General features: G+C 37.4%; 1 protein-coding gene across 1 annotated transcript; it reads left to right on the forward strand.

Annotated features, from left to right (window-relative positions):
• The first annotated feature begins 35253 nt into the window (after positions 1-35253).
• Positions 35254-59409, forward strand: LOC134536308 (basic salivary proline-rich protein 1-like). Its single transcript, XM_063376062.1, has 6 exons — positions 35254-35439; positions 52450-53448; positions 54455-54597; positions 55184-55397; positions 56593-56761; positions 58668-59409. Exons 1-6 carry the CDS (start codon positions 35337-35339, stop codon positions 58669-58671), a joined length of 1632 nt encoding a protein of 543 aa, XP_063232132.1. The 5' UTR covers positions 35254-35336; the 3' UTR covers positions 58672-59409.
• Positions 59410-72089: the final 12680 nt, after the last annotated feature.

Consider the following 72089-nt stretch of genomic DNA (forward strand, 5'->3'; position numbering starts at 1 on the left):
ATTCATGGCCGATAATCACTTTATAACATTTGTTATTTGATAACTGCAACACTGCACGAGTAAACAAAAGTAAGATTGAGAAAGAAGTATTTAAACGTTACACATCCGTATTTAAGTTAATAAGGAAGCAAACGCGTCTCTTTAATAACTAATCAAGCGGTATATTTTAACTAAATAATATTCACTGCCAAAATACTGATTATACTAAAAATAAGCCGAGAAATGTATGTGGTTCAATTAGCTGTAGGATACATTTCATAGTTCTATCTACGAGATTTTTCATTTGTGTCATTAAGTTTTTTTTTCTTTTTTACCTGGTTGATGCCTTTACTAAATAAAATAGTCTTTAAGGGTTTTAATATGATTCGATCGTTCATTTGATGTTGATCCGTTTATTAGCTTTGGAGCTTTGGGTTTTTAGGGCGCATCAAAAACTGTGAACAAAGAATTTCACGAACAGCATTTGAATCGCAGTAATTATGTGATGTGGCATAAAAAAAAAAACCGACAAAGTGCGAGTCGAACTCGCGCACGAAGGGTTCCGTAACATTATCTATAAAAACGGCAAAAAAAATCATGTCTGTTGTATGGGATTGGGAGCCCCACTTAAATATTTATTTTATTCTGTTTTCACGTTTGTTGTATGGGAGCCCCCTTAAAAATTTGTTTGATTTTAATTTAATCATTTATTTTAAAGTGAATATATAACTAAATATTCCGTGAATATTTCAAGCGTCTACCTGTTGCCGTTTTCAATATCAAGCAAAAACGAACAAAAAAATCACGTTGGTTGCATGGGAGCCTCCTTAAATATTTATTTTACTATGTTTTTAGTATTTGTGTCTAACTATCACGGTTCATGAGATACAGCCTGGTGGCAGACGGACAGACAGACGGACGGACAGCGTTATATTCACGTATATTATTTTAATAGATTTTTTCATGGATATTTTATGTATTTAGGTTAGCAAATTATTCAAACATGTTTGAGAGATCATTTCTTATAGTCATTAATTAATAATTACTAAAACATATGTTGCTCTGCTTTATTGTTAATATCACTTACGTAAAAATACGAGCTTATCATCCAGAGAAGACTTGTTTCGGTTGACCTCTAGCGCAAAATTCTTAAACCACAGAATTCACGGGCCCCCCCTGGAAATCCTACAGATTTGCGCCCATGCCATGTAGTATAATTATCTGGTCACCACACTTTTGTCCTCAACTGTTGACATTGAACATTGACCTTGGCCTTTGACCTTGACCTTGAAATTTGACCTTGTCCTTAAAATTTGACTTTGACCTTGAAATTTGACCTTGACCTTGAAATTTGACCTTGACCTTGAAATTTGACCTTGACCTTGACCTTGAAATTTGACTTTGACCTTGTCGAACATCATGGATCCGACACTTTATGTTCAGTACATGCTACCAGGAGCTACCACCTCCTAAAGTATGCCATATTGTGTGTGTACTTGTATTATAGAGTACATTTCCATCTGGATAATTTTATTCTAACCCGCTACAGTGCAGTAATCATTTATTATGGAGGTGCCCCCCCCGCCATCTCGAAATTCGGCCGCCATCTTGAAATCATGTAATAATGTAGCTAGAAAAGCGGGAAAAAATCAACAATTCATTAAATAATTCACTCATTTAAGTAATGATTGATTAGATCGACTAAGGTCCTTGGCTCGATCCCTGGCCGATACAAAACAACTTTAATTTAAAAAAAAATATACTAAAAAAAGTGTTAGGTTTGAGAAAATAAAAACACCACAAGTAATTTTTTTTAAAAAAAATATTTATTACATAAATTCAATACACTACTACAAGTACAAAAAAACACTGACAAATTACCAAAACCTTGTGGATTCCTCGATTCAAACAGTCTTCTTATTGTACGGACTAAGCCTTTGACATGACTTTAAATGTCTATCCGATCCGTTCATCACCACAGCCAGAGACGGACTGAAGTTCATAGCACTTATATATAGTCTCATTAGCCGGTACAACACATGAGTCAAATCAATAACCATGTTCATTATACGTCTCGGAGCATTTTTTATAATGACGATGTAAGCTATCGAGACGTGAAATTAGTTTATTGCACTTATTGCACTGAAATTGTATTCTTTGAACATTATTAGAACAACCGCTACTTTCATGTCTGCGAGCATTTGAGGTGATAGTAAATGATGCACCACAGTATTTGCACTGATGCGAAGTACGCTCTTCATTAGTGGAAGTATCCATTGCTGATGATGAAACTTCAGATGATAGTGGTATCACATCTGTTGAAATCTCCTCCAATGTTGACGTCGTCGTCGTTGCCAACGGGATCTGCACCTTCTCCGTCGTAGCTGTCGTAAAGGTTCCCGCAGTCGATGGTACAACCTCCATCGAGTTCGACGTTAAAGTCGGTAAAGATGCCATCGAAGTCTCAAGAACAGGCAATTACACGACTTATACACCAGAAGAAGAAACAAACTGGGTGATGCGTACACCATCGACGACAGTAACAAACAGAGCGTCCTGATGTCTAGGTCTCGCTTATATACATGCACCGTATGGAATAATACGCTAGTCAAATCAAGAACCAGTTACAATAATACTAGAGTCAAATCTACAAATTATAAAAGAGGATCATTTGAACGAAAAAAAATTCGATCTCTCCAATATACGCCAGGCTCCAAGAGCTAAAATTCACGTCATCAGGTCCATCTACATTTTGCTCCTATGCTTCAATTGACCATTAGCTGCAAGTGCTCCAACAGCTCCATCAGCTCCAACATGTAATGTACGCAATGTACGCACAATACATGCAATTTACATGCAATAAATGTAATGATCACACAGTACACACAGGAAACGGGACGTACACACAGTACACACAGGAAACGGAACATACACACAGTACACACAGGAAACGGGACGTACACACAGTACACACAGGAAACGGAACATACACACAGTACACACAGGAAACGGAACATACACACAGTACACACAGGAAACGGGACGTACACACAGTACACACAGGAAACGGAACGTACACACAGTACACACACAGGAAACGGAACGTACACACAGTACACACAGGAAACGGAACGTACTCACAGTACACACACAGGAAACTGAATGTACAAAAAGTACACACAGGAAACGGAACGTACACACAGTACACACAGGAAACTGAATGTACACACAGTACACACAAAAAACGGAACGTACACACAGTACACACACAGGAAACGGAACGTACACACAGTTCACACACGGGAAACGGAACGTACACACAGTACACACAGGAAACTTAATGTACACACAGTACACACAGGAAACGGAACGTACACACAGTACACACAGGAAACGGAACGAACACGTAATATTCACGCAATTTACGCAAAGTACACGCAATGTACGCAATGTACACAATATATATGCAATGTACACACAATGACTACGCTTCGTTCGCGCAGGACAAGCATTTAATGAAAACGAAGCACGTTTGGACGGAAATTCTATAAAACGAAAGCTCATTTAACGAAAAGGAGGCGCATTCTCTCGTTCATTCAACTTGGTAGGATGCGATCGTCAATGATAAGTTAGGATATAATCTCTCCAACAGTCTATGAATCCAACAGTTTATATTTACATTAGCCATCGACTCCAACAGTCATTGGCTCCAACAGTCATTGCCTCCAACATACATTGGCTCAAACGACCTTTTGGTTCATCAGCTCCAATGATATTTGGTTAGAATGCTATGACTCTAAGAGACTATGAGACTACAATTCTACGAGTGTACAAGACTCCTCCAACTATCTTCAAGTGTACAAAGCTCCAACTACTTCAGAAGCATTATGTTATAAGATTACATGACTGCCTGTTTACATAGCTACAATGCAACGAGGCTACTTGGCTACGTAGCTACAAGTATACGAGGCTCCAAGACATCATGACTACGCGACTACGAGCCATGAGGTAACGAGACTACGTGACTACGGGTATTCAAGCTTACGAGACTGCGAGGCTACAGAGCTACGAAGCTTCTAGAACATAAGTTTACGAGACTGCGAGAATACAGGACTACAAGTCTACACGAGTACTTGACTACGAAGCTACAAGTCTACATGGCTCCAATTGCGGCATCTGTCTTCGGCTGAATTTTCTCTTTGGCTCCAACTGCTACAGCAGCATTATTTTATAATAGTACAAGGCTACTTGACTACGAAGCTACACATCTACAAAGCTCCAATTATCGCATCTGTCTTCGTCGGCATTTTCTCTTTTGCTCCCACTGCTCCAACAGCATTATGTTATATGATTCCATGGATACTTTGTTACGTAGCTACAGGTCTACGAGGTTCCAATGCATCATGTTTACGAAGCTTCGTAAACATGATGCATTGGAACCTCGTAGACCTGTAGCTACGTAACAAAGTATCCATGGAAACATATAACATAATGCTGTTGGAGCAGTGGGAGCAAAAGAGAAAATGCCGACGAAGACAGATGCGATAATTGGAGCTTTGTAGATGTGTAGCTTCGTAGTCAAGTAGCCTTGTACTATTATAACATAATGCTGCTGTAGCAGTTGGAGCCAAAGAGAAAATTCAGCCAAAGACAGATGCCGCAATTGGAGCCATGTAGACTTGTAGCTTCGTAGTCAAGTACTCGTGTAGACTTGTAGTCCTGTATTCTCGCAGTCTCGTAAACTTATGTTCTAGAAGCTTCGTAGCTCTGTAGCCTCGCAGTCTCGTAAGCTTGAATACCCGTAGTCACGTAGTCTCGTTACCTCATGGCTCGTAGTCGCGTAGTCATGATGTCTTGGAGCCTCGTATACTTGTAGCTACGTAGCCAAGTAGCCTCGTTGCATTGTAGCTATGTAAACAGGCAGTCATGTAATCTTATAACATAATGCTTCTGAAGTAGTTGGAGCTTTGTACACTTGAAGATAGTTGGAGGAGTCTTGTACACTCGTAGAATTGTAGTCTCATAGTCTCTTAGAGTCATAGCATTCTAACCAAATATCATTGGAGCTGATGAACCAAAAGGTCGTTTGAGCCAATGTATGTTGGAGGCAATGACTGTTGGAGCCAATGACTGTTGGAGTCGATGGCTAATGTAAATATAAACTGTTGGATTCATAGACTGTTGGAGAGATTATATCCTAACTTATCATTGACGATCGCATCCTACCAAGTTGAATGAACGAGAGAATGCGCCTCCTTTTCGTTAAATGAGCTTTCGTTTTATAGAATTTCCGTCCAAACGTGCTTCGTTTTCATTAAATGCTTGTCCTGCGCGAACGAAGCGTAGTCATTGTGTGTACATTGCATATATATTGTGTACATTGCGTACATTGCGTGTACTTTGCGTAAATTGCGTGAATATTACGTGTTCGTTCCGTTTCCTGTGTGTACTGTGTGTACGTTCCGTTTTCTGTGTGTACGTTCCGTTTCCTGTGTGTACTGTGTGTACGTTCCGTTTCCTGTGTGTACTGTGTGTACATTAAGTTTCCTGTGTGTACTGTGTGTACGTTCCGTTTCCCGTGTGTGAACTGTGTGTACGTTCCGTTTCCTGTGTGTGTACTGTGTGTACGTTCCGTTTTTTGTGTGTACTGTGTGTACATTCAGTTTCCTGTGTGTACTGTGTGTACGTTCCGTTTCCTGTGTGTACTTTGTGTACATTCAGTTTCCTGTGTGTGTACTGTGAGTACGTTCCGTTTCCTGTGTGTACTGTGTGTACGTTCCGTTTCCTGTGTGTGTACTGTGTGTACGTTCCGTTTCCTGTGTGTACTGTGTGTACGTCCCGTTTCCTGTGTGTACTGTGTGTATGTTCCGTTTCCTGTGTGTACTGTGTGTATGTTCCGTTTCCTGTGTCTACTGTGTGTACGTCCCGTTTCCTGTGTGTACTGTGTGTATGTTCCGTTTCCTGTGTGTACTGTGTGTACGTCCCGTTTCCTGTGTGTACTGTGTGATCATTACATTTATTGCATGTAAATTGCATGTATTGTGCGTACATTGCGTACATTACATGTTGGAGCTGATGGAGCTGTTGGAGAACTTGCAGCTAATGGTCAATTGAAGCATAGGAGCAAAATGTAGATGGACCTGATGACGTGAATTGTAGCTCTTGGAGCCTGGCGTATATTGGAGAGATCGAATTTTTTTTTCGTTCAAATAATCCTCTTTTATAATTTGTAGATTTGACTCTAGTATTATTGTAACTGGTTCTTGATTTGACTAGCGTATTATTCCATACGGTGCATGTATATAAGCGAGACCTAGACATCAGGACGCTCTGTTTGTTACTGTTGTCGATGGTGTACGGATCACCTAGTTTGTTTCTTCTTCTGGTGCATAAGTCGTGTAATTGCCTGTTCTTGAGACTTCGATGGCATCTTTACCGACTTTAACGTCGAACTCGATGGAGGTTGTACCATCGACTGCGGGAACCTTTACGACAGCTACGACGGAGAAGGTGCAGATCCCGTTGGCAACGACGACGACGTCAACATTGGAGGAGATTTCAACAGATGTGATACCACTATCTTCTGAAGTTTCATCATCAGCAATGGATACTTCCACTAATGAAGAGCGTACTTCGCATCAGTGCAAATACTGTGGTGCATCCAGTGGCGAGGCATGAGGTTTACATGAGGGGAAGCAATAACTCCGTTCACACCAAAACATGATGAGGTTGGGGGAGGGGGGTCTGGGGGCCCTCCGCCGGGAAAATATGGATTTCAAGGTACAAAATGGTGCTATTTAAGTAGTTTTCTTAACTGAACATTGACTATTCCACAGGTAGAATAATTGACATTTTTTTAAATACATTATTTTTGAAAAATAATGATTGACTTACATTATTCTGATAGTAAAATACCTACTCTACATTACTTATATACTAAGTGGGAGTGTAGTATCATCGTACGCCCACAAATCCCCCACGCACTGCCAGCCAACAGCCCGCGGGAGAGATGCGCGCATCCCGAGAGACGACCGCCGACTAAAACGCGACATCGCCACCTGCCGTGCCGAACTGTACCGGACATAGCCGAAGCAGTCGGCGGAAAAATTCCACCGTCTGCTTCGGCCATGTTCGCTCCAGTTCGGCAAGAAAGCGTTACCTTCGTAGCTTCTACCGCGTATTTTTCCAGCCAATCCCCTCTCTGAACCTTTTACCATGCCACCCCCCTTCCGAAAGGAAACTACTGCGGCAGCCTTCCTGCTGAAAGCGATCCTACCAGCGCTTCTAAACCTAGCAACGCTTCTAAAACAGCATGTTTTTGTGTCAACGAGTTCTTTTTTTATAGCGCACAGCGCACAGTATTGGGTCCCAAGAAGATAGTGTAAAAAATACATACACCTAACTACACGAGCCAAAGTAAAATACTATTCTGAATAAAATATTTATTTAAAAAATACAATGTCTGGAAACTGCCTGGGCAAGCACTGCTTGCCTTGCTTGCCCTGACGAGACGCCACTGGGTGCATCATTTACTATCACCTCAAATGCTCGCAGACATGAAAGAAGCGGTTGTTCTAATAATGTTCAAAGAATACAATTTCAGTGCAATAAGTGCAATAAACTAATTTCACGTTTCGATAGCTTACATCGTCATTATAAAAAATGCTCCGAGACGTATAATGAACATGGTTATTGATTTGACTCATGTGTTGTACCGGCTAATGATACTATATATAAGTGCTATGAACTTCAGTCCGTCTCTGGCTGTGGTGATGAACGGATCGGATAGACATTTAAAGTCATGTAAAAGGCTTAGTCCGTACAATAAGAAGACTGTTTGAATCGAGGAATCCACAAGGTTTTGGTAATTTGTCAGTGTTTTTTTTTGTACTTGTAGTAGTGTATTGAATTTATGTTTTTTTTTTAAAAAAAAAAAGAACTTGTGGTGTTTTTATTTTCTCAAACCTAACACTTTTTTTTAGTATTTTTTTTAAATTAAAGTTGTTTTGTATCGGCCAGGGATCGAGCCAAGGACCTTAGTCGATCTAATCAATCATTACTTTAATGAGTGAATTATTTAATGAATTTTTGATTTTTTCCCGCTTTTCTAGCTACATTATTACATGATTTCAAGATGGCGGCCGAATTTCAAGATGGCGGGGGGCACCTCCATAATAAATGATTACTGCACTGTAGCGGGTTAGAATAAAATTATACAGATGGAAATGTACTATGAACATAAAGTGTCGGATCCATGATGTTCGACAAGGACAAAGTCAAATTTCAAGGTCAAGGTCAAATTTCAAGGTCAAGGTCAAATTTCAAGGTAAAGGTCAAATTTCAAGGTCAAGGTCAAATTTCAAGGCCAAGGTCAAATTTCAAGGTCAAGGTCAAAGGCTAAGGTCAATGTTCAATGTCAACAGTTGAGGACAAAAGTGTGGTGACCAGATAATTATACTACATGGTATCGGCAAACTCTAGCAGACGAAAACAATATGGTGGTCTCCAGCGGATGAAGACAAGATGGCGGCCATGATGTCATACCAGTTGACGATATATACCTTGGTACTGGTGGTGGTAGATCAGTCTAGGTAGCTTTCATGGAGGAAGGACCGACCGTTTACTCTCGCCGGGAATCGAACCAAGGATGTACATCGATATAATCAAACAGAATTCAAATACATTAATTTTTTGATGAATTTTGGAATTTTTTCATTAAAATCGGATAATAAATAAAGATTTTCAAGATGGCGTCCAAATTTCAAGATGGCGTACATGACGTCATACTAGGTGACGATATATATGCTTTGAAAAAAATTGGTGGGAGTCAGTATGCCAGCATCCACTGTGAGGGAAGGATCGGTCGCCATTTTTATTTTTTTTGCACTCGTCGGGTTCGAACCGAGGACTCCGAACTCCGTGTCGTTAATGTATGATTTTAATAAATAATTTATTAAAATTTTATTATTTAATTTTTTTTATAATTTTAAAAAAAATTCATTAAAATCGGATAATAAATAAAAAAGTTAAAGATGGCGGCCGTAACGGAAATTGCAACGGTGACATCATCATCCAACATGGCGGAAAACACAACGCCTGAATGTTCGAGAAAACACAATGATGTCATTCAATATGGCGGAAAACACATCGCCGGAAAGTTAGAGAACACACAATTACGTCATCCAAAATGGCAGATCCAAGATGGCGGATACAAAATGGCCGTCGGGGTCAAGGTCAAGGTCAAAGGTCAAGGTCATAACCTACCATGATGTCCGCCGTGACGTCACAATCCAAGATGGCGGACCGACAATCACAATCCACATCCTGCATCCTGCGCTCGGCGCCCCCAAACTATACTACTTACGCCATTGCAGTTTTATGTTTTTTTGTCAAAGGATAAAATTCCATGAATGCAAAATAAGAATTTAAAAAAAATTCAAACATAAAAACACAGTAAACAAGCCAAAAAATTTGCTGATGTCAAACAGATAAACACAACGACGAACCTAAACGGGTATTATGGACAACACAACGACGACATCACAAACGAACACATCCAAACTTAAGTTCAGACAGCACAAGAATTTCGTGGAAGGAATTCAGTCACCGGAAAAAAAAATCAGCACAAATGAACTTAGTGGGCTAACAACGACTTGACAGTTTCAACAATAACAGAGGGTTTATGTTTTCATTTTCAAAATTCTTATTTTGCATTCATGGATTTTTTCCTATGACAAACAGTGCAAAAAATTGTATTAAATACAAAAAGTTAGTTTCGCGATAAGTTTAGGTTCGTTACACGAGGGATTTCCTGTATACCTATCGCGGTAGCTCTCAACTGCAACTTACGTTTCGTCTCGAATTTTTTCAACCTACATTTAAATAATATTTTCTAACAGCAATAAAAATGTGCGCTCATAATTACGAGTTTTATTAGTTTGCGTTACCTTTATGGATCGGAAATACGTTTAATAAAAATATCCGTTGAAAATTTTTGGTGATTTAACATTAAATGCGCAACAGGAATGTTCAATAATTAATGTTTAAATCAAGAAAATGAGTTAACCAACTTGACATGTGAGATCTAACCTTAGCATAAAATGTAGTGCATAGGGGAAAGAATTCAATTTTCATCGTTTTGTATTAAAAATTTTATTTTATATATATATATATCTTTTAAAACAATTAACATTACCGATTTTATTTCAAAATATTGACATTCGAACACTTATTTCATATGTTTGAAAAAATACAAATAAATCCAAAGAAACATCTCCTTCTCACGCTTTGCTAACATCCTATTGGCTGATGGCAGGCCTACACCACCAACTGTGAAATACTATTTCGCAATTTCCTCACGCCTACGCGCCGAGAAGTATTACAACACGGCGAACATTATCAGTGCCGCCAAAACACAAACTTACATTTTATTCTTCGCACGCGACACGACTTGTTCCTTCCAAGAGGCATAGAAGCCGCATGACGTCACCTCATCCTCCCTGGCTTGCGCCCAGCTCGCAGCGTGGTGTCGCTGTCGTGGAGGGGGTGAGAAGAGACTGTCCGTGGTTCTCTGTGGTCTCGTGATCCGACTCTGGTTAATTGGCGTGTGCAAAAGAAAGGGTGGGTCGTTCTCTGCTCGTGGCTTGCCACATCACGCAACATTGTATCTCCTCTCGTAATTCACAGAATGGTTCTTGTTTGGAAGATAGTTATAAAACGTGGTTAGTTAGCATCTATAAGTATTCAAGTTATTGCGTTTTCATTTAATTAGTTTGTATTCTCTAGCAAATTTGGTCACCACATAGATGTCAAGATACTTCTGATTGCTTTTATGCTAATTAATATTTAATATTTCTTTTGCTTGACTAATTGCTTCGTAGTTACTAAATATAGGTTTATTTTAATTAGGGGATATTCAATAGCTTGGTGAAACATACACAATTGGTTCTGGAAACTCTCTGTAGAAAAGTATCTTTACAAAAATCTGCAACAAGCGAAAAAGATAAAGAATTATCAAAATTGTGGGTAGTGAAGAGCGTTATCATGTAAAACTCCATCACAACTTGGCAGGCCCCTTAAATTTGTTGTATCCTTAATTATTAGGCTTCTTTGATGCCATGCTTTTGCTTATGATTTGAAATAAATTAGTTATATTGCCATTGTTGATTGTTTGTAAAAGGTTTGTGGATCCAATAGGTGTTTAATCGTTGGTTTTGAGAATCTTTAGGCCAATTCAAATTTAAATCTTATCATGAACTAAAAACATAAAATCATGTGGTGTACCGTTTGGAAAAATAAGGTTCGAAAGTAGCTTATGTCTTCAGTTCTTTATTTTTAGAAAAAAACAATATTGAATTAATTAAAAATTGAATGTTTGCAAAACTTATGTTTCTAGAAATTTTGGGAAACTAAATGTGTATTGATTCACATGTGGTACCAAAAAAAAATGAAGGCTTTAGTCGAACGTTTAATTTAAAACATACCACAAAACTACATTTTATTAGTTCATGCTATGGTTGATTTATAAATTGACAATAAAAACATTAAATAAAACTTATTTAAATGATAGAAATGTTATTAACCATTAGCGATAGTTATAATATTGATTTGAAATACGAAATTATAAAATTTAGGATGCCATTCCTTACAAGAACATTCTGCAAAAACCTCTCAGGAGACAAGCCCCTAGCGAGAAACATAGTACGTCATGCTTGAATTACGATAGCCCGATGAACGTGACGAAAAGGTTGCTATGTGATAGCAAAATATCACCATTTTGGGAACACAGATATATTATCTATAAAAAATTTCCTGCCCTTGCAATCGTAACAAAAATGTTTACATGCCTTTTAAATCTAAATTTTGCATATTTGAGAGTGTGGTTTAATTCAAATAAAAATTCTTTCTGATAAAATCTCTGTGCGTGGAAAAATTTCCAAAATTCACAGATAATTTAAAAAAAAACTCGAATAATAATAGTTTTACAAATGCACCAGTCAAACCATGTTTTGAAAACAAAAATATTGATGCTCATCTCAGTACCATCGCACATGCGATGTGTAAAACATATTTATAATTGGAAAGTCAGTCAAGTCCGCCATTTTCGTCTCGCAGACGTCATGAATACAGTGATTCACAGAAAAAAAAAATTTCTTTACTGTTACAAAAAAATTCCTTCGAAAACCTGTTACCAAGAAATATTTTGTATTACTCAAGAAAAATTATTGTAACTTTGTGCAACACATGACTCTGGTTAATTTTGCATACATTAAATACTTTTTTCTAGATATTACCGAGTATTTCTTACGACATTTGGCTCATAATTTTTTTACTTGAATTGATGTTTCATTCAAGCATTTTTTAATCATGGAAAAGGTAATCAAATATTGAATGATTGGACTTCGTTTTATAATCCTTATTAAATGTGCGCAGTTAATACTCAAATGCTATTCAGGTAACGGTTTTCAATTAACTTTAACTAATGGCTGCACTGGAAGAACACAAAGCATCAATGCCCGGACAAGAATACAAATTCAGTATTACTGCAAAAACTATTTTGTAGTGATACAGTTGTTTTCATATAACGTAGAAATGTACTAAATATCTGGAATTTTAAATAAACATTTCTGTTCCATTAAAAAAAAAGGGGGGGGGTGTTGGTTTGGGAAAAAATTTGTACGTAGTTAGCGTCGCATCCATCGCACCACGCTATTGTGATTTCAACATAGGAGCCTCAATTGCGTAATTCCTCCGCCGAAAAAAAAGAAAAAGAAAAAAAGACATCAACTTGCAAATGGATTTTCCTCGTCGCCAGTTCACGAGCAGATAGAGGGACCCGCCGGGCTCATACTGCCTCGGTTCCTTTGATTCCTCCAGCGAACGGAGGAGCGATGAAAGCCGTAAAGTGTTTCGCGTGTAAGCACTCCGCCGCACGTGTAGCCGTCCAGTTCGTGGGCTCGGGGTTATCTCGGCTTCATAATCCGCGCTCATTAACCTCCTGCATTGGTACAGACGTTTCTCGTTAGTTTCCTGACAACTGTAATGGGAGAGCAGCGCGTAAAATTATAGGTACAGACTGCCAAAGATGTGACTGTCACTTCCATTATTAAGTGTGGACTTAACAATTACGAGGTTCAAAAATTTTTATAAACACGCGTCTGAACAACTAAGTACTTCAATTGCTCATTGAAATTGTAAAAGCAATATAATACAGACTTCATATTCACCGTTTTCACATTACATCTACGCAATTATCTTTATTTGGTTTTCATTATGTTTTAAAAATTAACATAATTAAATTACATTTAGTTTATATAGTAATCTATGAATGTTATTATAACAATCATTATTTTACGTTAAATGTTTAAAAATTACTGTTTTATAAATAATGAGAAATCCATTCTATAAAATGTGAAACTTTTAGTATGTTACTATAGCAAATTGTTTTATTCATAAAATGTTGAAATGTTATTCATGTTTATTAACTGTGTGATATAATTAACAACTTAAAAACAATAATGAATAGTAAACCAAGAACTATTTCTTGAAAATTTGCCTCGGCCAAGATTCAAAACAAGGACTGAGATCGACTGAGTCATTCAATATATAAACAAATAATTTTGTTGAGTTTTGTAATTTTTCCAAATTTTTATATAAATAATTACAGATTTTTAAAGAAAGCAGACAATGAAACATCGGTGGTTTTTGGAAGCTGGAGATGGGGAATTTAAGCCACTTAAGGGATATTTTGCCATATTTAATTAAATAATTATTTTAAGCTATGTAAAATTACTTTTGAGCCTTGGCCAAGAATCAAACCACGTACTTAAATAGACCGAATTAATCAATTTATTATTAGATTTTAAAAGAAATTTTTGTAATTTTTCTGAATTTTTAAGTTAATAATTACATGATTTCAATATGGCGGCCAAAATCGACGAAAAGATGGTTATCCTATGACATCTGACGATCTGGTGATTGACACTGCTGCACTGTAGAGTGTAACACACTCTAGCAATCAATGTTTGAAATATGCGACACTAGTGCCCTTAGTATTAAGCATTGAAAACAAATATGTTGGCAGTGCACTCTAGCAGTGACGTGTACAATACACGGCATTGCACTTCTAGTAACAAGTATTTAAAATAAAGACAGCGTCTGGGCCTCCAAAAGGTGCTGCTATTATTCGTTAATATACAACAAATTACAAGTCTTAATGTGTTTTTTATACCACCTTATTTAATTCGTAGTATAGTATATGTCTAGATGACCGTATGATCAAAGGCGTAAGTTTTCCTTAATATAGGTCGATTTGTCATGGTTCAAATCACTTTGCTTACAATGTATTTTGTAAAAAAACATTTAAATTTAATATGTCTATAATGGTCATAAAAACAATAGAAAGTAATGGAACATCATCTTATTATGCAGGAGACAGAGCGATCCTGGTGAACTACTCCACGATCAAAAAGCAGAAACAAAGAGTGCAAAAATATATGTCGACTTCCAGGTGATGAAAACAATATGGCGGACATTACATATGTAATCTAATATGGCGACCTCCAACAGATGATACAAATATGACAGACTCCATAAAATGATTAAAAAAATAGCAAAATCAGAGACGACTGAATCAAAAATGGCGGAAGGTTCTGGAATCCAAGATGGCAAAATCCAAAATGGCTGAATTCTATAGACGGCTATGATGGCAAATTAAAAAATGGTGTAATCCAAGATTGCGGCCGGGGTAAGTTTATCCAAGATAACCCCGGGGTCAAGGTCATCCAAGATGGTGGCCGTGTCCTCAAAATCCAAGAAATTGCGGATACCGTCACCAACACCTCTCACAAGCACAATAAGAGGGACCGGCCAATACATACAACTATTAAAAAATGTATAACTTCTAATGTGTGTACATAAATACACGCACAATTTTTATTATTTAGAGAATGTATTAAAGCCGTTTCCTTAGGTCGTAGCTCAGTATGGCACGGGCCTCAAATTACCCAGTCCCATTGTGATTCTAATCTAAAAACTGCACATGAATTTCAATACAAAGGCACACCTAAACACGAAATGTCTCTTCTTTTTTTTTTTTTACTTTTCCTGCCTGCATTTCACCTTCATATATAACTTTTGATCATAACACTGCACTTAAACCATTTGCATTGTGTTCACGTATAAGTGTTAAATTCCATGCTGTGGCATCTGAACAAGAGATTAAATTTTTTCGTGTTAGTAAGTACGGTATATACTTTTGAGAATAAATGGTAATTAATGCGCAGTTCTCATTTGTAAAGTCGTTATTTAATAGCAAAAATTAGTATCATTCACTAACATTCATTATTTTGTATTTTATTCTGAATAAAAAAATATATTCCAGTAATTAAAGTTTGAAGACAGTTAAAAGTATTTTTAAGTAAAGATGAACATTATTTGCACTTTTACAGTGTCATCTTAAGTATCAATTTAATACAACTAGAGGGCTAAGTAATGCGTTGAAATTGAAGTGTTCTAAAGGAGGGTATATTGTCGCGGGTTGAAATTTTGCAGGGTTGTTGAAATCAAATTTAGGGACTTTACTGACGGGACTCTGGGCTGGCTGCTCTGTTCACTCGTCAGCGCAAGTGGCGTGACCATGTAATTGGGGCACGGGGCCGGCGCGGCGCGCTGCGGGCTTGCAGAATTTTGTTTGTTTGTTTGGCCGCGCGCTGGCGCAGCCACGGGCCGCAGTTACTGGGGCGCGCTGTCGTAACAAGCCGCGCGGTGTGGCCTGCACATTGGGGTAGAGGGGGGGTAGTCTTCCCAGATGTTCTAGTTAGTTGTTTAGTAAATTTGACTTCAATAACGAGCTTTTGTTATGGTAGGCGCGGCAGGGCGCGCGAATTTAAGCGCAAGTGAGTGGTGACTCGGGGCTCACTCAGGCGGAGGCTATGCGTCTCACCTGTGGTCACGAGTTGTTAGTTCGTTCGTGATGTAGGAATTCAAGCTTTCGGGCGGAAGCTATGGTCGACGCCAGAGGCCACGAGTCGTTTAATTTAAGTTAGGTCATAATGTAGTCATCTTCAAGCTTTCGGGCGGAGGCAATGGCCCTCGTCACTAGTCGTTTAGTTATAATTTTTAAAATGTAATGTTCGTTCGGATTTTAAGGGCAGGAGAGGCCCCTACGTTAGTTTTAAGTAATCGATCAAGAAAGGCTTTTCGGAAAATGTGAGTATGGACTTATCTTTGTTTTAATTTTAAGTATTAATTATGATTTGAGGTATTCGGAAGGACTAGGGAAGTGTTTAGTGAAGTTCTCTCATTCTCTCTCTTGTAAGGTCGTTCAATCGTTAAGGAAGTAAAGAGATTATTGTTTTAAATTGTAATCCCGCTATTTAAATGTTCTTTAAAATGATGTTGAGTATTTGACTTTAAGAATAAAATAATTTTAATTAAGTATTATGTTATTTTGCAAAATCTCCTTAGTTCAGCTCTCACCAGACATCCTGTACGGGATGACGAACCTATGATCCTAGGTACAGTAAAGTATTTTATGAAGTTAAGACTAGTTGATGCCAAGCGAGTTGTTTCTATGTAAAGAGCTACGATTCTCTCCCCCCTCTGAAGGTGGATCGTGACAGAAATGGCGGTGGCACCGGCTAGGTGCACGTGACAGAAATGGTAGAGTTCGCCGGATAGGTTCTATTTCTGGAGAGAGAGAGAGGTAGATTTTTATGTTTATTATTAAGTTAGTTTCAGCTTCTGATAGCAGGTTATTAAGAGTTTACTTGAGGAGAGGATTACGGAATTTTAGTCTATAGTGGAGGAAGTCTTTGAGATTTTTTTTTGACGTAACAGATGTTTATTTGAGGATACTTGTAAGGATAAAGTTTATAGTGATAAGTTGTTTTAAGTCGTTGAATTTATTGTAGATTTATATCGGGGATTATTACGTGAGGAGAATACGTTATAAGTTAAATGCTTATTAGAGATAATGCAAGTGGTTTAATTTAATTGAAGTTCATTTTAAGATTGTAGGTTAAGAGAATTATAATTTAAAATAAAAATTTTTTGTCGTAAATAGGAATTATTTTCAAGTGAAGTTTGTTTTGTTGTCGTGCGCGTAGGAGACGAGACGTACGAATTAAATCAGTCGAGGGAAGGATAAACGTTAGAAAGGAATTAAAGAGAAAACGAGAGTTTATGTAAAAGAGAGTTATAGAATTTATAGTGATGTTTTGTTTTAATTAGAAAAATGTTGAGAGTTGTTTCAGAACGACACGTCAGTGGACGTGGCAGAATGAACACGTGACGGGGAGGTGCTGAAACCTAGCGGAGAACGGAGGAACCGCAAGCGAGGGTTGGCGCACCTGATGGAATTCGGTGACGTCACGGGCTCATACGGAGACGTGGACAGGCCGTGACCTTGTTTTGATCAGCTGTACGGTAACTTAGCGATAAGAAAATAGACTATTGGTTAAATAAATTTAAATTTAAGTGTGTTTTAGGAGAAGAGGAACTTTCAGTATGTAAGTAATTTAATTTAAGAAGTGTATGATGTATAGGCTAGAAGTGTTTCGTTGTAAGTTGTTTATGTTTTTGTTAGTTAAATCCTACCTCGGTTTTAAAAATATTTTTTTGGGATTTGTAAACATTATTAAGGAGGTACACTATAAAATCGATAAGCATTGAGAAAAGTGGGAAGGCTAGATTTTGTGTGTAGAGGGAATTTACTCCAAAAGAACAGAGAGACAAAATTAATGTTTTCATTAGGGCGAGGGACCCTAAGGTGAGGCGTTGTGTCCCTGGGAAGAAAGGGAATTGTAGCGCAGACCATAGGAGATGGGCTGACTACGGAATTAAGGGTCAGGAGAATCCTGAGAGTTGTGAGTAGTTTGGGGCAGGAGTTCCCCATGGTAGTACCGAAGTGGCTATCCTGTATGGGATAGGGTACCATTTCAATGAAGTTTGTTGGTGGGGTTAGAGCCCCCTGTGTAGTGGGCCTATAGCAGATAGGCACTACAGTGAAATTTTTGGTTATTTTGTGAGGTAAATTCCCTGGAGGTTAAGTAAGATTGGATTCAGTTAGGAAGGAGGGAAATGAGAAACATTGCTGTAGAGAGTTAGTGTACTTGCCTAATGTGAAATTGAATTTTACTAAATTAATTTAGGAGAAAGTTTTGTTCGGTAAATAAATAATAATGGAAGATAGCTAGATAATTAATTAATTTTTTTTTGAGTAAGGTGTTTTAAGTAATGAAATAAAATAAGGTGAAGTAATTTGAATAATTGGGGAGGAGTTTCTTTAAGAGTTTAGATAATTGTTTTTGAATTTATTGAGATATTCAGCCAGTGAAGTTTGAGTGTGAGAGATACAGTGAGATTTTAAGGAAATCGGTTGTTTATTAATTAGGACAAATGAGATTTTTTGATTAAGAGTCAGTAAGCATAGTTAAAATTTACGACATGATATTTGTTGACAGTTTACAGTTATTAAGGAGAAAACAGAGTAATCTATTTATTTTTATTTTAAGGGTTTGAAGATAAGATTATGAATTTTTTTTTGAAAGTTTCTTGGGCATGTTTGAATAATTTTTATTTGGATTTTTAGAATTTACAGAGAAAATTTAATTGATTTACATTAGTTTGGAAGTATGGAGGTTTAGTGTTCGATTAGCCCTAACTTGATGGTCGGATCCCAAAAGAATGCCGTAAAACCGATAGCCAATTGAGAGGAATGCGGTAGGCACTTGTGTAGAGAGGGGTTGTGGGAAAACTCCTTGGGACTGATGGCAGATCAGGGGCCCTAAATAGTGTGTGATGCTGTAAAACCAGTGCAGGGAAAGCCTGGTATGCTTAAATTTTTGGGCACAGGTTAGGTAAACCTGGGGTTCCATGGGATTTAGTCATGTTAGCTGCTGTGAGACATTAAGATTTCCAGGCTCCATAGTAAATTCAATGTAAATTTTTGTTTTCTTAAAATAATAAATTTGTTTTTAATTTTTTTGAGATATTTGATTTGTAACAGTGAATACAGACCCCGAGGAATAAGAGTTGTCATGCTGTGAGAGGAGAAGGTGGTAGGCCTAAAAGGGTACAGGCACCACAGAGGTTATTTGTATTGCATAATTTAAATATAAGGAAACTTGAGAATTTGAAATTTTGTTGTTGGGTTTGTACACCCATAAGAAGAGTATAGGCAGAATTTTTATTGTTATGAGATGTCTAATTTAATTGAAAAGAAGAAAGTTTAAAGATGCAAGGTAACATTATTATTGTAATAATTGAAAGAGATTAAGAGGTAGAGAGAAATAGGCAGTTTTTGTTTGTAAGTACTAAAGTTTACATATAGAAATTTAGTAACTAAGAATGAATAATAAGTTAAGTCTAGTGTAAAAGTTTTTTTTTAAGTTTGTTAAGTTAAGAGTCACAAGTAAATTTTTTTTTAGAGAGAATGTCTTTGATAGGAAGTATTAGAAACTTATGGGAATTTTAGGGTAACATAAATAATGTAGGTAATGAATAATAAATAGATGGTAGGTCTTAAGTTAGGATTAACATTTGAAGCAGAATTTAATTAAGAAGAAGGAAAATAAATAGGCCTAATGAAAAGAACAAAAAAGGATTTTATGGTAAAGCATTTTTTTTAAGTAATAAACAATGAATAATAATGTTGTTTCAGGGTAATGTGTACTAATAATACAATTTTTTTTTAGGACCAAAGAACAGGAATTATGTAATTTAAATTAACATGTATTTTTGAAACTGTTACAGATTCCTTAAGATGAGCTGAGCAGCAGTCCAGTTTACAAGATGACAAGAGTTCGAGAGACAAGATACAAGATCACTGAAACAAGAGCCAAGACTGAAGATTCAAGAGAAGAGAAAGCTGGCAGCCATGGACTTACAAGTGGAGATTAATAAGGTCATGTAAAGTTTTATTTTTTTTTATGGAAGACAGTAACTGGAGTTTTTTTTTGTTATAAACATTATTTACAGAACTTTTTAGGTTATAGTAATGTAATGGAACTAGTGAGTTGTGGTAGCTGTCAAAAAGAACTAATACCTTAAGTTTAATTTTTAAAGTTAATTTTCTTAATTTACAGAGGGATTAGTAGTTTTTTTTTAAACCTTATTTAGGTTGGAATTTAAATACAATAGCTTATTATAAATGTGTACGAACAGTTCAAGTTCACAGTACTGATAGGTAGGTCAGATGATCTTATTGATTTTGATGATTTGTTGTTTTGAGTTGATTTTTAAGTGTTGTGAATTAGACAATGAAATAGTTCTGAAAACTTAAATTATTTCAAGCTAAGAAATAGTAAAGTTAATTGTAACTCAAAGGACACCAGAATTTAATTTTTTTTTGAATTAGTAATGTTTGAAAATTTTATACTTTACAAGAAAGGTTATAAACAAACAGATCGGATGGAACAAGGATGCAGTAAATCACAATTTCATTTAGAATTATTGATTAGCTTTTGAGGTTATGAAGTAAAAGTAATTATAGTTTAAAAGTTTGAATAAAAAAAAATGTTTTTTTTTTATTTGTTTGAAATAGAAAGTTTAAAAGTTAATTAGTCATGATCTAGGTGGGTGATGGGGTGGGAATTGGCCACTCTTTTTCCCTATAACCTCCCTAACATGGCCTTCTATTACAACTAACAGAAATAAAGAAGAAGAAAAATGAAGAATTATTAGTTAGAATGTTTCTTTCATGAAGATACCTGATGAACTTTTACTGTTTGGAAGAATAGTAGCAAGGTTAGTCAGATATTTTTACTCAGAAGAAGAAGAAGATAAAGCAGTTTTATGACTCGACAAGCCAGAGATTGGTGTTTCCCCTCTGCGCTTCTATTGACTACGTTGTTTACTCTCATGGGATAGCTGGTTCGGCACCATGGAGAGAGATTGGTGGGCATTGTGGTTGCCCCCAGAAGAAAAGAAGAGTAGAAGAGGTTATGGGTGGGTCATGTGAACTGACCTTCAACCCAGTTACTTCGTGGGGACTATTTGCTGTATAGAGAAGATCAAGACTCAAGAGTTAGGGAAAATCATTGGAGGTCATGTTTCCCTTCCTTAAGTTTTTCCTATCAAATTATTTGCCTGATTAGATTATGCTAAGGGTGGGATACTTTATGTTAGCAGTTGAATTAATTAATTTTATTTTTTTGTGTGTTTGCATCCTTGCCCATCGATTGCAGTTTAGTAGTTAGTTTTGTATTTGTCAGGCGTGATGGTAATGCCTGTTGATGATGTTTCAGAATTGTAATCTGTTCGTGATGAGGATGGCACAACTCCGAAGCAGATGTGGGGAGAAGTTGTGAGCTGCCCTGGAAGCCAGTCCAGTAGCTGTTGGAGTTGAGTGGTGTTTGCTGATGGCCAGCCCAGGGAGCTACTCTTCTCGACAACACTGACTTCGAGGAGTTGCACCAACCTTCACGAGATAAGAGTTTAATTAATTGAAACACTGTAAGGACACTTAATTTTTTTTGAAGAACGAAAGAAGTATGGTAATAAACGGAAACCGAAAAAAAAAAATAATAATAATTATCAAGAATTTGCACATTGTTTAACGAATACTGAGAAACTAAGAACAGTAATTTAATTTGTAAAGAGAGCTTCACTAACAGAACAATTTTTTTTAGAATTGAGAACTCGAGCCTCTGAAGGTTCCTGTGAGAACAAACCAGATAAAAGTTTTACATTTAATTTTATGAATACTTGTTGTTTTAAAATAAATCTTATGCAGAATCTAGATGTATGTTCAGACAGCAAGGAACTAAGAAAATTATTATTTTTGTGAAATGAGGAATTTATAGTTATGGTTTAATGGAAAAAGACAATTTGTAATTTTGAGGTAGCTCGATGGGGCTCGAGCTCTGTGAGGGGAGGGTTATGTCGCGGGTTGAAATTTTGCAGGGTTGTTGAAATCAAATTTAGGGACTTTACTGACGGGACTCTGGGCTGGCTGCTCTGTTCACTCGTCAGCGCAAGTGGCGTGACCATGTAATTGGGGCACGGGGCCGGCGCGGCGCGCTGCGGGCTTGCAGAATTTTGTTTGTTTGTTTGGCCGCGCGCTGGCGCAGCCACGGGCCGCAGTTACTGGGGCGCGCTGTCGTAACAAGCCGCGCGGTGTGGCCTGCACATTGGGGTAGAGGGGGGGTAGTCTTCCCAGATGTTCTAGTTAGTTGTTTAGTAAATTTGACTTCAATAACGAGCTTTTGTTATGGTAGGCGCGGCAGGGCGCGCGAATTTAAGCGCAAGTGAGTGGTGACTCGGGGCTCACTCAGGCGGAGGCTATGCGTCTCACCTGTGGTCACGAGTTGTTAGTTCGTTCGTGATGTAGGAATTCAAGCTTTCGGGCGGAAGCTATGGTCGACGCCAGAGGCCACGAGTCGTTTAATTTAAGTTAGGTCATAATGTAGTCATCTTCAAGCTTTCGGGCGGAGGCAATGGCCCTCGTCACTAGTCGTTTAGTTATAATTTTTAAAATGTAATGTTCGTTCGGATTTTAAGGGCAGGAGAGGCCCCTACGTTAGTTTTAAGTAATCGATCAAGAAAGGCTTTTCGGAAAATGTGAGTATGGACTTATCTTTGTTTTAATTTTAAGTATTAATTATGATTTGAGGTATTCGGAAGGACTAGGGAAGTGTTTAGTGAAGTTCTCTCATTCTCTCTCTTGTAAGGTCGTTCAATCGTTAAGGAAGTAAAGAGATTATTGTTTTAAATTGTTATCCCGCTATTTAAATGTTCTTTAAAATGATGTTGAGTATTTGACTTTAAGAATAAAATAATTTTAATTAAGTATTATGTTATTTTGCAAAATCTCCTTAGTTCAGCTCTCACCAGACATCCTGTACGGGATGACGAACCTATGATCCTAGGTACAGTAAAGTATTTTATGAAGTTAAGACTAGTTGATGCCAAGCGAGTTGTTTCTATGTAAAGAGCTACGATTCTCTCCCCCCTCTGAAGGTGGATCGTGACAGAAATGGCGGTGGCACCGGCTAGGTGCACGTGACAATATTGTCATTTCAGGCACTAGCTAATACCGAAAAACCCAATTTATTAGCTGTAGACAATATAAATAAATATATTATTTTTTGCAGATGTGAGATTCACGTTCCCAAGTAGGTACTGTATTTTTTTTTCATTCTGAATAGCGGGTACGAATATGTGTGAAACATTTACAATATGGTTCCTGTGGATTCAGACTTTCAGTAAAACTGTTTGGGACACGACTATTGAAAAAGATTAAACACATTTTCCATTAATCCAAATCGAATTAATTCGTATTTAAATATTCAAATATGCATACAGCACACGTACAAGGCAACAGTTGCATTAACATATTACAGGTGTTTCTACTGCTCAACCTCTTCACGTCTCAAAAAAAATTAATAAATGGGCTCGTGGAAAAGTTATATTTACGAAAACTGGAAGTACGATTGCAGATAATTCTTTGAAAAGGATTGAATTAAACCTCTATGACGTCTTACCCTGTTATGTTTTACAATATATATATATATTTTTTAATTCCATATTTTAATTATTAGTTTTGATAAAAGTGTTTTATTATGAACCTAATCAAAGTGGTGGTACTATAAAAAGGAAATTGGTTTAACAATATTAAAAAGCAGTGAAAGCTAGCTCGCATCGATATTGAAATAGTAAAACACTTAAATAATTGGCGAAACTATTTCCTTTTAATATGAAGTTTAAATTTATTTACGTAGTGCATAAAGAATTATTATTGTCGAACTAAACCATATATGATTTAAAAGATTTTCAAATACATACGCCATTACTGGATGAATACATAGTCTGTGCCAGATGACGGGAACAGATGTCAGATCCCGAAACGTTGGAGCTGTTTTTCTTAGGAAGTTTGCTGTGTTCGTCTGTGTTGTCATCCTTGTGTTGTCCAGAATATTTGTTTAGTTTCATCGCTGGGTTCTCCTGTGCTCTCTGTGTTTTCCACATTAGGCTATCTGTTTTTTTACCATCGTTGGGTTCGTCTGTTTGTCACTGAGTGGACCAAGATTGTTGGTTTTTTCCTTGTTACAATTGTCTAATTGTTGTCAACCCACTGTTTGTCTGTGTTGTGATATTTTTTCCTAGCAAATCCTTCCACGAAATTCTCTCTGTGTTGCATATGTGTTAAACATAGGTATGTCATCGACTGATTTCGGTTTGTTTTCTGTGTGTTTGTGCATTCATCTTTCTTGTTCATTTTTTTGTGTTTCCTCTACGACATACAGAAAACCAGCAATTGCGTATGTCCATGAGAATATTTTAACCCAAGCTTCGCTTCCCCATTTCAAGAATCATTAAAAAAACTTAAACCAAATATATCGAAAGAAAAATGATTTACATATATATTTTTTAATATTAAAGTTGATTAGATGAGGGTAAAATTGATATTGTTAGATTATTATCCTCTATAAAGGTAGCAAGTCTTTAGCGTAGAAACGGATGCAATTATATCAACGCTTCTTTTTTTTCACAATTGGTTACCCTCTTGGAAAAAAATTGTATCTTCATATCGGTTTCAAATTACTCAAATGCCATTCAGCTCATGAAATATTCGGCCAGCCAACGTATTATATTTGGCTCATCTGTAGCTTCTTGAACTGTATGATTCTATAAATGTTATTGTGTTATAATATGCAATGACCATGCTTTTCAGAAGCAGAAATGAAACTAAAATAATTACATTTCTCGGTATGTGTTTACAGATTACAAGTAATCATTCGAACACTAATGCTATGTTCGAATACCTCCTTAAAGTTAACTTTAGCCCTAATGGATCCTTCAATGAAAATGGCATTTTATTAAAAGTTCTCGGATTTTCTTTACGTTCCAGGTTCCTGCAGAATAGCCAACGTAGCCTCTCGTGAAAAGACGAGTCAACCGCATTCTTCCATACCTCCTTGTGTCCTTTTAAGTGTTTGTGACGTTGTTGTATAGTAAAAGTAACGATTGTCTGTGTCTTAGCCAGACAAACTATGTCTATGCACCCTTTTAAATTAATCTAATACTGTCAGATTATTTACTTGAACAGTAAAAATTGAAACTTTCCTGAAAACATAGTTTAAAACATTAGTACTTGCAAAAAAAAGTACTGCCAAAAATAAGTAATTTGTTGATACACCTTATCGTGTTAGCATCAAAGGAATTCGGATACTCTTTCACCTCTGATCACTCGTTGAACGCAGACTTGATATTAAACTACTTGTCTATGGCTGTATCGGCAAAGCATACCCTTACAATTCGGAGGGAAAAAAACAATAAGCTTTATACTCAGTTGATTTATTCATCCGTTAAGAAAAGAAAAGTCACATTTGTGATAATGCAGAGATAACTTTAAACTTTATACTCTATGCTCTTTCTTTTTGAACTTATTGTTTCAGGAACAATAAGGTTAGTTACCCAAACAGGTCATGGTCAGGTCGTCTTGTATCATTCCCAACATAAAAGCAAAAGTACTTCGAGAGAGAGAAACAAAATTGACTTCAGCGAATCACATCCACAAATTATTACTTCGTGCGCAATCTGTTCATCTAAGAGGAGATTATAATTACAGGTCGATTCGTGTCGTGTGAATGTAGTGTGTGATTATTGCTGGGGCGTTATCTGTTGTCAGTTAACGCATTTTCTTTGTCTGTAGTTGCTAGCATTCGCTACTGATATTATCGCGTTAGAGATAAGCCCTTATGGCAATCTTCTTAATTGTGATAATTTATTGGTAGTTTAGACGCTTAAAAAAATTCTGGGTGCGAGTTTGAAGGCGCGATTTGTCAGTTAATTCACATCTTATTTTACCCACACTTTTGTTTTTGTATTTTTATAGACACAGGATCAGTTTTCAATATTTTGCAAAAATTTACTTTATTGTATCTATAAAAAACTTAATAAATCATTAATTTCTACTAGCGCAGAAATGAATTAATGTACTGATGTTTCGCTAAGATTATCAGTGGGCGGATGGCATGAAAAACCACCAAACCGTACGTCCGTAAACAATCCTCATCTTATAATGTCTCACAGGGGATTTGAACCCTTCACTTGAATTCAAAAGTTTACGTGAACCAACGTGGTAGCTGAAGTAACAGTCACAAACATAAAATATTTTCCAAATCTTGAAATAACTTTTATATTTTTAGTAAATATATAGTAGTGTTTTATGCCTAAATACATTCTAGCTTATAAATTAACATAGCATTATACTCATTCAAAGGAAACTTGTTTACTCAAAAAAATAATTTTATTTCAAAACGTAGGCTTACTAATATATTTTTTAAAAACTACTGAATATTTGTTTCACAATTTTTTTTTTTTTTGCTTTAAAACGATACATTCCCTCAATATTGATTGTATGTACTAAAGGCTCTTGTATAGTAACTCTATTCAAAAGAATGTTACATTCCGAGTAAGTATTTGAATGACACGACACGATTAAGGGTTAAATATTACAACCACGTTATTTTAGTAAAGATACACTGAAACATAAAAACAGAATTTGTTTAGAGTCAACAGAGTGATTGTTATACACTCTCTTTAACAAAAAACGACTCTTTGAAACCGACATTATTTAAATTTTTCTGCTGTAAACTAATTACTCGTAGCCGTTGTAAATGTAATGCCTTGAAACTCACATCCGTGAAAGTAAATGGTCGTTTTTATCTCCAACTTTGATATAATTACAGCACAAACGAACTTTCCATTTTATAGGTTTGCGAATGTTTGCTATATATATATATAAGAAACGTATTATATATAAGCAACCGGCCTTGGCAGACATATATTAGGAGAAAAAAAACTTTAAGAATTCCAACTTCATGTATAAATTGGACGATATTTTTAAAAATGAATATTCTGGAGCTATTACTTGCATTGACTGCATTGAAAAAATATAATTACTTTTTTGTTAATGACGCGAGAGGCAGGGTTCGGATCTCTCTGTTGCCCAAACATGGATTTCAAGGGTTTATAAATACCTCGCAAACAACTTAAACTTCCTTTCTGGTCGGAGTGGGACTGGAGCAGTTGGAGGGGGGATGAAGTTAATGACAAGGTACACGTGAGGCGGGTGCTTGTTAGCCCAGGCGAACAAAAGCCGCCCTCTGAGCCTGGCGCTGCAGGCAGGCCCTCCAGGACCGCGAAAGGCCAAAGTTGCGTGAGCCCCATAGATGCGGGCTGTCGCTGTGACGCGCCGTCAGAGCCGCTAATGAGGTAATGGCGCCTTGCCGCCTCGTCCTGACCAGTCGGCGCCGTCAACTGTCGGCGTGTGCATGAGACGGTCAGGAGAGAGCGTTCACGCTTGGGAGAGAAAAAAAACCAAAAACAGATTTCGCAAAAAACAACACCGCGAACACATGTTCAGCAGAACATTTATTCAAGAAAAGTTGACAGTACAGAAAATTTATCCAGATTTTTTTTTATGCATTAAATCTTAGCCTACGGAATACGGCATTTGTTAGAAGTGATTTCGTGAATGGAACGAACACGTGTAACCAAAGGGAACTTTATATTTTTATCTTTTTAATGAATTTTAACAAGATGTGCAGTATTTAAATAACATTTCTTGTCGAAAAGCAGGCCAAAGCCAAGGTTTAGTAATTTCCCAAGTCTTTTTTTTTTCTTTTATTGGAACCATTTCATGACATAGTTTTACATTTATGACTGCAACTAGAATGATTGACGTAGCTGCTCCGGCAACGAATTCTAGCGGCGGGTGCGGAAGCTACGCGTGGTTATCGTCCAGAAATTGTGTTTAAAACACAATTTGCGTATATTTTTATCACGCTCGGCATTATTTTGGAGAATTTTGCGTTAAATTTAGTGTCCGAGTTTTGTATTATAAGTATAATTTCAGCATGAAACCACATTAATTTGCTCCTTACCGAAGTTAGATGTTATTAATTTTCGGCGAGTACTAAAGGACTCGCTCAGAAATTTTTATTAGCGCGTCTCTAATTTTAAAAACTTATTTTAAAAAAATCCTATTTTGGATCTTATTTTCATTACACCACCTTTAGAATCCAAAGATTTTTATCATCATAAATACATTTTTTTTTTAGATTCAGATTTATAAATAACTCGTCATTACCAAAACAATTTTTACAACTATGACAGTAATATCAAAACTATTTGTTGCATAAAACAATTACAGACATTCATCATGATCCCAATCACTGATGAAGACAATTTTTTAAGCAACTAAAAAACTTAAACAAGCACATACAAATCATAATTTTTGTTGAGCTTCGAAAATTCTTGCGTTAACTAATATCAAAGTTATTTGACCTTTTAAAGAAAATATAACAATGCTCTTTGTTAGTTCATAGTACACTGTACACCATACCTTGTAATTTAACAAAGGTTTTATCTGTAGGGTTAAATCTTTATCGTAATAGTTTGTTTACTTAATTCCTGCGAAATAAAGGAAAGGCAAACCATATTTTTATTTATCATTATATTGTTTAGTAAATTATCTTTTAGGGCAATATGAAAAATCACCTCAAAAAACTTTATTTTAACTAATTATTGATATTTATTAGTTCAATGGCGTGATGTCGCGTAGCGATAAACCACTAAGCCTCGAATACCAGAGGAACTGGCCAACGTTCCTGACTTTAGTTGTCAATTTTGTCTCGAAATTCCTCCAGGAAAATGCTAGAATTGTTCTTCATCTTCACAATAGGCTTGGGACGATTCCTTCGGCAGTATTTCTGGCGTGTGTCACTGTGTCTCTGGTAACCTGCGTGGCAAGTCATACGAAAGTAAAATAAAAATTATTTAAATTAAATTCGTTACATTCAGTTCACGTTATTCCACTAACAATGTCATTAATTGTTTAAACGACTGGGTGACACCATTAAATTTTCTCGAAACTAGTTTATCCTGCCTGTAATCGTACATGCAGAACCTATAAGAGTTTAGTAAATAACATGGTCATGCATATTCATGAAATCGGTTCAAGGTCTCTTTTTCGATTGATTTATAGATCGTGCGATTAAAATTTTTATGAGTCTTTATTCATTTTATGAATACGAATTGGCAACAGCTAGGTTATGTAAAAGAAACTGAAAATATTTGTAGTAATTACAAAATCTGATTGCACATTTGAGTGCAGTTAATTTTTTATTTATACCTATATATGAATTGATTCTTCAATAACTCAAAATTATATTAAAATATCACATATTTTTTTAAAACTGAATGTTTAATTACCAAACGTAATAAAATCAGTAATTTTTTTCTTTTACGTTGTTTTCCTTTCAAAGAAGTAAAAATCTACGAATTCGGCAAAGAAAGATCAAGATTATTAAAAAGGATATTAAGAATTACAGTTGTTAGTTACTTATACATAATTTTGTCTAAGAACAATAAACCGTTCATATAGCACCAATGCGATCTTCGGATGTTTCTCAAGTGGGAGACATGGTCATCGTCTCTGATGACCCTGATGCAGACGAGATGATGGAAAGGTTGCAACGTGCACGAATGATGAGAATATAAAAGCAATAACAGAATCTTAACTGCTTAACGATACCTGATGGAGTTGTTTTTTCGGCTAGATATTTTCATGACAAAAACCTGAATGTTTTTCATAAAATAATGGCTTGAAACAAACAAAACATTAAAAAAAATGGCTACAAAAATTATTAAAATCACATAAGAAAAAAATCTTTAATGACCAGATCTTAGAAAAAGATATATTTCAAGATTTTCCTTTACAATTGCATAATAGACTGTTAAAATTAACTTACAAATTAAGTATATTTTGTTTGATGGATTTTTGATTATAGAGGATTTATTATGTTTTACAGACAGTTTTTTCATGTTAGTTTATTTTTTGGGTTCAAGCCATTATTTTATGAAAAACTGTTTGCAATTATTTTTTTATACTATACACTGTATTGACTACTTCTGTAAATTCGGATCTCCGCAATGGAAATATCTAGCCAAAAAAGTAAACCCCAAAGAAATTCTGTCAAGTCATTCAGGTACTATTATGTTTTTTATGTTCTCGTCATTCAAGCACTTTCCGGACTTCCCTGTCCTCTTAGGCTCCTGCCTGGACATACATATGGTGTGCCGCGCTTCAGAAATAACCACGCGTTTTATAAGATATCAACCCATTGTCTGTTTACGAAAAGCATTCAAGAATTTTTATTTTAGAGCTGTATTTTTAGAACAGAGAAAAATGGCTAAAACGCGTGTTCTCGGAGTAATTTTTGGGCATAAAATACCCGGTATCATTCTTGAAAGCACTCAAGGACCTTGCATTACTCCTTTATCTTCATTAACGTTAGCGCTCAAATATCATAGCTGCCCTATGCACGACGAGAAGACTGTGCGCTAGTTCAGAGGAGATAACCGCGCTAGAAGCACCAGCAAGCGTCGCACATATTATCCCGCCTCATTAACACAAATACACCCCTGACCAGGCGGGCCCCTTAATTTATTCATCCCCATACACTCTTACTTTGCCCATGTTTCAATTGAGATCCCGACGGGAGTCTAAGAAAGATAAATGTTTTAAGACTACCTACCTAAGTATCCAAATGTGTTTTTCTTACTGTAGGCCTACATCTATTTTGTGTTTCTATATTTTAGTATTAAAACTAAGACAATATTACAAAACCAATATAATATTAATTTTCAAACACTTATTTATTTGCATTCCTTTAGAGTTCTTGTATATAAATCAAAATATTACTTAGAAAACGTCGTTATTAAAGTTTTAATTATTTACTTTAATATGCGAAATGGTATTAAGTTAATTTCACAAAAATTCTTAAGTGGTTAATCTGAAAATTTGTTTTCAATATATGCTCTAAAAATAAATCTGAAATAGCACGTAGTTCTTATTTTATGGACTAAAACCCTTATATGATATTAAAAAAACTGAATTACTTTTAAAGTCTTCAATATACATTCTTTTTTAAAACCTTTTGTAAAACATTATTTCACATTGTTTTAAATAAAATTACAGTAAATATTAGTATAATATAAAAAAAATTCTAGTTATTTGCTAGCTAATTATTTTTACGGTATCTTAAATATTCTTTCAAAACAAAAGGGTATGCTATTAAAAAATCATACGTGCTCTTGAACACTTTAAAAAAAATTTAAGTTGCTAACGAAATCGGAACATTTTTAATGATAATTATTGGATGTATAGAATAACTTATTATTAGGTATTTTTAAAAGAATTATGGCTATAATTCATACATAATTAAGTATTATGCTTATTGTCCCTTCGTGAGTGGTTAGAGAAATATTAGGTAAAACACTAAATTGACAAATTTTCTTTTTTTTCTTTTTTTTTTCGAATTGATGCGATATTGGTATTTAAACTGAGATTCATATATTGTGATAATTTTTCTCGGGTTTTTTTGGAATCATATTAATGGACTCTGTCGTTGCGAGAAATCTCAGTTAAATAACACAGCTGCAAGTCAATATTCAAGGAAGCGTGAAATTCAGTTGAGCTCGAGCACGAGCGAAACCCTTAAAAACGATAGGACCATCACTGCCTCGAGGTCACATGAAGGCCATTCCTTCTTCAGGGCGGGAGACGACGGTGACACAAAGGAGCGCTGACGTAAGAGGGAAAAGGTAGGATACCATCTTGGTTGCAAGGGATTTTAGGCCACCACAATATTATATCGTTTATTTAAAAAATAGGGCTTCGCTAAAATTAGAAGTTTGTGTAATTTAATGGAACGCTTGAAGTAAATCACAACTGGCCAATGTAAGTATTTTCAACGTGAGAAGTCATTGGTGTTTGATATTGAATTCATTTTTGGGAATGACTAGAACTGTAATTTGGTGACTACGCATGTCATGGCTAGAGACATTCAAAATTTGTGGATTCATTTCGCGATAGGCTAGCATCAAAACAACTATACCTTCGTACCGCTTCTGTGACTGGCCCACATTTTATCCGGGGAACTGTGAGCCAATGGGAGACACTAAACCAAGAAAGTGCCGAATTACGGACAGCCTAGTTTAGACGTCTCACGCGTCAGTAGCCAATGAACAGGTGTCATTTCCGCGAGTATTTAAAGGACTGTGGAGTCTATCCTAGAGGTCAATGAATCCGAGAATTTTGCAGGTCTCTAGTCATGGCCTTTGAAGATGTATTAATAGGTCATGTCTGCCTGAACAAAGGGATAATTTTCAATATAAAGTTTTTAAAAAGTGGCGTATTTCGGTGTCTTGTCCACGCTCCCCCTTCACCCGCCGCGGGAGACGGCACGCAGCATCCGGCGTCCTTGCTCGGGGTTGTTAAACCTCGGCGCGGGTCCATGACATCACAACAAACCCACCTCGCGGGACCACGTGGGGCCTGCCCCCCCCCCCTACCCATCCCCTCCTCCTGGCTCGCACTCTCTCCCCTTCCCCCTCGAGTGCTTCAACGTCATTGGTCGACGGTCGGCCAATCGCCGGCCCGTCGGGAAGGTCGCGGCTCCGCTAAAAACACGCCGCAGCATTTGTCAAAATACCCCCCTCCTTAACCTTCTGGCCCGGCCGAGAAGCCGCTCCCTCCCTTAACGCAGCAATGCGTCAGCCATCCAGGGGTTCTTTTGAAATTTTCAAATGTTATCTGTGAAGACAAATGCGTAGACACCTCGGGGCAGGGGTCAGTATCTCCCTCCCCCTCCCCCTGGAATTAAGAATCCCCTCTCTGTGGGGGCCCGCTTGCGCTTTGTAAAATCATAATCGTGGAATGGAAATGATAAACGTACTTCCATGCACCCACTCCCCCTTTCCCTTGGGAAAATCATTTTTGCCCCTGTCTGCGGGATTAGCGTCCTGAAGAAAGGTTGAATACCTGCGTTTTCATTAATCCATAGATAGAGTCACGATTATTTTTGCAGATTAATTTGACTCCAGACTATAATAAGCTTTCCTGTACGTAAATACCTTTTTTTAGAATGTCAAGGTCATATTATTTTGGCGGGTTATCTGTCATCGAGTAGTTGTTCATAATTAGCTCAGGGCGTGTCATGAGCACTGTAGCCCAATCATCATCGCTTAGAAGGTGAATATATGCTTTGAGTTCACTTTGCTACCTAATAAATACGATACATAATAATGTTCATTAGATAGTTTCGGAACACCAAGAATGACAAGCAACTAAAAAAAAAAAAAAAGTTATAACCTCCTCTCTCACATGCAATACGACCGTGAATGGTAAAATGGGACAGCAGAAGATGGACAACAATCACCGACTCATTTGTGTACAAAGGGTGTGGAGTTCAATATAGAAAATTAATATAATTTTACAGGTTTTTACTACATTACCTACTTAGAAACGTGCCTAGGAGTTACATTAACTCATTTTGCGTAAAAATTTTACTTACATGAATTCGGAGCAAATATTTAACAATCACACTTTATTTTACTGCAAAACTCTAATTAGCAAAACTATTAACGCAGCAGATAATTTTATCTTTAGAAAAAGTTGTAGTTTGTTGTTTACTTCTTAGGTCGTTGTTTGAATCTGCTACTGTTACGCCGGTGTTAATTATTTCCTTATCGGAAAAAACCAGCATTATGTATTTAATCATTCATAAAATGAACATCTTAAAATTGTATACTAGATTTAGATATCAGTTAATTAAATTTTAGATTAATAAATAACTGCAAGACAAAAACAAAAATAAAACAAAAAGCGAACATTTACTTGTGTTATGAAATATGAGTACGTTGGACTTCCTTTAATTCAAAGACAGCATAAATATGTTTATTACTACAGATATTTTAGATGGATAAGAAAAGATTTTTAGAGCCTTCTTTTAAACTTTAAAGCTATGTAGTCAGAAATTAAAACTTCAATTGATCATCGGACACAGTTTAGATAACCTGGTCAGATCTTTGCGGGAAATTTAACCAACATTTTGCTAATGTGTGCACTTCGAACTTCACAGTTCATAACTATCAATGTCGTAGCATTACAGTAAACCACAATATTTTTTTCTTGCAAAAAGATCTTAAAACATATTTTTATAACCCAAATAAAATTTGTTATTGTAATTATAGTGACAAATTATTTGAGGTTAATAACCTAAGTTAGCTAATGTGGATTTGATTATGGTATATGGTTTACATGATTCAAAGAATGTACTTAGTTTTACGTCAGGTATAGATTAATCTTGGCGTACTTCAAATCCAATATAAAAATTTTAATTAACTGGTTTGTCACTGTGCTAAGTTAGCAATCAAACAATTCGGAAAGGCCTGCCCTTCACGAACAAGACAGAGTAGCCTAATGACAGTTAATATTTATCCTGTTTTTTCTTCGGTCATTTACAAGTAGCTGCAAAAAAAAATCTTCCTTGAGTGGTCACTTCAAGGACTCCGTACAAATACACTTAGGATATATTTTTGTTACTTTTATTTTCAGAAATCTTATCCTGCACAAAACTTTCACAACAGGTTTTTACTTTTATGTATATAGGATTTTAGTAAGTTATATGTTGAACAAACCACCAATAAAAGAATACTTTGAACAATCATACAATTGTTTGTTATTAGATGTTTCTTTGGTTTTGGTTTCCAGCAGCTCTGAAGCCGTAGAGTTCATTGATGTTTTGGTCAACATCCCAGCCGCCATCTTCAAAGTAACCTGAAGACCTTAAAAGTTACGACATTGCATTGTCGACCGAAACGTCGGTTATTTATAAAGCCAAGGTACCTCAGACAATGCCTGCAAAGGCCTACAGTCATTGTTGGTTGTTCTTTGATCACCAGAATAATGGTAACCATCGATGAACCGAATAACCCCTCGCTGGCAGGCAATGAAATGCCACGGGAGGCTGGCTGTCTAGTGTGTGTGATAGGCTAGTGTATACGAATGGCCCGTGGCGGTCGCTGGACGTAAATAAATTTACGAACAATTATCCCGGGAAGGTAGAGAAGAAGGTCATGGGTTACACGCCCTGTCAGGGGCAGAGTTCGCGGCTGGAAGATCTCGCTGGCGGGAGAGGGGGAGACGTGGGGTTGGGGGGGGGGAGGGAAACCAGACCAGATCCTGGAGAGGCCGCGTCCACCGGCTAACCGAAGGAGGAGGACCGCATCTTCTCCTCTTCTGCGAAAAAAAAAAAAAAGGTAAGGGAAGGAAAAAAGGGGAGAGAAGGAAATAAAAAATAAAAAAAATGACGACATCGGCGAGTCTCGCGCGGGTTGGCAAACGCGCTTCCCCTACCCCCTCCACGAACAACCTTTGGGCCGGTGCACTTATAAATACCGCGGGCGGGCGCGACCCTGACACTGCACCCATTTGACGAGCGGCCTGGTGTTGCGGGTGATTCCGAGTTGCTGTTCTCTGCCCTGCGAAGAGTCGAGCCATCATGAGCGGCGCGTGCTTGTGGCTGGCGCTGCTGCTGTCCGCGGCGACCCTGGCGGCGGCGGCGCAGAGGTCGGCGGTGCCGCGAGGCGGCGTGCGCAACCTGGGTGAGTGGCGCTACTGCGCAACCTGGGGGAGTGCCGCTCCTTCCCGGCGCCCGCCACACTTGCCACGCCGGCGGCAACCCGGCACCGCGGCGGACGAGAGAACAATTAAAGCTATATACTATACTAGCTGCAGTACCCGGCGTTACAAAATGGATAGCGCTATATGACTGCGTGGTGGACACAGATAAATGACACACAATTGCTGTTTGTACGTCTATGACCTATGATTTTACCCTTTGGCGATCGGTTTAACGGTTTGGAAAATGGTGCGCTGCAGCGCCATCTAGCGGAGAGTTACAACAAAAATAGATGCAGCGAAAATATTCTTCGTGTTCATTACATCTATGAATACAAATTATCATGGCGATATATATTGAACGGTTTAGAAGTTGATGCGCTGTAGTGCCATCTAGCAGCGAGTTTAAAAAAAATGTAAATCATAAAAACCTTCTCCATGAAAAATTACTTCAATGTGTCAACTTTCGTGGCGATCGGTCAAACGGTTTCGGAATTCATCGATGTCATACATACCAACACCCAATTTTATAAATGTATAGATTCGTTCGCATTTAACAGCTGCTAGGTTCTGGGCCAATGGCTTGACAACAACTGACCAAAACCATGTATAGTAGGGAATAGGGAAAGCATATGTCTAGGAGTTGCTCTAGCATCGGCCTGGTGCGGAGGGTGAGAGCTGATCTTCGACGGCAGACTGCGTAAATTGATAGTTCTCAGTAATCGTAACTATAGTCAGTGGAGAACTCGAAAACCAACCTCCGTAGCGCATTTGCTGCGCCGGCTATCGGTGAGAAGGCTTCTAGTTTACAGTCTCGGCTAAGACATGGGCGTGAGTTTGCAGGTTTATTGAATATTCAGAAAAAAACGTCACATGGTCAACATTTGCCGATTGGGAAATTTTATGTCAACACATCAGTAGTTAAACATTATAAAATTATATAAATTTATAACTAGTAAAAAATAACTTAAATAATGTTTTCATGAACGCTAAGTTGCTCGAGTGGCGGAAGACTTGGCTTCGATCCCCGGCCTCACCGTGTCTCGATTACTTTAGCCCTGTGTGTTTTTACACCTGTGTATTTCAGGTCCCGCTGTAATCTCAGGGTTTTAATCTCGGCTTAGCTATTTGTGGATAACAGCGTGATTTGAACAATCTAATCATTTATCCTATATATAGACTATAAGAAAGCCCTCAGCCCTAATCTAAAAATAAATAGCCTTTGATTCTGAATGAAATCGTGCTACTAAATTTTAAACGTTCTATCAATATTATAATTTAAAAAAAACAGCTTTAAATTGTTTACAACTGTTGATGATTACAGTAAGAAAATATACTTACCGAATATAAAAAAAACAGTCTCAATTCCATAGTCTTACATGTTTTAACCACCTACAAGCTATGTTCAGTGTTGCAACGATAGTTTTGACGAGTTGAACGATCCAAATTTACCTGTTTTCGTAAACATGTTCCATTTTTTAGGAATATAATAATTATTATGTATGTTTTCATTGGAATTGCTGCCAAGTATTCAGAACAATTTTATTTTTGTGAACATATCTATAAATATTTCATTAATTAACATCCCAATATATTCAAGAGAAAAAATGGTTTCTGGGCCACTAACCTCAGTAAAAAACTTCAAACAGTACTTATTGAATGTAAGTAGGAGATGGCCGTGCCACCATACTCTGGAAATGTTAGAGCTCATTTGCTAGGTCTATTTAAATCCCGAGGCTATTAAATTTGAATATTTAAATGTTAATAGAACATCGTAGCTCGATTTTCCTATGTAAAAAGTAATTTAACGATTCTGACAGTAAAAATATGTAGAGCTGATACGTTTGCGCTAGTAAATTCTCTATCCAAGCAACGAGCAGTTACCAGTGTGGTACGTCTGGTTATTTATATACTTCAGTATTTACTTTCCAATTATTAGGATCGTTCAGGCCGTGATCAGAGGGTTCTTCAGTGTTTTTAGTTTCAACATATCTTAGCACAAAAATAAAGGTTTCAACTTGGTGTTCCATAGTGTTTAGTGATTTTTTAGTACCAGTGAAAAAAATATAAATAAATTAAAATACAGTACTCATTTCGTTTGAAGTTTATTTTTTTCCAGTTTTATGTTAGTTAACAATACACTAGTAGTTAATAAAACCCTTACATCTGCAACATATTCAACCACATGTATCTTTTGCAAAGTTATTTTTATATATTATGATTAATTTCACGTATTTAACTGCAAGTCAAAAAAATATAATAATAGTAAGTCTTCCTATTCCTTGAATAGTTTAGTTTGTATGAGTTATTTTTAAGAGCAACGAAGAAAATAGCAGAGAATTTAATTCAATGAAGAGCTTCAGCCTATAAACCAACAAACTGTTGGACAAATAAAAAGTTTATTAAAAAAAGCTAAAAACTTTATACAAAAGCTGAAGTAACTATTAAAAAAAAAGGAAACTGGTTATTAACACTTAATTAAGCACTCTTGATAGGTTGTTGATCGTGAGAATATTTCACATTCCAATAAACTAACATGGAGTCACGAGACCAAATTGTAATGCCTTTACTTTAGTTAACATAATTTTTTAAAAAACAATAAAACGTACTGTTTAAGAAATAAATCCCCTAAAATTAACTAATGGATCTTCGTTGACGCAGACTTTAAAGTGCTGAGTTCTTTTGTAAACAGAGTGACAGTACACGTAGGGAGATGATAAGTGATTTTTTTCTTAAAACTTTAACATTTTATGAAAGGTTTTGTTGGTCTGCAAACCCGATATTTTTTTGAGTTAGTGTTGAAGTAAGTAAACTTATAAAACGTAAATGGTTGAATATAACTTTAAAAAAAAAAATACGAAAAGCCCTAGGAAATTTATAACTAGTATTAATCTTAAATTTGAGAAGGAAATTTTTAACAGTGTACCATACAAGTTTAGTGAGATTTTATGCAATTTCACGCTATTAGGCATGTAAATTTTTTTAATAGCTCATTTACTACGTTGCAATCAAGTGCCAGAGCTGAAGCAGCTATACATAGCCAAAGATAATGTGGTGTTACTTAGACATCGAGTCACGCGCGGATGTTGAAACCTCCTCCTGCGATCTCCGGCAGCAACGTCCTAAAAATTACACGTCTTTGATCACCGGTTATGGACGAGATTCTTCCGGAAATGTTTCAGTCCTTTTTTTAATCCCTCTCTCTCTTTCTTACGCTACCTCTTCCTTTACTTTGGGCATGTGCCTGGCCGAGTTTTCAGCGTGCGAAGGTTATCTACGCCCTGAGGTGCGTACCAGGATAATTGACTGCTGTTGAACCTGAGGTTCACTTGCCAGCACGGCAGACCGGGCGTCTGTAGTTTATTTGGACCGATCTCAGTAAACTATACAGGAAACAATAAACTTTATTTCAAACATGTTTTAATTCACTACAATTAATAATTGCATACATTTTACAAAAACTTTATATTCGAATAAATGTGGTTTTTACACCCTTATATTTTTAATCAAGATTTTTTTGCTTGTAATGTTACAAAAAAGTAATCTGGTGAAAGGATTCCAAATATTAATGTGCACTACAGAAAATGTTTACTATATGTACGTTCAAATATATTTCTCGCCATGATAGGTAATCCCTTTATATTTACTTCAAAAATAATCGTAAACTAGGTTATATCTTGCTGTGATTTTGGTACGTGAAGTATAACATAAAAATTATTTTTAAGTTTATCAAAGAAATTTAATTAAACTGGATTCTGCCCTGACAGATAGTTATTACCAGTTCTTTGCGCAGTGATGAACACAGTAATAGGATGTCCATAAAATAATGTTCCAGTTTCAATGGTATATTATAACAGATTTATTAGTACTGTTTACAACAAATCATACATTAAATTTAAAGTAAATTGATAGTTCTTACAAATGTTCCATATGTGCACCTTTAGTTAAACGGCAATTATCCAACATAAAGTCCTATTCTTTACCACACTTTGGTAAACAAGTCCGGGGTGATTGAAGAAATTTCCTCTTCAATTCTGTGTCTCCACTCAGGCAAATCATTTAGAAGCGGCGGAACGTGGACACGATTTTTTATAAAGCCGCAAATGGGGAAAAAAAAATTCGAAACGAAAAAGACCTCATCCATCACGACCATCGAGATTTTTCTTTTCTTTTACAAATAGGGGATCACAATTAAACTTGAAACTAAACGCACGTTGAACTTAAATTACAGATTCACCTTTAGCAAACTGCAGAACTCAAAATCGCAAGCGAGAAAACAACAAAGCAGTACTTGCGCATGTGCTTATATAAAACTGTTTGAGTTACTCTTTAAACTCTGCAACTCTTACAGTTGATACTATTAAAGTGTTATGATTGGGGCATTCTTTTGTGGACACACCGTACTATAATCACAGGCTCGTTTGATTTTGCTCGCGCGCGTGATGTCGTCACGGGAGTGGTTCGGAACCGCGACCTGCGTCGGGGCACGCCGCCAGAACTGTCGGGCCGTCTGTTAGCCGGGCACTTGGCATTCCGGGGGCGCCTCCTCCGGGCGGGAACTGACGCTACACGCACGCTCGGCGATGCAGGGGACTCCGCTCGGGTTGCGTAGGTGGCTCCGAGCACCGTCTCTCCTGAATCCCGCATTCCCATTCCGCTCGCGGAACCGCCACGCCGCGGCGGGTTCAACATACCGGCCTCGACTCCTGGCCCGGCCACCTGTCAGCGCGACACAGGAGCTCCGCCGGTTGCGTCGGCGACAGCCGCAGGCGTGGCTGTCATGTCTTGTCAAACCCCGCGAACTAGTTTAGTTACGAAACTATCTAGTTCGAGAAAGAGGGAGAAAAGCTGGTAGTTCCAGTTTATTGAATTTAATTTTAAAAAATAACCAAGGCGAAAGAAACTATTTCTGTGTCCAAAATAAACTCAAAGTACAAACCATTATTATTCTTATGTATTTTTAGGGCATTAAAATACATTGATTACAATTATGTCTGAAAGTTTAATTGGTTGTAACCGTCTTTGTTATTTATCAACTTTTCCCAGTAAATTCATTATTTTACATGATTATAAGAGGTTGAAAGTGATCCCACACAAATTAATAACTTTTACTTATAAACATTGAGAGTCATTCTTTCTAATTTATTGTTTAGTATGCACAGACTACTTTAAATGTGATTATAATTTCAAGAAGCATAAAATGATGACCTTTTGAAATCACTGTAATAGCTTACGAATGTTTATCCAAACAAAATTTAAATTTGTGTTTAAACAATTATGTTTTAAGCAACATATTTCGTGTCTGCAAGCAAAGAAAAGAATGGTGTGTAAGTCGCAATCATTGTCTTCTTCAACACTCTCATACAGTTAAGAGAAAATTTTTACATCTATTGTTATTCCTAGGTTTGATTTTTTTTAAATAATCAGTTTCTTGGTTATATTATTATCTAATAAATTCTTCAAGTGAAATGAGCAAATTAAATGCGTAATTTTTTTTCTACTAATTTTTATAAAAATGTACCTACCGTTTGTATAAAAGACTTGAAAGATTATATAGAATTTTCCTTTTAAGCACTGGATCAGCATCTCATGTTTTAGCACTGTACTTAATTTGTGTAGAAGTATTTCCTATATATTCGCGAAAACATATTTAGGGACTGCCCTTGTGGTTAGCTGTTGGACACCACATCCACCTTACAGTGCAAGTGATTAGATTTCGTTGCAACATACCAGTAAGATACAAGATACTCTAAAACATATTTAGATTCTGACGTCATTTATTTTTACTGCATCAGCCGAAGTTGCATTCAGTTGGCGCCGGTAGAGGTTTACGGGGTAAATCGGGGAATCTGGTGGTACACAGGGCTGTGCGACATTGCGTGATGTCAATCGTCGAAGTGTTCGACGCGTCGACGAAAAATTCGACGTGCCTGTCTTAACGATATGTGCTGACGATTTCAAAAAATTGTAGACGTCCGCATCGACGTGTTGGCATCGAAATGTCAGTCTCATCTTATTGTCCTTGACACATCAGTCTTGAGTCCTTACGATAGACCTATATTTCTGACTTATCGCCCACTATGTGTTGACGATGACATGTCAAACAACATTACAAAATAAAGTGAGAGAGACTGTGATTACTTGCCAGAGATGTGTAACATCTACCATCGGTAACGAGTAAATTCATATGTTCTCATATTGCAAATACACTTATAATACGAAACTCGGACACGAAATTTAACTTACAATTCTTTAAAATATTGCCTGGATTAAAAAACTATAAGCGAATTGTTTTTACAACTAAATTTCTGGTCTTCAATCGCCCGTAGTTTCCGCACCCGCCGCTAGAATTCGCTGCCGGAGCAGCTAAGTTGATTATCGAATCATTCAATTTTTTAAAAGCAATATTTTAAATTTTATAATGAAACGGCTCTGATAAAAGTGAACAAGACTTGAAAAAAATACTATACTCCGGCTTTGGACCTGATTTTTTCGAAGGAAAGAAAAAAGGAAGTTTATAAAAATACTGCCTATCTTGTTCAAATTCACTAAACAGTTAATGCTACAAAGTTATTTTTTTGTCTTTGTGAGCTTTGGTTCGTGCTGTCCGCCACAGATGGCAGCACCGTGGTTGTTACACATGTCCGAAATTACTCCTACCGAGAGTTGAGATGTTACACATCACTAGGACGTCGGTACACGTGCAGTAGCGACGTCGGCGACCACGCCTGGCGGTCGCCACGCAGCTGCCGTTGTCGCGGTCTCGACCCAGGAGGGTTTTGGGGGGGGGGGGGAGGCGCCCGCGGTCAAGGTCGCCGCGCGGAGCGGTGAACCTTCGCCAACCTCCGGCGGGTTGTCGGTCCCCGCGAGACGCCTGTCGCCGCGTCGGGGAGAGAGCGCGCGGAGACGTCTTGAGTGACGTGCCCTTTCGCGGTCCTCGCCGACTGCCGTCCGCTCGCGCGCGCGGGGGGGCTCGTGTTTTAAACATGAGCGGCTTGTTGTCCGCTCCGCTGCGCAGCTGGGAGAGCGATTTAACCCGCGGCACGGACCCCTGCGCCAGGTGCCTTTCACCATTTGCTACACTGTGTTGCGCCGGGTGGAGACCGTTGGCGCGGTCATCGTGAAGTCGAAAGAAGCCGCTATGCCAGAAATATGCTGCGCTCGACGGCATTTTCACCCTTTGTTACATCACGTGACGCACAGAGACTTTAGTGAATTTAACGTAAATTACAACATGAAACCACGCAGTTCATAAGTAGCCTGCGCGAAATCCCGTGAACAACTAAACACAACCGTAAACTGTGCTGGCCCTGTTTTGAATACGGCGAATGATTTTGACGATTCTTTATGCTGTACGATGTGTTTTCTGATTATCCCAGTAAATAAAAGTTTTTACGTTAAGAAAAAATAACGCAAAACTGTTCCCCTAGAAGACCAACACATCAAACTACTTGGACACTTGAATTTTTTTTAAAGCCCAACATTTACCCCAATTCACTCTGTCTCATGTTCGAATGGAAGAGAAGGATTTAAGAAATTATTGCATATGCACTGCTTATTCATAATAAAGGTAATATCGTAAAAATAAATTTTAGTGGGCTGTAGCACGTAAAAGAGTTGGCCTTATCCGCTGTACAATTAACTTCCGGTAAAAACACCACACAGAAACATTTGTCGTCCATCGTCTGGCACGGGAGGCCTCTTAGCTGTTTCTCGGGAAGATATCGCGATGTGTTCAGTTGTGGTCTCGGGGGGGGGGGGGGGACTGGGGGTCGGCGACCTTCCTCCGCGCGCGCACCCGCCCCTCCCGGGGGCTGCCCCGTCGCCGACCGACGCATTCGCGGCCGCCTCGCCGGTCATCAGGCAGGGCGTCGTGCGGTCGGACCGGTCCCCGCCGCGGGGCGAGTCCTTCCGGGAACCTGCACGAGGACAGTGCAGACCGCCGGCGTCGTCTTCCCCCACCCCCCATCTGCCGGCGACCGACCCCCCGTCACTACACCTGCCAGTCGGGTTGCTCCTTGGGGGTGACTCCGTGCGACAAGCCGTTACAGTCCTCTCAGTTAGTGACTTAGGTCCGGCCCCCAAGTTCACCAGTCTCCGCGCGTCCAAGGAAGAGCATGGGCGCAGTATCTAAAAGGAGGCTAAACCTAAACGAGTATACTCATGTCCAATTCATTGATTTGAAAGTATAAAATTCAGCCTAAATGTTCGATGGGAAATTGCTACCAAAGAATAACTAGTGTAGCGTAAACAGGAAAATAGAGTTGTATTATTGTTTTTGAACCACTTATTTCATTATATTTCAAATATTTATATTTTAAGATAACTGTTTATTTTAATAGAACAACATTTTAACATCGCAATACCCTAATTCATTTTGTGTTTGTCCTACTTTATCACTACATATCAAACTGAATTTCAGATACGTGATCTTTGAATTTGCAGCCATGCGTGATATAAAGTTGAATAATCAAGAAGGCCATTAAAACAATTAATTTCAGCCTTCTTTAGAAAAAAAAAAACAGGATTTTTTCCCAATGTTTAAATTTTTTGTCCTGCTACTCACGATCCTGAATTCTATTTGGAGATGAATAGCGTGGAGGGGATTAAATAATTGCGGGCCGTTCGTCGAGCGTGACCAGCCCATGAGGAGAGGAAGAAGGATAAAGTCGGCGAAGATGAGTAGTTGTTCTGGTTCGGAAGGAGGAATTGGTAGGAAGAATGGAGGGAGGGAGGCAAGCGCCCACGATACAGGATTGGGAACCTGCACCTAGTCGCCGGCCGCAAACAGGAAACCGAACCAGTTCTCCTCCTCGCTTGTGTTGCGTGAATCATCGCCCGCAGCGCCGGGGCGGAGCCCGTGGTCAGTCGGCGGGTGGGAAACAGAGGTTCGGTCCCACCCGGGGCCCCTTTGCTCGTGACGCGAGCTCCCGAAACGAGATCGTAGAGTGAGCTGTCACGCACTCGTTAGAAGACCTCCGCCAAGTGAGAGTAGTGGTCACGTCCACATCGCCGTCTTAGCTCTGGTCTTTGTCTCCTCCCGTCTCTAGTTAGGTAGACGTCAAAGAAAGTCTACATATGGCATCCGTTACCATGGTGCGAATTTTTTGCCTTGTTCGTAGTTTCATGGTCCCTAGATCCCGAAACAATCATCTACTCAAACTTTTTTGTATACATCACATTTTATGGACACAATAATTGCTGGAATTTTGCACAAATTACTTTCAGACTGATGCATTAAATATAGACAAGCGCAGTCACGCACTACTGTTTCACGAAGGCTGCGAGGTTATGTGTTCATCTCTTATGCCTGTAATCTAAACGAAGTAAGACACTTTAGCCGTCGATGCCTACGTTGTCATCGAATAAGGTCCATGTGTCCACCGCAATGGAAGCAGTGGGGTGGTTAAGCATCATGAGGTTTTTAGTCTGTCCAGTGCACTTTATTTTTCAGTGTGGAGAAACTCGAGCTACGAAAGTGGCTTTTATGGACCAGTGCCATTTTCCTCATAATTAGACCACCGAGCTTCTAAAACAATATTCAGGAGTCCTGACCATTCGGCAGAAATTCCCAGGTTTAAATCATAGAGAATATCGGGAATTTCTTTCCCGAATCCAGGAATAGGTATTGTGTTGCCCTTTCATCTGAATTCCATTTGTATGGTGTGCCTTGTTCTTCCGTGGTTCTTGATAGAATGAGGCTTAGGATACGCAACCACCTTTCGATCTGACTAATGGTCAGCGTATCTGTCATTTAGTCTAGGACCGTAGGTTTTGAGTCATTCCTAATCGCAGCGTGTTTTTGGGATAAGTCGTACTCCACTGTCAATTTATAGACGAGGCATGGACTCGATATCCTTCCGAATGGATCAATAAGAATCTTCGGCTATCACAAACAAGTTCCAAAAGTTTTTGTCGAATGAGCGTACGTGCGCGGTGGGATCTCGATAGTCGACGGGAGTTTGCCGAGTCACGGTGAGACCTCACGGAGAGTGTACCCGGGTAACACTGGATGCCATCGGCCGTCACACGCTCGTTGCCCCTGAGGTCGAGGAGCGATTGGGATCCGCGCTGCCGGCAAAGCTTCTCTCGTCCAGCCACAAAGACCCCATGCCGAGTCATTGGAGGGGCGGTCCATCTGTACGCCTTCTTCCTCTCTTCTTTGTACTCCAGCAGCTGTGTGGAGCCAATGGCGTAGAGTAGAGGGAGTAGAGAGAGAGGATGAAGTAGTTTACCTTGAGAACAAACTTTGTCACTGGAGGGTTATCCAGGAGTAATTTAGAGCGCTTACTTAACATTAAATGGTATAATTTAATCTATTACTGTGCACTTTAATTTTTAATAGTTTCATAACTGTATCAAAGCATTTTTATTTATTTTCCTCCAGTCGTTCCACGGAAAGAGGCTGTTCATAATAACACTGTGCGCCATAGGTATGTGAGCCTGAAGGTTAGTAAATTTACGTTTCATATACCTATGTACCAACCATAATATTTGTTTTGTGGCTAGGCGCAGAATCAGCACATTCTCTCTCTCTCGTCCATCAATTCAAATCCCGTTCAGTCCAGACATGGACAATTTCACGTCATTATGGAAAAACTGAAGAGCGAGACTGGAACTTTTCTGAACCCAAATATTTCGGACTAAGCATGTGTGCTTTATATTCCTTTATTGACGTGGACAGGATCCAACCACCATATTGATAAATAATTTACTAGTGATAGGCCTAAACACAGCGCACTAGAACTTTTGCGGGCGATCATTTATGCGCTTTTAATTTTGCTGATGGTCGTATATTATTAAAGACATGAAATCTTACTGAAGTGAGCCTGCGTTTACTACCTATCAAAGATAGTGCACAAATTGTCCGAATCCAAAACAACTCGTGATATCACCGTCTCTGCCATCAATATAGGTTTCACGATTTCAGCAAATGAACTCGTGGCTTGATGAACAAGAGGGAAGGAGAGTTGTCGGTAGATGTTTCGGCACACGGCGCAGTGCCGAACCCGTGGGCGCGTCTACGTTGTGCATGCCATTGGAATTCACGCTCGAACCGTGGGGCACCTCATTACCTCGCTTGGCATTGTGCAGGTCTGAGTCGGTCTGATTACAAGCATTGACCGTGTCTCCAGACGACATGATACTTCTCCATTGTTGGGGCACAGCGCGTCGTGAATAATTCATGAGCGTTCTCGAGTCCCCGCCTGATTTGCAATGTTTTATGGCGACACGAATTTGTTACAGAAGAGAGGATAGCCGTCCGACAATAATGCTAAACTTATAACTCCTCGAGATTAACCATTAACAGCTTTGATTGATAAGACACAAATCCGTGTAAAGTAATGTTAAGATAAATTATAGCAACATCTTTTATGAGCGTTGAAGATAAAAATGTAGACTTTTGTAGTGGTATGGAAATATTTTTAAGTCATGCATTCCGCTCGTTTCATAAACAAATATTACGTTTATTTTCTTTTGAGTATAACTCTAGAGTCATTCATACAAAAACATTACATAAAGCAGAAAATATTTATCTTAAAAGACTAACTAAATTTGCCTCCCACACATAACTAATTTATTATTTAAAGTTTTTAAATATTTTAAGCAAAAATAAAATTAATATTGTTGGAGGATACTAAAAGTGAAATATCTCTAAATTTAATTTAGGCCACGTAAAAAAACAAAATGTTTTCCGTTAAGACATACACTTTCAGAATTAACTTCAAAGTCACCTTACATCGTGCAAACAGCATCAGCTCGTAAATAGCCAGACGCACAAATTACGCAAGCGATTTGCAGCTGTTTAATAACAGTACCTAATCAATATTTAAACTCGTATTTATCTACGTCTGGCCCGTTAGAGGAGCTGAAACGTAGTTACTGAGGTTAAAACGGTTTTCGTTTTTAATTTGATGCGCCATTAGCTATTTGTAATCGAATCACCTATAGTTACAGTCATTCATAGCCTTTCGAGTTAGTTTTATTTTTCCTTTCAATCTCAAGTCAATTATCTTTGAATGGATAGCGCAATAAAAAAAAGTTTTCGCCGCAACTTGTAGCGTTAAATTTTCCTATCGTTACTTCGCAGTTTTTATTTTAAGTAGCATGCCCAAACTCCGCTGTTAAAAAAAAAGAGCATGGCGCCATGTAAGCCGGGGAGAAAACTTGTTCTCGGAAAAGTGTCCCAGGGCAGTGGCCGAACGAAGGACGAACTAGCAGCTGTCACGCGGACAGTTTACAGAACACTCATTGGTCTTCACGTTCCGATGACAGATAGCTCAGCAGAGACGGTAACAAAACACAAACCAGGGAATCGTAAATGTCAGCATTAAAATAAACCTGAATCGAAAGACTGGTTACGAGATTCGAACCAATGTCCTCTCTAATACAAGCCCAGAGTATTAACCCTAAAATGAAATTTATTTAATTTTTTTTAATGATTGGCCCGTTTATATCAGAGTTTCCCTTTCCATGACTAATTTTTGACAAGGCTATTTTTTGTGACAACTTTAGTGGCGGGGACCAGTAGGCAGCACATCGACTGGGCGGAGTGTAAAGCGAAAATTACCCATAATTTATGAAAAAAAAATTTTCTGGCCATGTCCGTTTTCTAAAACATGGTTTTATTTGGAAAACTAAGATCTTAAACTTTGAAGACTTTATTTTTGGGTATTTTTTTCTATTATTTGAAAAACAATGATTGAGATTGATTTTACCACCATGATTAAAAAAGTAACATTTTGGTCAGTCAGCGCTCTTTTAACCGATATTACCTGACACGGCACATTCAGTAGTCCGGCATGTACAGAACCGCCTACGTTAGGACTTTTCCGGATAGATACTAAAGATAGATACTAAAGTAAATATTTATTGCCATATAGTAGCTTATTACAACTTTCTTAAATTTTTCGATGATCCGGCATAACCGTGCCGGATATAAAATAACTCACATTAAAACATTACTAATTTTTTGAAGTTCTGAAAAAAAAAATATATTTCGTAACCGTATCTACAATAGTGTTTCAAGAGATTGCAATGGAAAAAAAATGGCAGTGTTTTCGACGCTGAAGGGGAAACTGTATGGCATTCTTAATCTGCCGCTGCTTCCCGGACAGGTTTGCGGCCGGTGTGGCAGATCGCACGTCCAGATACATCAGCCGGCCCTCTTTTAGTATTCACGCGGAGCGCCAGGAGCGCTTCGTGCGGTCCCGGGGTAATGGCCCGCCCCCTCCTCGCCACAGCATCCAATCACGACGCGACCTCCGGGGATGACGCACCTCTCCTGTCGGCCGGGCAGCAGCTCATTACACGGGCGAAGACCCGGCGACCGGTCCTGGCCGCGACGGGAAATTACAGCTCGCAGAGCAAGCTGTGCGAGCTTGCCATATCACGCTTGATCCAAGCTTTCAGTGTATTTGTCGTGGCAAGCGTATCTCAAGCTTTGTGTAAGATCGTAGCAAGCCATATTCAAGCTAATAATAACGGCAATGACTTGCATCCCGCAAGAATCCATTAAATTTGTCGTGGCAAACATAATTTTAAGCCCGATGTAAACTCGAATCAAGCTTATAATTACGACAAAGAGTCGCGTCCGAAAGTTTTCGACGAACTTGCGTAGGCAACTGTAGTTCAAGTTTGATGAAGGCTTGTGTCAAGTTTGAGCCAGCTTGCTGGGGCTTGTCGCAGCAAACACGCGGCAAGCTGGACGCGGGCAGACTAAAGTAATCTTTGATTATGGCTTGCATATTTGTGAAGGAAGTCTTGCTGCCCGTCCCGTCTGTGAAACATTCAAGCTAGTCTAAAACGTTTTGCGATAGTTGTTTCGAATTTATTACATTTTGACTCGCCTTTGTGACGTACGCACTTCTATGCCATTTGATCTATCTAGAAGCGGCATACCAGAAAACATAATTTAATTTAAAAAACGACAAAATATTTACAAAAATTCGAACCCATAACATGTCGCACGGAAATTATCCGCCACTCCAATAAACGTGGCCTTGGAGATTGACAACATCTTAAAACTATATTCTTCACCAAAACATCCTTCTTTGAACTGTTTCGAGCCATATGTTCAAAACGGAACACAAGACGGTTTGTATTTAAAATGTGCCTTGTGCAAGTCTGTGTCCTAACATATGAAGTCACTCTTCAAACTAAATCCACTTTAAATAATGAACCTTTCCTAAAATGTTATTTGGCTCCTCTTGAGTTATTAGTATATTTTTGAAGGATATTTTATTATAAATATCCTTTCAAAAATATACTAATGTCTATGTATGCTAATAGTTTTATTTTTAATAAATAAGTTAGCTCTGTGAAGTTAAGTGGTTGCCACTGCCCTGCAATAGTTACTCTCGTTTTCTGGTCATTACCATCTTTGGATGGCTTTTTCTATAATTTTATTTTATTTTTTCTTGTTTTACCTTACATTATTTAATAGCTGTAAAGAGGCATACAAGTTAGAATAATTATGATCATTCGCGTGACCCTCCCAGGTAAAAAAAATAACGTTTAGTAAATATATGTTGGGACACTTTGGGATCAAACAAATGCAAGATAGATAGCTTTCAGAATAAATTTACATTTAAATCCCTCAGTTAATAGTAGTAACAATAAAATTAAATAAACCAACTGGGTGTGTGAGTTCGAGCATTTAGAGAAAATTGTGGTGATTGTCGATAATATTTCTCCTGGATAAGGCAAAGGAAAGCTATTTGTTAAACTCCACCGCAGAGTTGATTGCACTCTCGTGGTCAGGCTTGTTAATCATCCTGCGACAGGCAACGTGCAGGAACGCGTGGACTCTGTGCGGACAAACTTCAGGTCGAGGTCATTTCTCCGGAGAAAATTCAAGATTCCGGGTAATTCCAAACCTGAAAAAAAAATAGTTTTATGGCTTGATGCAATTATTTACCGGTTGCTTGATTATTATGCATGAGATTCCTATACTTTTTCTTTTCAGCCGACTTCACGTCACACGTATGCCCGAGCGAATATTCTCGTTTTTGACAAATTGTTTAATGGCCGCAAATTGGCGGATGGGTACAGGGAAGCCACTTTCTGTCCGGCAGACGGAATGATGGTCTGAAAAATCCTTCACTCGCGAAGCGGGCTCGTTGGGTTTATCGTCCGCCAGAAACCGCTCGTGTTTTTTTATTATTATTATTGCGTCAAGGTTCCTTTTACGGTCATTCGGCAAGAGAAGCCATTTACCGTTTCAGTTGCCTCGGTGATGCGTGTGAATCAGGCGCTACCGAAACCTGATTGGCGAGCTCAAACGAGGCGCGAAGCTTGTTCCTGGCTGTGCCGTAGAGGTCGGATGCTATTTGTGCAGACCCAGCGGACGATGACTCCGCGTGTTTGCCATCTACGGGCGGAATCGCTCAGATGTCAGAAACTGAGAAGAAAAATTCGCATCAGGCTAGAAGGGAAACACTTATCATGCTCTGATGTAGTCATTCATCTGTGCAGCTATACAAAACTATTTCTCTTATAGTTTAAATAATCTCGTTATAAATTAGTTCTATGCTGCATTAACTTACAATGAACATATATTTAAACGAAAATATATTTAACGGCACTAATTTTAGTAAAGTTTTACTATATTATATAAAAAAAGATTTGTACCTTTCACGGTGAGACTCATTTTTGGTTTGCCTTCTGACCACGAATCTTTGGTTCCAAATTCAGGATTTGCTGTTCATTCATTACCCGTGAAATCTTTATTAAGTAATTTTTTTCTCAATTTGTTTCCTGATAAGACATACTCCTTTAGATATTAAATTTTCTTTACTAGTATTTGAAATATTTTGTCCACTTTAATTTCTGTTTTACATGATAAGCAATTTTTTTTTTTTTTTTTTTTAAACAGATGACTTTCGGCCATTGGCGTGCAGGAGTCTCTGAAGGTTTGAATAACTGTAAACAAAAAAAAAAAGAACGCAGAGCGGGTTCCATAGCGGTGACCGTCGGAACAAGGTCGGGCCCCCCGCGAGGAATAACAGTTTCAACGGCGCGCGCCAACTTACCACACGCCGCGCCGCCCACCGCTGCCACGAGGGCTGTCTCGCTGTCCGACCTGGTCGCGGAGTTACGGGAGAGGCGTTCCTGAGGAGGCGGAGGTGGGACGGCGCGAGAGACGACCTCTGGATTTATCGCCGGCCAGTTCTGGTCTGGCGGGGTCGCGGGGACCCCCTGAGACGCGCGTGCGTCGCGAACCGCGGCCGTTAACCGTCTTCCGGCCTCTCGTGCTCGCTCCTTTTCCTCTCTGTCTGGCCGTTGACAAGCATTGTCATGTGCCTGGTGATGTACAGTGCAATACCTACTTCAGTAGCGACCAATTTTATTATACTTTACATTTGCAATAATAACTCTTAAAACATGTTTTTACATCTTTATCAAATAATCAATTCCTCATTGAATTTCTTATCCAGGCCATCATTATTATACATATATTATTTTTAACAGTTTTTGTGTAATTTCAAAAAAAAAAATTATAAGTAATTAAAACTCATTTGTTAAATACGAATTAAGTAATTATGTGGATCACAAAAAAGGTTTTACAAGTTATTTGAATTTCATAGTCTGTTTTAACTCTTTGAAATAAAATATCTAATATTATATTATTACAGACACAATAGTTAAATTGAACCATAAAATATATAATTTTTTGAAATAAAAATTGACATTTAATTTAAGAAAATATTTAAATAAATATAGTTATTTTTTCCTGCAAAAATGCTGGCGATGAAATGATTTAAAACAAAACCACTGATTAAATGTTAAACAGTTAAAGAAAACTATTAGTGATTAACGGCACTGGTTACTACTCAAAATCAGTCAAAGTATTTACGTTCACTCCTTTGCAATATCCAAATGAAATCATAGCCTTGTAGTTGAGTACAATTAAAATTCAGATATCTAAATGGCTAGAGATAATGATGTAGCAGGCTGGAAGTCTCACGGAAGTGTGTGTGGGCTTGTTGCAGCGGCCAGGCCCTCGGTGAAGGCCAGCGACCTGGACGAGCAGCGCCAGATACAGCAGTGGCAGATCGCCGTGAACCTGCCGCCTGGCCAGGCCCCGCCCCCCGGCCAGGGACCCCCGCAGGGTCAGCAGCCCTCTCCGGCCGGCGGCTCTCCGCCTGGCAGCGTCTTCATCGGCTACTACCCTCCTCCCGCGGGCTACCCCCAGGGAGGTCAGCCAGGATACCCCCAGGGCGGTCAGCCCGGGTACCCTCAGCCCCAGCCTGGATACCCCCAGCCCCAGCCTGGTTACCCTCAGGGTGGCCAACCCGGGTACCCTCAGCCCCAGCCTGGTTATCCTCAGGGCGGTCAACCCGGGTACCCCCAGCCCCAGCCTGGTTATCCTCAGGGTGGTCAACCTGGATACCCCCAGCCCCAGCCTGGTTACCCTCAGGGCGGCCAACCCGGATACCCCCAGCCCCAGCCAGGATACCCCCAGCCTCAGCCAGGATACCCCCAGGGCCAGCCGGGACTTCCGCCCCAGCAGCCCCAGCCGATCCCCACGTCGCCCGAGCAGCCCATTCCTCCCCCACCCGCGCCCCAGCCCGGCCCAGAAGAATACCCTGGAGTGCCACCGCATAACCCCGACGGCACGCTCATCACCACGCAGCCCGAGGGCGGAGACAACCCGGCCGTCCCCGAGCCCATCGCCCCGGAGCCCATCGCCCCTGAACCCATCGCTCCCGAGCCCATCGCCCCCGAGCCCATCGCCCCCGCCCCTGGCCCCGACGGCGGCAGCAACGAGCTGGGCGGCGGCGGCGCCACCTCGGAGCAGCTGGAGGAGCTGAAGAAGAGCTGCACCGCTCCCCGGGGTCAGTTCCCCCACGCCACCGCCTGCCACAAGTACGTCAACTGCTGGGACGACGTGGCCATCGAGGAGGCGTGCCCGGGAGGCCTGCTGTTCGGCGACAAGGGCTACTGCGACTACCCCTTCAACGTCGACTGCGGCGAAAGGAAGATCGAGAGTGAGCGCACCCCTTTAGACAGATCCTGGTGCTGTTTCATGTTTCAATGCAAAAATTCTCATCGCATCATTGTGTCCAAGAGTTAGGGTTTCTAGGGTCTTCTCAGCCCAACTTAGAAGGGATAAGATTTCTTTTGGGAGTTGAGGAATCTAAGGACAGACCCATTATTTTCATAACACAACACCCTACCTTGAAGAAATTCTGGATCAGCCACTGCCATTTTACTTATGTGGATGAATCATTCTGTCAGACGTTTAGAAATAGGACACTTCTATAACAAAGTTGGGATCATTACCTTGTGATGGAAGTTAATTGACTTTTCATAAACAAATTTAAATGTCATTCAGTCTCCAACGGCAACTGATTTTTTTTAAAAAAAGCATTGTTTATATAGAGTTAACATAAACGTTCTTCCGAATGCAAAGAATTTTGGCTGTTTCCGAATATCTTCTTAAATAACCATTTTAAGAGCCTTGAAATGTGCATCTTAAAGGATGGCAACAATTTTGTTTTTATTTACCGAAAAATTTCAAGAATCCTTACAGAATCACCAATGCAGTCTTTCATGAAAAGTCAGGTCGTACGCGTCCTTTGCATGCATCCTCGAGGCATGTTATGCTCCATTTAGTAGAAACGTGACGATAGTCGTATTCGAACCAGCCAACTGCATCACACAAAATTTTATATGTATTGCTTTGATTGTAAATATATAACTTAGAAAATAAATATAGCTTAGAATTAGGTGGTATACAAGAATTTATGTTCACAGGAAACCGACTGCTGAAATCATAAATAAATCATTGTTGATACAGCAGGGTTTATTATCATTTAAATAATATAAAATTTTTTTTGGAGAATTGTTGCTCACAAAATGCAGACTTTATTTTTAAGAATCCATAAGTGAAGGATGTATCCTTACTATCGTTACTATTCGGAAACGGCGACTGTCCGTGACTGTTGCTGGCGACACGGGAACTGACGCGAGGTGTGGCCTGTGGTGCTCCAGAGCCAGTTCCCCTGTCGGAGAACGCGGAGTGCCCGACGGCGTACGGCCGTCACAGGAGCAGCGAGGCCTGCAACATCTTCTACGTGTGCCTGGGCAGCCAGCCGGTCAAGTTCGAGTGCCCCGACACCCTGGCCTACAACCCGGTGAGCACCGACGACTGGTTCTGCAAACCTACCTGCCATTTACCAAATTACATCGAGCATGTATCATCGTGACGAAATTTCGTCAAACTGAGATGTGAAATCAACTCTCACATTTTACATTGTTGTTAACATTGATTTGCGTATTTTTGTATTTTCATGGAATATCTTTGAGATCTTTAAGTTCATTCGCTTTTGATGTAATTAAAAGGCCGCAATCACCCAAAATCCATAAGACAACATAGATAACTTGAACTTTTTTCTTTAAAATTCTTAGATAGTATTTTGTTTTTAATTTTCGTTTTTTTATTGTAAATCTATTATATATCTTTGTTTGGTATCTGAAAGCAAGATTCAGTTAACTTAAATATTTCTTAAATTCTATTCCACTCTATCACTAAACTGGTTAGTAAAAGACCCGCAATTTCTGGTGATCATCAGTTGGCATCATTACGTCTTTCATAAATCTTTGGCAAAAAAAGGTAGATATATTAACAAAGTTTTTACAAAGGTCAGTGACATCTAAAACAGTATCACTCTACCGTACAATTTTTATATTACCATTAAAATTATTCCGTTATTTCTGCAGGAACTCCACATCTGCGACTACCCATACCGAGTGGACTGCGAAGGACTGCCCATCGTGCCCGTTAACTCTTCCTCTGAAGAAGAGACTTCCGAGGGTGCCCCATCCGCCAGCGAACTACCAGATCAGCCAACGCCTGCTCCTGCCCCCATCCCTGAACAGACTTCCGATGGAAGATACTACTACCCTTCCAATGCCTACCAGAATGTGCAGCAAAGTGAGTACTGAAGAACACATATTGTGGAGTCTGGAATAATTACCGAAATGCGTGTGAAATCACACAGTATATTTGAAACCATTTTCACCTCATAGTTTTGATGTTGGTCACTTGCACCTTGTGATGAAAATCTCCAGACTTCTCCGAAACCGGATTAGCAAATGGCAAAATTGATATCCTTAATAGTTCATCGGCATTTACTTAAGAACTTCAGTTTATTTTCAACTTCATTCTATCTCATCTGTACACATATTCAAAATCGCATTTTTTTTTCTAGAAATTGGCTGAGTAAAAAAGGAACATTTGTTTCAATAATCAGAATATCCAGCTGAACTTGGACCAGATTTGTCCCATGTAATTTCATCACAGATCCTAAGCTCTGTTTGTCGAATATATGTAAGAATGTAATATTTTTGTTTCTTAAAATATCTCTTTAAATAAAAAAAAAACATCAATAGTTCCTGTCATATCAGTTTGTGAAAATGGTTTTAAAATTTCTTGAATTAAGGATTACGTATAACCACACTCGAATTAGCTATTTTAATTCTTGGCAAGGTTTATTATTCGGTTTCTGCTTCAATTGATTGCCTCGTGGGTCTTTCTATAAAGTTTTTGGCAATGGTTTCGTAGCTCTGAGTCCCACTCATGGGAATATATGCCTCTATCTATAGTCTCCAATTATAAAATGGAGTGATATCTCTTAAAATAAATAACTACTACCATTTTGGCACGAAATAATGATCTGATTCCAACAAGCAAGGAATTAAGTGACTAGATTTACATAAATGTAAAATGTTTAAGGTGCCAAGCCTTGCAGTTAGTGAATTTTAAATTAAAATTGTAAAAGTGTTATTTTGTAATAACAACTGAGTCTGGATCTGGGATTCTCCATGTTGGAGCATGCTTGATTAGTGATTCGGGATTGGGAATTATTTTATTTCATCATCAACGAATTTTTAAATCACCTAATGTTTAAATCAACTCACCAAACATTGAAATAATCTCACCACCACAAGTTGAAATCAGCTCATCACTTGCTTTGTTTCCATGCACCTGCTTTGCTTTGGGCAATATCAATAACAGTGAGCCGAGAGTTTGGAGTCGGACAGAGCCCTACGGCTAACGGTGGTGTGATCACCCCCATGGGTGTGCATTGGCGTCGAGACGAGATAATCACAATTTTCCCTGCCCGCAGCCTTCTACCAGGGCGCCGTCTGCAAGCCGAACACGCTCTACCGGCTGAACAAGAGCTGCACCTCCGTGTCCATGTGCGTGAACGGCCGCACCACGCTCGTCAACTGCTCTCGGGGCTACAAGTTCGACGCGCGCACCCTGCGCTGCCAGCCCACCCAAAAGGCGCGCTGGTGAGTTTCTTATGGCCAGTCAAACCATAAGAGTTCAGGCATGAACCCCCTTTTCAATAACTGGTTTTATCGTGATTCGACCACATTTCTTGTTGCACCCTTGTGTTTTGAGGGGTGAGTTGAACCGACCGTCGGGTTGCATTTCCTAGCATTACATTCACATTCCACATGTATCACTTATATAAGCCTTTCCTTAGCAAAATTTTTTGTTTAGCAAAAAGCTTTTAAATTCCGGTTTGTGTATTCCAGTCGTAAAAACAAATCAAAACAGATGAGGAAGTCACCACATAAGCTGCTATCTTGTTGCGACATCATCTACCAATTGCAAACAATCAATTGCAGCGACTTCATATAGTTCCAGCCCACTAATAAAAATGCACCTAACATACCTTCGACACTGATGCTACCTGTGTCCATAGATTGAAAACGTACGAACCTCAGATTCCGTGAGCGAGTTTATTTTAGTTCCAGAATGTGTTGGCGCAACATTCAGTGAAATGATCGTAAAATCTTCTTGTGCGATGATCTTTGGGTCGCAGATAGTAGAGCATAACCGTGAAACCAGCCATTAGTCTCTAGCTTTCTCTGGGCTCATGCTGACAGGAGGTCTTGAGGGATGCTCTCCTTCCGATAAGGGACTGATTTGGAGGGGGCGGGCGAACTTGCCTCTTAGTCACTTCCCGATAAAGTTTCAGGGCACCGTCTAAGTTGAGGACTTCAGGCTGATGCATGTCAGTAATCGTTTGAAGCATGGCGTGGTTTACCTTTTGTCAAAAGCGTATGCATAATTTCATTTGGAGTGGGATAGAACCACTTTTCACAATTTCCACTGTTTTTTTTATTTTTTATTTTTTCAAATTCTTTCCATTCGTTAGTGGAAATGATAGATTTTTATGATTTTGGGAGGGAGTAAAAGGGGGTTATATCGCCATCTCCCCCTGAGAATGCCCCTGCCTTGCTCTCTCGTATTTAGGCAGACCAACTAGACTCCGTGCATCATGAGAAGTCACGCCAAGTTTTATCCATAGGGTTCATGTAACGGCGTGTTATACGTTTCTCTGCAGTGGTAGAGCTGGAACTAGGCCTCGGTGGTCGTCGTGGTTGGTCTAGATGAGGCAGGCGGTAGAAGCTTCATGCTTGAGATAAGTTTTGATAGGTTCTCAGAAAAGTGCAGTCTAGAAAAAGCACCAGTGGGGAAGGCCACGTCGTGGTCCGCAGGAATACCAACTTTTTCAGAGTGAGTCAGTGGGAGTGGTTCGGACCTCGGTCCTACCCAATTTACCTCCATAGATCAAATTAATGATTGGCTGAGGGAAGGTGAGTGGGTACTAGGCCCAAAGCTGTGTTCGCCATTGAGTGGCTGAATCGAATTCACATGAAACTCTGCTAAGACCTTTAGAGAATATGTATAGATTTTGTACTGTGATGCAATAACTGCAAAATGGCTTAAATATTTGTGGCAACACATTTTTTTCTATCGTGAACCCGCCTGATATGCACAAATATTTAAAACTTATACATATATAAATGTATATTAGTTTTGAGCCTGCATTGTTGATATTAATTGAACTGTTTCTTATTTTAAACGGGAATTTTGTCTATCAAGGTGACGAGCTTAAAACATTTAAATTTCTCTACTTTAATTATATGGTAAAACTTTATTTTTAATACGTTGTAATTTTTTTATGTCAAGTTGATAGCAGTGTATATCATTTTCTAATAATTCTGTCTCTCAACCTTTAAATTAAATGCGAATTACAACAATTTCATGTAACAATGAGTCCCTTCGAAACGATGTTTTTTTTTTTTTAAGAAATGCATTTCTTATATAATTGACTATGGTATTTTGATGCATCTCCTAATTCTTCAACGAGTGTGTAATAAATGACATTATGTTCTATTTCAGCTGAAGAAAATAATGAAGACGTTTGGCAACAATGGAAACGAATGAATCTCTCGAAGTGAACAGTGGCCGCGGCAACATCGCTTTTTTAACAACCTACGTGCACTCTGCATGCAGCAAGGATTGGGACACTTCGTGTTCTAAATGTACCCGACAATCATAGGCCAAGCTTTCTTCTGCGGATACTGCTATTTGTGTCCACCCTGAGAATTATTTTCTTTTTCTTTTTTTAGATGTGTCCAACTTAATTTAAATATGAGAAATGGTACTTTCCGCGGAAGAAATAATTAGCTTATGTTCTGTCCAGAGTACAACAAAGGTGGTAGTGAAACAAATAAAATCTAAAATAAATATCTGGAATGCAATGATTGTCTTCAAAATATTTAAAAAAATAAACACGCAAAAGTATATGTGCGATGAAATTAATAATTCATGAACGTTGTTTAAATACGACAATTTTTTTAAACAAATTTAGATAGTTTAGTTACGAAAATTTAGAAATATATAGGTACTTGTGAATAGTATGTTATAAAATATGATTTTATAAAGTATATTGGTTTTTACACTTGAAAATGTGTTTGCTTTGTACCTGTTGATGATGATGTTGATGTTGTTTTGTCATTGCGCTGAAAAAAATTTACTTTTTAGCTTAGATTAACACAAAACCAGTTGTAATTGCTGTACTTTTGTCACAGTAAATGTACAATTCGGTACGCCATAATACTAATTAAATGCAAATTGATTACTTTTCTGTTTTATTTAATCTGTCACCCATAACCTTTATCATTCAATAAAAATTATGTGATTTAGCGGTTTTCAATACGTAAACTCACACAACTTATTTAAGAGAACCAACAGCACTACATTAAAAATAAGAATAAAATGCCCACATTGCTATTTTTTTATTTTTCCTTGGAAACACACTTTTGATACTATATTTTCCTATTTTTCTGTTAGTGGACACAAACTATATTTTCAGCTGTAATATATTAAATGCCACTTTTAATAATCGAGTGATATTAGTACGGTAACATGTCTTTTTTTTTTAAGTAGGTTGGTTTGTGTTTACTTCATAGGAAAAAAAACACATGCAACGCCATTTCGTAATGTGACTTGGCACATTTAACGAGTTGTTTAAGGGAGTTATACAAACTCAGTGCTTTCAATTGAATCTGGAATAAGCTAAAGGTTGCAGCTGATTCAGATGTATCGGTTTTCAAAACTGTATTACAAATAAGTCGAATACTTTCTATGTTTAAGTAAAACAATTTTTCCTTCAATAAACAATAATTAACTCCTTCTATTATAACAAAAACTAATGCTGTTTTAAATTCTACACTGTTAGGAGTCACTAAAATTACAAGTTACAAACTACTGCGTATATTTAAAAAAAAAACCACTTAAAAACTGTCAACAAGTTTCGCTTGTTTGAAATCAAAATTATTCTTTTCTACGCCAATGTTTTAGGCACTTTTCAACATGTTGCTAGTATTTGCTAATTTATTATTTTTTTACTCAATAAATATTGAGAGTTATGAGTTGTTTTGACGCTTGTTTTGAAAGGACGTGTATTATTAGAAGACAAAAACGCATTACTAGCAATGCTTTATTTATTTTGAAGCTATGGCAATAGACTTGCAGATTTGTATGTGCATGTTAAGCTTTCTCGTAACAAATAGACTTAAAAGACGCAAACATACTTATTTACAAACTAAAATTGTTAATATGAGTGCATTATTTGCTAGTTAAAAACCTAAAATTACTTTTCAAAGATCTACGTCTTTATATTCATCAAAATACTAGTAAACAATTTGATTTCATTTAGAAACCAAAATTTAAATGCTATTATTCGTCGCAAATAAACAGGCTAGCTTCTCCCAAAGACTTTATCTGTCCAGAAAAACTTATGTATTGAAGTTCTTTAGGTCTACTTTTTGAAAAAATTTTTTGTGTGTTTGTGATGTTGCAGTTTGAAATCCCACTTCATTCGAGCCTTAAAATATCGAGCCACACATTAATGATTCGAGATGTTTAGATTTCCCATGCACAGTAATTTATATATAAAACACGAAATGTACCAACTTCATACAACTTATTAATGTAAAATTGATTCGTTTTTAATTAAATTTTGTCAAGGCAAATGTGCTCGCAAAGATAATCACTTGGATTTTATATAGCTAATATTCAATTCATAAATTTAAAAGGGCTACGAGAATTTACTTTAAATTGTATACAAAAATTTCATTACGGTTTTGGAATGTGAATGAAGGTAGTAAAATTATCTACGTCGCTTCGGCTTTGCCAACAAGTTATTCAGAAATGTCAATGAATGACCATCTAAAGTTAAATGGACAGCTTCTCCAAGGTAACACTGGCCAGTGGTTGCTGGTGCTACTAAGAGTCCCAAAAAAGGGTGTTTTATGTCAGACAGTGTTCTTTATACTAGAAGAATCGCCGTCAGACAAAAAAAATCTGCTGTTGGGGATTGTTTCGCAGCCATGGTGACTACACTGCCAAAAAATTCAGATTTAATTTCCGAAGAATTCTGGTTACAATTTTTTTTTTTTTTTTTTTTTTAGGATCTACGAAAATTTTCCGTAATCTTAATAAATTAGCAGGTACTGAATTTTCTTACTTTGAAAATAAATCCATCAATTTAAACTCGTATATTATCAAAATATTGAAAAAATTGTGAAGATTCTTGCAAAAACACTCTTAATTCTTCTTTAAAAAAACTCGGGAGCCGATACACGACGTTTTTTCTACGAAGATCCAGTTATCTTTAATTAAGAAAGACTCTTCATTTATTGGTGTGTAACAGCTTAGATCTTGTTATACGGCATTTGGTGGGAGTAATTTCGTGAATGCAACGGAAGTCAATGAACGGAAATGTGAAAAAGGAAGTAGGGAGAAGAGCACGACAATGAATCGATTTTGAGAAATCTATAATACCATTTTACTAAGCAGAGTTATAGTTGGGTTTTAAAACGAGAGAAAAATTTTCCGTTTTGCTCTAAAATGAATACTCAAAACTTAAAGCCATTTTATAATCTCTTCTAAACTATACCCAGAAGCACAAAAGAAGTACATTGAAGAATATCAACGAACCAATGGATCACTCAAAGGCAAAAGTGATATAAATACTGATTTTTAAAAACCATTAGTGCCATCCTGTTAAACAAACAAGTACGTCCATCTAGACATGATAAATGCAGCACGAAACATCCGGGAGCATAGTTATCCTTGCTGGCAGTCACGCAGAGAGATTGCTGGAGAGTAGTGAAATGTAATTATTCTTGAAAAGTGTGTATTAGGGTTGGTGAAACCAGGCGCAAGGTTCCAAACTGTCTTGCACGATATTGAAAATGCGAGGAAAAACCTTGGGCATAAAGACACTGTTGTTATCATTGGTGAATCCAATGTTGTTTCAAAAAATGAAGGGGATGAAGTGATTAAGATGCTGAAACTAAAAACACTAAAAACTCTTAGGAAAACAAATGTGATTGTTACAGAAATACCCCCTAGGTACGACTTGCCTTTGGTCGTGTGTTAATGTAGCTGTCAAGGAAAGAATTCTGAGAATCAACCAAGTAAGCAGTATTTTTAGAAATGTTCAAGTTGTAGAAACTGGTAATTTGAGCAGGAAATCGTTAACTACACATGGGTTGCACTTAAATTATAAAGGTTAACAGAAGCTGACTAATCTTATATATTAACACAATGTCAGGTGGGAATTATATCTCCAAGGCTATTTTTTTTTTGGGCTTTTATATGCAGGGAAACTAGAGAAGGTAACAACTACTAAATAATTATATCCCCAATAAAGCTCGGTTCTCAACGCTTGTAATGCGAATAATGGTAATGCTGTATTTCTAAATAACGAGCATTTTTGTCAAGCCTTGAGAGTTCATATTAAAGAAAAACGATGCATGTGGTACACAAAATTTAAGATAATGTTTTCAATAAACAAGACAAATTCCGTGCTTCAAATAGGCCTACACTTATCGTCTTACACCAGAATATTCAGTCACTGCGAAATATCCTTATTGAACTCGATATATTGGTCAACACTACTGTGTTAAAAAGTGAAACTACTATTTCAAATATGATATGCTTTAAAGAACACTGGTTAAATAACAATAAAATTAGATTATACCCTATACCAAATTACATTATGCTATAAAATTATAGTATAACTAATCTAACTCATAGAGGTAGTTGTACCTACATTCATAGGGATTTGTTTGAATTAACAGGGAGTAGGGAGGACCTAGTCTAAGTAAGGAAAAAATAATTTAATGTTCAGCAATCGAACTCAAATTTGCATATGCCAGACGTATTATACTGTATATATATATATTATATATATATATATTATATATATATAGGCTACCTGATGGAGACAGTGGTTCATCACTTAAGCAACTTGATAAAATAATAAACAAAGCTTGGTACACCGAAAAAAACACAAAAATAATTTGTGGTAACATTTATTTCTCAAAAGACACCAGTGCAAAAACATAATTATTAAGTATTCTTAATTCTTATAAATGAACATAGCAGAGTCACTAAACAATCTAGTTCTGCAATTGACTGTATCATTACTAACCTTGACCTGAAAGACCTTACAAGTAATGTAAGTGATTGTGAACTCTCAGATCATATGACTCAGATAATTAAAGTGCATCTAGCACATTTACCTGATAGAAAATTTAAATTTTTAAAATACAGGTGCATTAATAAACATAGTGAAAAAATTCCTTTGATATTTTGGGCAGAGAAACTTGGCTAGATATTGATGAATTGACAACCATTGCTTAAATATTTAAATTCACGATGGATAATTGATAATCATCATTAACGCATCATTTCCATTAATAAACGTTAGGACTGAGAAAAAAAACTATACCATGGTTAATCAAGGAAATAATAACATCAAGTAAAAAGGTAAAAAATTAATATTGGCTAAGTAAAAAACTAAATTTCAGTAGTATTATAGGAACTACAAAAATATTTATAGGAGTGTCATACGACTGGCTACGAGGATGCACATACAAAACAGGAAAACACAAAGTGACAATAAAATGGAAACCGTGTGGAAAAAATACAATTATGAACTAAAGAGTAATCTGGAATTAAATGGTCAAGTAATTCATTAACTCGATACCATAAACTGGATTCCATTAAAACCAACTAAGTATATATAAATTTTAGGAACAGACAAAATACATTAGAATAAGAGTTTGAAGTAAAGATAAACGATAATATCATAACTAGAACATCAAAAGAAAATTTTTTGGGTTTTAAATTATAGGCCTACAAACAGCTAAATCGCTTCAGAATTTAAATATGTTTTTAATAATGTTGCTGATGCATTAAATGAAAAAAATGACATTTAAATTTTAAAATCTGAAATATAACTTCTCCTCTAACAATAAATCAATTTACTTATACCCAACATCATTAAAGGAAATAATAAAACTTATAATACAAAAAAACTGAAATTCATCAGATGTCTACGGCACATCTTACAAAATAATAAAAATTGCAGAACATCACATTGCTTAGCCATTATAAAACTTGAGTAATGAAGACTTTTGGAAGTTATTGTACCAGATTGCTTGATAAAAGAAAAAAATACCACCTGTCTATAAAAGGGTGAAATACCCTAGATGTAGCAAACTATTATTATTATTATTATTATTATTATTATTATTATTACGATTATTTCCAAAAAAAGCTCTACAATAGACTATCATTTTTTTTTTCAGAGTCTGTAAAATTCTGAACAGTAATCAATATGGCTTTCAAAAACATAAAAAAAAAAAAATGTTATACAAAATTTTGCTAGTAAAGTTCTTGTCAGTTTGTCCTGTGGTAATGCAGCACTAGGCTTTTTTTTATATTTGTCTTATGTCTTTGATCTCGTTAATCACAAAATATTGTTTGAAAATCTTAATCATTACGGTATCCGTGGCAAAGCACTTGAACTAATGAATTCATATTTTCTCAACCGCAAACAAAGAGTGGAAATGCAATCAAATAACAAAATAGTTTTCTCAGACTGGAGTGTCATTAAACACGGAGCTCCTAAAGGTACTAACATAGATCCTCTGTTGTTCTTAGTATATATTAATGATCTGCCTTTAAACATCCCACAAGCCAGCACAGTGCTATTCGCTGATGACACTTCAATATTGGCCAGCCATGACAGCGTTTGGCGCCATGACTAACTCCCCTCACTGACTATTCTATATTAAAACTAGATAAGTTGGCCCAGGTAAAACCTGAACAGACACAGGGAAAACCCTGGGCACTTACATGCGAGAAGCAAATAATCATGAATTAATATCAGGCAGGTTGGTAACAGGAAACAGAGGGATGATTCCGGATGAAGAGTTGATTCAAGTAGACATAAACTACTAAACAATGGGCGGGAACTTGGACATTTCTGTCCGCATTGATTTTTGGGAGTTACGAGTTTGTTGGGGGCTACTTTCGTCGTTTCCCGCCAGGCTGCCAGCCAGCTCCAGTTTTAAATAAGCTCATGCGCGAGTGCTGCTTTGTTGTTTTCTCGCCTGCAGCGCCACCTACGCAAAAGGGCGACTCCTGGGCGTAAAGCGTTTTGTGTTCCGCAATTTTATAAGAGTGGATCTGTATTTCAGTTCAACGCACGTTTCGCTTAAAGTTTAATTGTGATCCCCCATGTGGTAAAAACATGCGCCGATGGTATAGGCAGTTCGAAACGACCGGACGTGTTTGTAAAGGGGAAAGCACGGGACGACAGCAAGTGTCTGCGTAGAATGTTGACTGTGTCAGAGCTTCTTACCTGCGTAGTCCTAAGAAATATTTCTACGTTCCACCGCTACCTAAAGATTTGCCAGAGTTGAGACACAGAATTAAGAGGTCATTGTTCCCATTACTCAGGACTTGTTAACCAAAGTGTGAGAAGAATTGGACTTTAGGTTGGATGGGTGTCGTATAAATAAAGGTACACATATTCAACATTTGTAAGAAAAAATAGGTTATTTTACCTTCAATAATTTGATGTGTAATTTTTTGTAAATATTTTAAATTAAATTGATTTAATATACTATTTAAACTGGGACTTTCTTCTATGGACAACCTGTATATATATTTTTTACAATTTTTATTTAAAGCCATCCTGTTATTCATATTTCTACTATTGTTTTGCTTATTTATCTTAACGGTTGGTTTTATAATTGCTAACGATAATAGTCCGGTGAAATCGCGCGATATGTGTCAACATCCTTGAAGGTTTTACTTACACGATACCATGAAATCTCAGTTGAAATCAAAAGCAAAGGATATTGTCCAGCACTTAAAATTACTTGAAAATAACGATTTAATTCTTTCGATTTCTATTAAAAATGTTTTTTTATACAGAAACCCAAACAGATAAGAAAATTATAAATTAAAAGGGCCGGCGTAGGTCCCTATTTAATAGTATTGAGAAGAAAAATAAGTTACGAATTCGGCATGTGAGAGCGAACCTTACATGTTACAATATTTGCGCTAGCTAAGCTGCGATGCTAAGCTAGTATACTGATGATTCAATTGAATCGGTCATTTGAGAAACGTCATGAGTTCATTTTTATGGAAAATGAGTTATGGCAAACAAAGTAAACAGAATGCGAAGGCCGAGCATTCCAGCAAGAAACTGCATGAGTCCAGGATATATCCTCGGTGCTAGGCTCAGTAGAATGTTTTTAGTGAATTGAGAAACGTCACGAGTCCTGGACTTGTGAAATTTCTCTTCTGAACGACAAGTCCTTGACTTGTAACGTTTCTTCTCTGAAAACCAATATATTGCCACTGGCCATCCACCTCAATCTTGCCTAAGCATTAACTCGGAAAATACAGCAATGATGAAAACATCCGTTACACACTCTACACCACTCCCCCTAAAAATATACTAACTCATCCATTAGGCCCTGAATATACATATTTGGACCCAGACAAAAATCCAATCCACATCAAGAAGCTTGAATATACCACAAAACTCATCAAATACATCCCTAATGAACATTCAGGTTTTTATCAAGAAATTTTGGAATGGCCAACAGCAACAGGAGCAACAGACGATGCGTGAAATTATAAACTTACAAGCTAAAAAAAGAGAACTAAAAATGACTCCGTATGTATTTCAAAAATAAAACATGGAAACGTATTTTTTCATGTTAAAATAATGTCAGTATAATAATACAAGGGTTTTACGTCTTAAAATGATGTCCGTATAATAATACAAGACCTTTTTTGTGTTTATGTTATTCAAGTTAGTATTTTCAGGGTGTAATGTCATCCAAAACATTTTTTCAGCTTCATAATTAGATATTCATTTGAGAAACGTCATCAGTCCATTAACTTTATTTATTCTTAAATATATATATATTACCTTTTTTAGGGAAGTTACGGTATTAAAACACAGCTAATATGTTTATTCAACTTAAAAAGCAAGCTGTATATTTTAAATTTAAGTCTTTAAGAAACTAGAAGGTTTTACTTGATTATCTCAATACTAGTTTTTTGGACTCATGACGTTTCTCAAATGACCGATTCAATTATTTTGTAGTACAACGTGGCTTTTTTTACAGCACTAAATTAGTTATTTGGCATCGTAATTAGAGTTGTTTAAATTTGCTTTTTTTCTTTTCGGAAAAAACGGTATTTGGGGTAAGTTGTCTCCCAAACAAACAATTTAAGATGAGTCTAGGGGAAGGCGGGGTAACTGGACGCAGTGGGTAATGGTACGCACGTCAGTATCTGGCTAAGAAGAGGAGACGCGGGAGCACTGGCACTACTATGCGGCGAAAGGCGTAACTTCGTTCTAGTCGAGTGGCGATGTCGTGCGGCTGAAGTTGTGTCGGATATTATTTTAAATCTGAGATTTTTTCAATAAGTTCCTGCATTAATTGCATTTGAGGTAAGGAAAAAACTGTGTACTTTTGTAGAATTTTAGAAGTTTCTAAATAATTAGTGGTGTTTTTGCTATAACTTAACGCGGTAAGGGCCTGTACTTTGTGATCGTTTCAACTGTGACTGTCAGTAAACTGACATGGCGTGGTATGGGGTATTCGTACGCAGGGATGTGTACCAGTTCCCCCATCTGCGTTTCATTCATCCGTGCGAAATTTGGTAACTGTTTTGTTTAAAAAGATCATATCAATGGTTTTGTACATTGTGAAAATAGCAAACAAATATGTATACTAATTTCCCCAGTTCTAAAATCGTCGACATCAAGGACTATAGGAACCAGGAAGGCGCCGAGACGAAAACGGCGTTCGGAAATTCTAACAGCCACTCCAAGTGGAAACAAAGAGGAAAAATAAAACGAAAACACAAGCTGAACATGATATAGGGAAGCCAAAAAAAAAAAATTTAAAAGAAGAAAATGAAGAAAATTTTTCCAATGATTTGTCCATTTCTCTAGCGAAGACAAATGAAATAATACAAAAGATCTTTGTCAGGATGATGAAATTGAAGGTTAGGATATGGTGGCTTCAGCTTTACATCAAAAAATGGCACAAATGAGATCTGTATGTTTTGTGGAGAGTTTGGTAAGGCCAGAGAACTGTGGTACCGCTGTGCCAAGTGTTCGGGCTGGGTCCATTCAGACTGAAGTGCTGCAGAAAATCACTATAATTTTGTATGCGATTTTTGCCAAGCGAAAGTATAATTATTTCAAATTTTGATGCTGAAATAGTCTACTTCTTTGTCACATAAAAAAAAAATGCGATTAGTTATTTTGACGAAAATTTAATTTTTCCATGTATTTTCAATTATGGTTTGTCAGTGTGTGTGTTGTTTTGTGTTCGCTCTCCTTAGTTGTACATTAAAAATGCAAATAATGAGTAAGCTACGTAGGTACTATCCTATATATACTTTCATCCAAATAGGCCCTACCTACATAAATATTTAAAAAATACTATACTGCAATCTTGAACTAGAGGCTATGAAAAATTAAAAAAAAACTGTAGATAATAATTAGGTCATGTATGTATTTAATTTAAAAAGAAAGAAAAATTATGTCCCAGTATAGTACAAAAAGTGTATTTTATTACTTAGGCACATTGTAATATTAAAAAAAATTATATTTCCTTTCAGGGAATATTTAAAAAAAAATTGTCACGTACCAGAATTGGGATTCAGTGTGTACGATTACCCACTCAAGTCGAGTAATCGTACGCAATACATATTTTAATGATTTAAGTAAAAAAAAAAAAAACACTTGCCTTTTAAACAATGTACTAATACTTGGCTATATTAAACTGACTTAATATCGCTTTGCTACAAATTAATTACATTTTTTTTTTTAATTTTATTAACAGAAATATAATGTGTCAAAGTTAATTGCGTGCAGTACCCCGCCTTCCCCTATATAGATTTTAGGGTTTTTTAATAACATCTTATAAATGCTCTGAATGAACAAAAAAATGTAATTTACTTAGAATGAACTTGCAAGAGTTGACAATTTTAACATTATTTTAATGAAACAATCATTTTTATTTGCAACCATTAAAACAGAAAATACTGCCTGCGTTCAAAAAAAAATTTCAGTATAGGAAAATTAAATTTATTAAATTAATAGCACAACCAAAATTTTACATTTCCAAATAATATGTTTTACTGAATGGTATTCAAAATCGAAGCGCTAAAATCGTATAAGAACTGAGAACTATTTGTACCATAAACGCCAACGCTCTCTAGCAGCGCGTTTCTCAAAACACGAGCGAAGTTCTAGCAGTCAGAGGTAGATAGCGCTAAGTTAGCTGGCCTCGACTAAACGAAAGTATACCATGATGACGTCACGTTCAGTGGGCTGCCTACGCACCAGTATTAAAGGGTTACAATTTGTATTTTAGGAACCAAAATTTATTGACTCCGCGATAGATGCCCGCATAATATAAGCGAAAATCCCGTGTTTATTTTTTTCAGGAGGATAAGGATTTTCGCGTTAACGTGATGGTTACCACGCTAAAACTTGTTCTTTTTTTTTTTCGGGAAGCTAAATAATGTTAGCTTCGAATCCCAGATTTATTTCCAAACGTGTACCATAATTATAGTACCTCCCGAAAAAATTAAGCAAGGCTTCAGTGCAATAACGTCATACAAAAGAGCTAAAAAGCATTACCAATTTATTGTTCTTTCGACAGTTCCCTCAACATTGCACTTTTGACGCCCAACTCTCGAACTGCCAAGTTTAAGGGACTATATAAACGGGAACCAAATTGCGTACCTTATTGAGAGGTACCTCATCTTAAAGAATGCCTGTCTAAGTACAACATGGCCTATCATATTCATTTTTTGTGTTCGTTTTACATTCCTCTGAACGTGGCACTTTTGTAGCCCCGTGTTCTTTTTTTTTTTACACAAAATAGAACAGTGAAAAAGAGACAATAGAGATTTAAGTTTTTTCTCCACTTAAACCGGCAAGAATAGAAGACATTAAAAATAATTCCTCCCCTTAACTTCTGAAATTATACTTTCTGACACTTATTTCGCAGTTACATAAAAAAATGACAAGTTGAAAGGAAACGCGTGTGCCAAAAAAAAATATTCTTTTAAAAAAAAGTTACCGATGGAATAATGAAAAATAAAACTATATCGTATTATACTCTTAACCCAGGGCTATTTCCCTTTGATCTAAATGTTGTTTAAATGTGACATGTACAGTAACCATACATATCTATAAGACTTTCTCTAAAACATTTAAAAATTGGTGGAGAGGACATAATAGATACTTAATAACACTATGAAACATATATGAACCTATGATAAACGAAAAACCAATTTAAAGTTAGGGGCCTACATTGCCTGCATTGCTGCGTACAGAGATAAAATATTGGTAACATGGGCGCATGCAGTGGGGAAATAGGGGAGATATGTCCAAGTCCCTCCTCCCTTACAAATCTAAAACAGATATATATATATATATATATATATATATATATATATATATATATATATATATATATATAAAATTACCCACCAACAAACGGAAATAATTTGAAAGCATACAGTCAGAAAAGTGGTTCAATCCGCTACACCAATTTTTTTTTCCCTTTAAACGTACGGGAAATAAAAGTCTTCTCACTCTCTTTATTGTTAAATTTTACAGTAATTTCATGTATATTATCTTTCAATCAAAAACATTTACGACAAATCTATAAGTTAGTTTGAAAAATATAAGAAATTTTAAGTCCTAACAAAACGCTTAGCAATATACAGAACAGGTTTACGCCAAAATAAGAGATACCTCACTACCTGTTGCAAACATAGACATCAAAATTACTAGCTTTTTTCTACAAGAATGTTACTCTATTGTCTATCTCTAAAATTAAGAGTAGTTAAAAGTCCATTTATTTATATATTTTTTTAAATATTTTTTATTATCCTAAAAAAAACATAAAATAATTAAGGTCCATATTTATTTTAAAAATGTCTAATGTTTTGATACACTTGTATTACTTTACTAGAGTTAGGAATAGAAACGGTTTTTCTTGAAGTTCATTGACCTCTAAAAAAAAAACTTACTATTTAGAGCCGAGAGAGTAAAAGTGTCAATTTCTCTTGGCATTGAAAACTGAGTCTGGAAAAGCGAATAATCTCCATGAGTTACTTTCTCTGGAGCAGTTGAAGTCTCCAGGCATGTTAGAGTGCTGGGACACGTATCGGAACGACGGATCACTGGCCTTGGAGCAGAAAGCGAGTACAGCACACACCATTGACTTGTGAGTCGTGCTTTTCATTTATCTGCAGTTCTAACATCGTTTTGCCCTAAATAAAAGTTTACAAACTGTGTGACTACTTACTGTGTTTAAGAGAGTAAAATTTGTAACACAAATCATTTGAAAATAAAATCGATTTTTCGTATTGCATAAAACAGTGACGTCATTAAAATAATAAAACATTTATAAAATATTTAACCAAAAAGTATTTAAAGAAACTAACTAATATACCACACTTTAAATATCAGACAGTAATTTCGATAAGATGTACTGATACTGAATAAATAAATATAAATATTTATATCAGCTCTTGTCGTTCGGAAAAAAAATTAAATACTGTTCATGTTATTCAAGACAAACATTATGATTATATGGTCGATTATTCCTTCCTGGGCTTGAATACAGAATTGACATACGAACAGAACTGTCAAAATCAGTTCATTTGAACCAAGTCACGTGCTTTTGTGTACAAATGGTACTACAGCATAAATTACGCTTTTGTTAAAAATTTGAAGGGAAAAATAAATTACTTCAAGCAGTTGGTATTTAAATACTTATTCGTGATGAATGTAATACTTCTTAGGTTTTAACTTGGGCATAAAAACTACTTCTATGAAATTTTATAACTTCCACTGTGTGTTAGATACTGAAACACGTTTTAGATACTGTACAAAAA

Source organism: Bacillus rossius, chromosome 1 (assembly GCF_032445375.1).
Source record: "Bacillus rossius redtenbacheri isolate Brsri chromosome 1, Brsri_v3, whole genome shotgun sequence".
NCBI classification, from domain to species: Eukaryota; Metazoa; Arthropoda; class Insecta; order Phasmatodea; family Bacillidae; genus Bacillus; species Bacillus rossius.

Bases quoted from the DNA above. Each gene is read 5' to 3' on its own strand.
- LOC134536308 (XM_063376062.1), top strand. From the start codon at position 35,337: ATGAGCGGCGCGTGCTTGTGGCTGGCGCTGCTGCTGTCCGCGGCGACC. The intron at 53,449-54,454 runs GTGAGCGCACCC...GTGGTGCTCCAG, and splicing joins CGGCGAAAGGAAGATCGAGA to AGCCAGTTCCCCTGTCGGAG. The intron at 54,598-55,183 runs GTGAGCACCGAC...TTATTTCTGCAG, and splicing joins ACACCCTGGCCTACAACCCG to GAACTCCACATCTGCGACTA.